The sequence below is a fragment of the Nipponia nippon genome, unplaced genomic scaffold (genome assembly GCF_047370975.1).
Source record: "Nipponia nippon isolate SJK-2023a ecotype South Korea unplaced genomic scaffold, ASM4737097v1 scaffold_6, whole genome shotgun sequence".
NCBI lineage: Eukaryota > Metazoa > Chordata > Aves > Pelecaniformes > Threskiornithidae > Nipponia > Nipponia nippon.
In genome coordinates, this window is record NW_028262380.1 from 28,003,987 (window position 1) to 28,075,718 (window position 71,732).

Consider the following 71,732-nt stretch of genomic DNA (forward strand, 5'->3'; position numbering starts at 1 on the left):
CAATTAAAATTGGGATTAAAGGCCTTGGCCTGATCTACGTCTGGAGGGAATTGAATAGAAATAGCAAGGAACATGGATTTTGTTCCTCCAGATATGGTTCACATGCCCTGCTGAATTACTGTTGTCATCCTCAGGACTGTCCCATATATTGGGACCTCATGTTTAAACAACTATAAAGTGCTAAATCATCTTTTTTGCTTCCAGAAAATAAGAAGTTAAGAAGAGATGGTGAGACATTAGAGTTAAAGGATGCAACAAATGGCAAGAAAAATGATGAAAGGAACGGGGGCTAGGATTATTCTTGCTGGAAAGAAGGCAAAGGGGGACATGACCAAGGGGAATGCACTGGAGGCTTTGTCCAAGCCTGCATGCTCCCAGTAAATAGTACCTCCTGCTACTGCTGCTGAAGGAAAGATACCGGGCTGGGCAAGCCATTCATCTCACTCAATAAGGTGTTTCTTATGTTCTTACTGCCTTCAGCTACTGTGGTAAGTTACCTTAAAGTATACATTTAATCAATGGAAAGATAGGGGTGAGTTAGGCCTGTCGAGTTATGTAAGGTTTTGTTCTATTAGATGTATGTGGAAATTAAAGTGAGGCCATTTTTTGTGGATAATGAAATTAGCTATATTAACCCATATATATGTCCTCTTTGATTTTCTTGACTTTAAGAAATGCCAGTGTTCCCATCAGTCTCCAGCTTCCTGCTACCGCTGCATGCTGTATTTACAAAGTATGCATTAGGCTGCAAGATTTGACAGATGCTTTTTTTGAGAGAAAAAGCTAGCAGCTCCCTGTTCACTAAAGTGTTGAGAGGTTGTGAGGGCGGCCGAGCTGGCGGGAAGGCAATGATGAAACTTAAGATTTGCACTACAGAAACCCATCAGATATGTTCTGCGTGGGCAACTGTATTGCCAAGTGCACAGGCCATGCAATCACAGGCTGGCTAGCTTTCCCTTTTCTAGAAGAATCTAAACTCATTCTTTTAACATTTTGGCAAAGTCATTTTCTAAACCTCTTAGTATTATTGTTCCTGTCCTCTGGAGTTCCTACATTTGGTCAGAAACCTTTTGAAGCTGTGCTGCTCCAAACTGAACACTAGTTTGAGAAAATGTTATTTCTTTGCTAGGCCTGTCATGGGAAAGTAATGAGTCCTTGAGACATCCATATTGAGGGAAGCAGAACAACTGCAGTATTGCATTCCTACAATATTCCCCGTTAACGCAATTGTGACTCTGACTGTTTTTATAACTACCAAATACAAAGGAAAGATTAATCTCGGATAGCAGTTGGGCAGCAGAATGGAATGGATCCAGCCATAGAAAACAAAAGACCTTGGGGTGGGGAGAAATGGGGAGGTGACAATATCCCACAGCATGCCACACTACACGTGGCATGCAGAGATTTTGTTCCTACAGCACACAGTCAAGGAATCCGTGAAATGGGGACAGATAGTAGATGTGCATCTTGGAAGGAAGCCTAATGATCGGGCAGCTGCAGCAGACAGTGACTGACTTATTTACAGCAACACCAAAGGACATACCTATTTCCCTGGGGAGCTTAGTAACACAGGATTTGCTCAGACTTCAAATGCAGATCAGGCCAAAGGGCCGATGCCTTAGAGAAACTGAAAAGACACCAAACGCTTGATAGGCTGGAGTACCTCACAAATTGTCTTTTGAAGGTGGAGATGGACCAGGAGCACTTCTCAGGATGGGTGTCGATATTAACTATAAATATACAGGCTCGTGGAAACTGGGGAAGCAAGTTCCCCACCTGCCTTTAAACCTGAACTTGGGAATTGCTGATTTTGACAATGTAGCTGTAGCTTTCTGTAAGAAGCTGGGATTGTCAAAAACCCTGCTGAAGTTGAAAGTGAGCTGCATCCTTTGATTTCCCCTCTGTATTCAACAGGCCAAGCAGCCTGTGAAAAGATAGCTAACTTGATATAATTTTCTCCATGAATTCATCCCATCTGTTTTTGTTTTTTTTTTTTTTTATGGACATTACAAATTAAATAACACTAATGCTTTTCTGGGTATCATAGTGAGTGATTATCAGGTCTTCCTCTGCTTCCATCTAGGTCTGTCCTTCTCTAATGAGACCTGTCTGTCTTCCACGACATCTCAAAGACAAAAAATAATGCAAATGAACTATCATCTCCTCTGTAGACTCTCACCCTTCATAACCTAATTCTTTTAGTGCCATGGAAAAGGTGCCTTAGGAATTGGTAAAATAGACTGATCAATGCATCCCTGAGCAGACCTCTGGCATCCTGAAAATGCATCTCCAGGCCTTGCATATTACAGACAGAGCATACAGCATAATATGGTTTAGCAGCAATGTTTAGTCTCACTAAAGCAGAGGTAATTAAAATCACCACATGTATAGAGGCACTTGCAGTTTTATATCAAAGGCAAGCTTGGGAAAAAACCCCAGGTTTAGTACAAAATAAGACAAAAAATGTGGAATTTATTATCACTTTGATGTTTCAAGTTCTGTACTGTTCAAAACATCTATAACTAGTAGGTACTCATTCTCACGTACTGCTGGTAGCTGAAAAGTATTGCTGCTTCAGTGACTTATCCACTCTTTGCCTGACTGAGGTAACATTTTAAAATAAAACTATTTAATTGATCTTTTCATACATACAGCATTGATTTTTTAAAAATAATTTGCGCTCTCTTTTTTGCTGCTTTCTATTAACAATTGAATCACCTGTTTTCTGGACAACTATTGTGATGATATAGATGTAAAATAACACGGTGGTTTCATACAAAGAACTGAATTTTGTCCTGAAAGTCAGTTCACACTGACTTATGTTGGCTGAATGCCCCTATGAAAAAGCAGAATGAGAGCCACTAATCTGGAAAAAAGCAGGTCAACCTGTAAGTAGTCTACAAAAGCCATATATGTTCTCCACCTTGGTGGAAGATAAGGAAAATATGTGCAGTATGAAAAAGATAAGAGAGCATTTTTTTTATGTTTATGAGGCCCCATCCTTAAAGAGGTTATTATTTTTAAAACATTTTGGCAACATATTTATTAAACAGTTAAAATAAATGGTTGTGATAGACAAAGGCTCATACCTAATTACAGAATGTCTCTTCCAGTATTCCAGTTGAATATTAACTCAGAAAAATAATCACTGAATTACAGAAAGAGAAAACATCAGCTGAAACAGAACAGCTTTGACAAAGGGAAAGAGAGCAAAAATGGTTTCTGTACTAAACAAGCTATAATATTTTGGTCCACACAATATAAATGGAAGAAAATACAAGGTAAGTAATATTCCATTTATTGATTTGTCATTTATCTAGTCAAGGCCTCCTAAAACGTAACAATTCTACAATTATTCATCAGCCTGCTAGGCTTTTTAACTAGTTTTCTTTCACCATATCTACAGGCAATGTAAGTCATGACTTTACAACTACTAATGGCTTTTTAAAAACCAAACACAGTGCAGAGACAAGACACTACTTTTGTGAGACATTTTAAGAGGTTCTTGAAAAGTACTTTGCTGTCCTTCATCTCTTTACACTAACAGAAGCTGGAACTACAAAATTAATCAGACTATAACTTCTTCACTATGACCCAATTACTAGTGGCCGGCATGGTGAATCTGGGCTCTCAAATTCTGTCAGTGCCACTTACTTTTCCCTGGAGGAGACAGAAGATGGCTTTTTGGGAAATGAACAGTCTTTTTATACCTTTTTTGAAACGATGGGGAAGGGAAAACATGCAGGGTGGCATCTAAAACCAGGATTCCTTGGAGAACCGCTAAGGCTGGGCTACTTTGATATGGCAATTTCACAGACTTGATTAGCTTTTGAAAGAATATTACTCTAAATATTTTAAAACAAAGTAACTTGTAAGTAACTATGACTTTAATATCCGTTAACAATAACAGAAAAAAAAAAAGGCCTAGGATACAGAGCTCTGACTGCAATCCAGAACACCAACAAACATCTTGCCAGCTGCCCAAAGAGCCACAGGGCAGTCAATGAAGACAGAGCCCATGCTGGTTAAACAAACCATTAGTCTTAGAAGGGAAGAGAAAGTCTAAGAAAAAAAATAATCCAGAAATGAATAAAAATGCAAGTTGATAATAATTACAGTAAATACGGACATAAGAAGTATAGATACTTCTTAAGAGAGTTGTTTAGCAGAGTTAAAGACGATGAATGCTGACTCTAATGTTTTGGGGGAATGAAATCCATTCCTCAGGAGAAAAAAACTCCAATCCTATTGATCCATTAGGTTATTACATGAAAAATAATATATATTATACAGAACAGTTAATTTCTGTCAAAATACAAACCAGAAATATTTATACATGTATGTCACATGATATTCTTTACATTCTAATAGCAATACCAGAAAATGTTGTGGACTTAAATTTTAAAATCACTGTCTCCAGATAATTTGCATACAAAACTTTCAAAAGTGCTGCCTGACAAGCTCTGCGTACCATTAACATTGCTTTCCAGTAACTCTTGAAACACTCTGTCAGTTCCAGAACATTTGTAGAGAGCAAATGTGTTTCAGCTTTTAAAGAAGGCAATTATAGACCTGTCAGCTTGATGTCAATCATATGCAAAATAATGGAATGGATGCTACAGGACTATAATTAAGAATTAAAGGAGGATAACATAATTAATGCCAATCAACTTGGATCTGTGAAAAATATATCCCATCAAAGTAACTTGATTTCTTATTTAAAATGTGGTTACAAGTTAGGTTGACAGAGGTGGTAGATAACACTCTCAATATAAAATATGTAGATTTCTATATGTTACGTGACTTTGGTAACATGCAATATTTGATTAAGAAATTGCAACAAAACAATGTTTACACTGCACATCAAATGGATTAGTCTACTTGTTAGATCTCAAACATATGGTGAGAGGAAATGATCATCAAGTACTTGTGTTTCTAGCAGAAGTCTACCAGAGTTTTTCCTTGGCTGTATACTTTTTAACATTTCTGTCTAGTACCATGGGGAAACAAAGTCATTTCTAATAGACTTAAAAACACGGTAAATATTGGGGATTGTTTAGATAATGAGAAGGACAAGTCACTGATGCAAAGCAATCTGAATTGTATTTTGTAAGGTGGGCATAATAAAACCAGGTATTTATGATGTAGCCAAAGGTAAAGTTACACATTTAGGGACAAAGAAAGTGGTGTCTGCTTACATGGTGGCAGCATCAGCTTCAGAAACTTTGTGGGAAAACAATTATCCTTGAACACATGACTAGGTCAATAATGAGAAAGGGAAGGCTATGCTACTAGCCTTTTCTCATTAAAAAATCGTTTGTAGAGAATGATGAAAATATGATAGGAAAATCAATTAATTGGGAAGTAAAAAAAGAAAAACAACAAAAGAAATGTAATTCCTTCCATCAAAAAGTCAGCGAACTTAGCCTGGCTTACAAAGAAGAGATTAAGGGAGGCCTACTGATCAGGTAAGAACTTACATGGGAGAGAACCTTCATGATGGTCTTTTCAGTCTTGGCAACAGGCAGCTGATAACAGAGTAATTCAGAATAAGAATAAATCCACTTTTTTAAAGATTTAAAACTAGGCAGCTGTTAGAGTAATAGTCCCATGTGGAAAAAGATTCTGCATCACTGACAGCCTTCTAAATCTAGACACCTTGCTTTTTATTAATAACCTTTTTCTAGTGCAAAGAAGAATTACATCCAGGAAGTCTTAGAAACTTTATTATGTACAGGCGAATCATAGAGGACATCTTCCCTTTTTTGGTCTTTTTATCCAGATACATATGACACTATTTTAGTATTTTGAAATGTCTAGACTGAACTTTAGTTCAGGATCATGTCTCCTGTAAGACAATTCACTTTATTAAATATATGCTTTATCTATTCAGCATGCTATAATATATCACTTACAAAGTATCCTCTAAGATTTAAACATTCCTGTAAAACTAACTGGATAACACAAGGCTGAAAACACACTTTAAAATGCCACATTTGTATGCAGAAAATATTTCATTAGAAATAAAACTCCTCTCATCAGTAATCTTTACTGTTCAAGCACTTTTCTCAATATGCAGTTTGTTAAAATGATGCAACCTATTAAACATGTTTGAACTATTTTGTAAACACAAATCAAGCTAACAAGAATCCACCTAATATTCATTAAGGCTTCTTAAGAAAATCTTAAAATAGGTAATTTTCTATTAGACTGGTAAACTCTTGCAAAGCTGCTCATCAGTCTATATACTGAGAACTTAATATGGGGGAGAGGAAGGGGAAGAAATATTCTTGTTCACTGCTCATTAAAATACGTTGGAATTATGAACCCAGGAAAGTAAACAGAATATAATTCTGAAATAGTCTTTCTAGCAAGTAGAATATAGAAGATGAATGTCTTAAATCTTTGCCCTATTTTTATGTCTATTAGAAATGACTTTGTTTCCCAGTGGTACTAGATAGAAATGTTAAAAAGTATATAGCCAAGGAAAAACTCTGGTAGCCTTCCACTAGAAACACAAGTACTTGACGATCATTTCCTCTCACCATAGCAATTATTCTGTTGTTATGTATTTCACTGTATACCCTTTTTCCTCTGTAGGCTATGGCTTAGAAGCATGTAATTTGGCATCACTTACAGAAAAAAGGAAACATTCAGGTTTTTATTTTTATTAGACAGACTATAATAATCTCAGGTGTTTTCTTTCACAGACTAAATCACTGCTGTTTCACGTGGTTTCTGCTGTGACTTTTGAAGATTAGACAGGAAGACTCTAACGACCTTTTCTGCTTTATTTTTAAGGCAAGAAATACATATGTGTCTTCTACTTTTGTCAGCTGGGCTACAACAGAAACGTTTGGCCATTATCACCACAAAGTGCCAAGAAATAATAGTTTAAGCTGCCTTTTCAAGCACCGTTGGAGAAGAACTTGACATATTGCAGTAATGTGACAAGTCAATGTCAAGGAAAGGCTCCAAAACAGAAATTCACCATCAGCCTGAAGCAAAATACTAACTCCAGCCACTGCTGTCCCTTTGTACTATTCTCCCTTCGTCATAACTTTGGTTAAGAAAGGTCTATAGCAGACACAATGACAAGTACAATGGGGACATTGCACTTGGTATTTTTTGATTGCAAAAGGAAAAATGGGAAAAATGGGAAAAAAGGGAAAAAGGAAGAAAGGAAGAAAGGAAAAGCATTTGCTAGTTTCTATCCTCCCACGAACAATAAGAGCCTGTCAAACTCAAATAGATAACCCGATGAAAATTGGGTGAATCATCTTCTGGTTAAGAAACTGGCAGATCAGGTAAGTTAATTCCGGTGTCTGTTCAGACACCTCACTCTGCCATGTAGACATATATTTAGAAGATGAGCGTTAATGACCTGTCCTATAACATATTTAGTTTAGGAGTTCCAAGGCTGAAATTCATTAACCTTGGTTTTGTTTGCTTGTTTGTCTAGTGGGTTTTTTTCAGGGTAAATTTTGTCCTTTTAGTTCAGTTCATTACCGTGCAATGTAAAGCCTGTGAATTTGGCTTAGGAGAGCACATTTTACAGAAAGGGGAAATTTCTGCTAATGTTATCTTTAAGGAAGTCGTTCCTTTTTAGCATCTGCTGGCAGCAGTGCTTCCCAGTGACAGGAAAGGTTTCTGTCATGGCTGTTCCATTTGCACAGTAACTGCATGTGGAGAATAGAAATCTGTGATATCGTTTACCCAGCTTCCGTTACAGAAATCCTCAAAAATGAAATAAAGAAATACTCCCTCCCCCTGCCCCTTTTTTTTTCACTATCACCATGGAATCTTGTTGTGTTTTTATTTCTACATTTCCAGAGTCTCACAGTGCTACCAAAGATTGCTTCCAAACGAGGTGCGCTGCTGAGTGAATGGCAAGCGGAACGCTCGCTGCTGTGTTTCATAGATACCATTGATTACCGATCGGCTTGGCCTTGTGCATACATATATCTATATTACGCTAAGAAATCTTAGCTGCATTTTATCAGCTCATATTTTACTATTGGGGAAATAGTTCTTTACCTTTTACATTATTCACTGCATTATGGTATGCTATTCCATTCTCTGCGACTGTCACACTTATGGAAGTGTAGCAGATGACTCAGATCACTGTGTAAATGCTTACTTCTGCAATTTTGTCAGTTTATGGGAAAACACGCAACTCCTGTTAAAACTCAGGCTATGACACCACGTCAGTTAGGGAACATATTTGTTTCCATTGAACACAACTGTCAGGAAATAACACATAACACTTACTGATATGAAATTATGACAGAATTACATTAAGCCTTCAACTGAAATAATTATTGATAGGACATTCAATGCTGCATTCTTGTGTAGCTATGATAAGATACTTGGGAATCAGACAAGAAATTCATGCTTCTATTTTGTTTTCAGGTTTTCAGTCATGTATCGGTAAATATTTGAATTTACTGTTTTATGTGGTTGGCCTCAGTGTTACTCAATATAACTAACGATAGGTACACTTAATTTATCCTCACTATAACTAATGGCTTTTGAAGTACAGGAAATGTTAATTGTGTACATACATCCATCACATTTTGACACGTAAATGGATCACTTGAACATTCATGTTTATGCTGATTTGCTGTCCTGTAAATAATTTAATGTTTATTATTCTGCTGAACTGGACATCTTTCCATAATTGTTCTAGTAAGTGTGTTCCATTGCACATGGAGCTCAAAGCAAATTGATGAAAACTCTGAATATTTGCTTCATATATTTATCAAAGCTGAAAAGTGAAGGTAAAGACAAATGAGACTGTCTATCATTTTTAACGTGCTCTATCCTGGCTTACTGATGGACCACTGATCTGAACTTATAGTTAATATATTGTGTTCACATGACTAGGAGTCCTACTTGAAAAGCAGTTCCATTCCTGCTTTTCTTCATCTATTTCAGAATTCTAAAATACATGGACCTGCCGACAGCTTAACCTTAGGGACTGCTGTCTCCCTGCATGGACCAGCACTTGCTCCGTAGGTGTTCACTCCATGCCAACAGGACAAGAACAAGTTCAGCACGAAGACGCAGTGCGTAAGCTCATTCAGTAACTCCTCCAGCACACCTCCTTGACTCCCGGCTGTATCCAGCCAGCTTGGTGTGCAGGTGGTGCAAACACAAGTCTTGGTTCTCTAAGGAGTAGATATGGAGCGCAAGTGCAACCTTCAGTCACGCTATTTGGTTTGTAATAACTTTTGCTTTTGCAGGTATTTTTGTGACTACATGATTTTGTGCATGTCACATAATGAACAACGTGTTGCTAGGGCAAATGTGCGATTTAGCTACCTCTGCAGTTGCTTTTTTGGAATTGCTCAAATGTGCCACCTATATAACATTGCTCTGCGGTGGTGATATTTGAAGATATTCTGTAAAGGGTATTAGTTTAATTCCTGCTAATAGACCACCTTAGATTTGTTGGTATTCTTGTCTCTTGGGACAGTGAAGACAATATCCCTTTAGCAATTACAGGATTGCTATGTATTGTATTTATTTATGTTCTCTGTTATTCCACACGGGTAAGCTAATATCTAGAGTGCATCAAACTTAATCTGTGTATGGCAGGAACAATGTTCTCCTCCAAAAACGGCTGTTATATGTACGCTCTGGATCACGTCTTTGAATTCATGGCTCCTGTCATGCTCATTCTCCATTGAAGGACACGCTTCTCTTTCCCTATGTATTTTCATGAATTTGCTGAAGGACTCTCTTTGCCCATTACTACCCAAATTCAATGTGATCAGCACAGTAAACTATGCTAGCAAATTCACTACCGCACACTCCCAGGCAGAACTCTTGTGCCCTCTGCGCTACCTATCAGACACTTCTATGCAGCCTTTTGAGACCAAATCATTGTAAGTTAAAACGGAGTATGAATTTTATATTGATACCCTGAAATTAAACCTCCTTTAAATAGTTTTACCCTCAAAAAATACTCCGTCTGGCTTTATTTGGCACATCTCTAGATTGTGAGTTTGACAAAAATATTTGCAATTTTCTTAGTGACGTGGTCTGCTGGCATTTCTGAGATATTCTATATATCTACAGTTGAAATCCTGATCAGATTTGAGCAAATCAGAAAGATAAAGCCAATGCATGTAAACTGAGCAGCGACTCTAGGCCTGCATGTTTTCCCAGGTCTGTGAAACCTTACTGCAAAATCTTCAAGTAAGAAAAATACAGAGGAATATGCAGGCAGTAATAAAAGCTAAACCAGGAAAAATACAAGCTACAAAAATATCTGGAAAAGACAATGTTAACCCATGAAGCCTTTGATAAGAGTAACACATGGAAAACGTATCTGAAAATACGACAACCTTCTTCTGCTTCTAGAATTTTATAAAGCACAACTGTGAAGGCCAGAACAGCCATATGCTGGCAAAGCAGCAGACATACAAGGTAGCAGATTCCTATTTCAAGACAACAGCGTTCTATGCTTTGCAGCAGCACTGAGATGTTGCAATCACAAACCAAGCTGTTCTTGTGAGTGATTTCATACAAAAAAAACCCCCAAAGTTCCAAAAACTTGTAAAAATACAGCTCGTGCTCTCTGTAAATAATTAATGGCACCTAGAAAAAAAAATACAGACAAGATGTCCCAGCAGCTATTGTTGCTAGGACACCAGATAACAGCAACTGGACCAAACTGCTGCTTTTTCGTTGCTTTTTTTTTTTTTTTTTTTTGGGGGGGGGGTTGTTTGTTTGTTTGTGTTTTTTTAATAGACAGCCAAGGGGAAGGCCCTGTGGAGGCCTGACATTTCTGCGCTTCTGAAGCAGTACTACGGGGCCGCTGCAGGTGACTCTGCAGGTACAGCTCCGTCCCAGGCAGGAACCCCGCCCGGCTGGGTCCTCAGCCAGGCCCGCCCCGGCGGGGAGCCGACACCGAAGGTGCGGGCAGCAGCCACACACCTACAAGCGAAGGCGCGGCCCAGCAGGCCGCAGACCCCGAACAGCTACAGCGGGCGGCCCAAGCACCCGCAACCTATTGAGGCGAGACTGATATCAGCTCCCTGGGCACTCCGGCAGCGGCACCCTTCTGAGCCGCCGGTCAGTGGCGAGGCGGGCCGGGGCGGGACTGGACGGCGGGGCGGGACGGGACACCACGACCGCCCCCGCGGGACGGAGGAGGCGGAGCTCTGACCACTTCCGCCGCTGCCGGGGAGCGCTTCCGGCGCGTGGGGCGCTACGTTCCGCGGGGGCACGGGTCGCGTTCGCCCGGTGCTGTGGCATCGCCCCTCTGCTGCGATGGGGGCCGAGGCTGCCCAGCGCCCCTCCGCGCTGTGAGGGCGTGAGCCCAGCCCCGAGCGCGATGGCTCTGGCCGGCAGGACGGCGATGTGGTGGGCCCGGCTGCGGAGCCGCTGCCCCGCTGCCGCCCCGCTCTGCCTTCCGCCCTGGCTGCCCGCGGGGCCCGTGGCCTGCGAGCGGCCGTACAGCTCCCGCGGCGAGGTGAGTCGGCGGGGCTGCCCGGGCGGGGCGGGGTGCGGGCGGCGAGTCGCCTGCCCGAAGTTGGCCTGCAGCGAGTCCCCGGAGGCGGCGGTCCTGCCGGTAGGAGGCGGCCTTTCCGTGTCGTCCTGGAGCAGCCGCTTCCCGCGGCAGGGGCCTTTGCGTCCCCTCGGCAGCAGGGGGACTTGCCGCGCCAAGCCGAGGCATGCCGCAGGGGACGCGGCAGAGAGCGCTGCTGAATGCTGTGTGCTGATGTTGGCAAACAACTCCGGGCTTGCTTTCTTCTCTGCCTGGCCCGGAGCTGCCATGCATAGCCTGCGCAAGAGATGAGCTTTGTGTATCTCTAAAATCGGCGACCAGGGTTTTTCAGTGAAGTGTTACTGATTGCTGTTAGGGGTCTCCTGGTTCCTCATGCCGAAAGCTTTGAAAAGCAAAGAAGCCACCTTTCTTCAAAATATCGTATTACTTGGAATGAGCAGGAATAACACAAAGAACAGTTTTTTAGTGTTGGACCTTTGTGTGTGTGAACCAAGGAAGTCAGGCTGGTTTTCTGCATTTTTTTTTTTAATTTAGCCAAGATAAGTGTTACCTGTAGCTTCCTCTTCCACAAAGTCTGCTTGCTCCTCATGATAAGGTCACTGCTACCTGACCTGTTAGGTAACATTGCTGTATTCTTACTGTGCTTGTGAAGAATGATGTCCTTCATGGTCCCCTGAATGCAGTTTTCTTAATCCTTAAGTTTAGTAGTTTAACAAACTTGAAACTGTTTTAAGTTTTCCAACTACCTATATTCATAGGAACATAGTACCTTTCACAACACTTTCCAGGATACTTACTGATTATTCAGAGTAATAAATAAATGTATATGTACGTATGACTAAAATGAAATGCTAGGAATTTAAACACTGATGACAATTTAAGTTTTTGTATCTCTATCCAACCTATGCCTCTTCTAGAGAAAAGAGTTAATTGTTTGTTAAAGGCCAGGTCATATTGCATGTGGAGACTGTAACCATGGTTTATGGAAATAAATTTCTATTTTTCAGGAAAAATTAGATATGTCGACGTATCCTGTTGAAAGCATTAGAAACTTCAGTATTATAGCTCACGTAGATCATGGCAAAAGTACGCTAGCAGACAGATTGTTGGAAATTACTGGTAAGTGTTCTCATTTTATACTACCTTTTCTTGACATGTAAGATGACATGTAAGTTTCTGTATCTTTGGTTATTACTAAAATTTCTAATATCTTTGCTCTTCTAGTGTCAAGTTACTTGTGCTTTTAGGCTACTAGTTGTGTAGTGTTACAGATGTGAATATGATGGACTTTCTGGTTGAGATCTGCTTACAAGTAGGGATAAGGAAGTGTGCAATTCACTCAAGGAAGTATGTCTTTTAGAAGAGACTGAAAAGGAGTGTACTTTCTTGAACAAGATGCTACTCCTGTCATTCCTGACCAATTGTCCATTAGACCAGTACACAGCAAGCTTATGATGTTTACTGCCAGTGTCTGGGGTGGACAGAAGGGGACTGTCGTGACCTAGGAATTTTGGACAGAGTAGTGTTATTGATGTGTTATTGAAACAGAGAGGAACTTCAGCTGCTTGTACTTAGATGAAAGTAATGATATGTCCTCTTGTGAGCAAACTATAAACAACTGCCTTTCATGGTGGTGAAGCTCACTAGCGAAGCCGATATTATTCACTGGTGAAGCCGATATGATTCTGCGTAGTAAGTTTTAGAAATGTACAGCCCTGTGTTGACTTAGATTTAGTGTGTAGAATAACTGCTAGTAATTAAGTGTAAATTCCATAGATTCTCAGCTGCTATATAGACTTGCTTTTTCCTTCACTCTAAGTATTGATGTTGTTGTGGTACTTTCATCTTCAGAGGTTTTTATTTTGTCCTCATCAGAGTGCTTCTTGGACTTAAGTGTTTTTATTTTTGTGTTGTTGAGGGTAAGGAAAACTACCCCCCTTTAAAGTGGAAGTGAGAAACAGAAGCGCTAAGGGATCTTCATAACTATAAGTGACTCTGAAACTAGGCTTTCCTTGGAAGAGAGAGACAGAGGTTGTCTTAGCGGGTTCTCTAAGATAAGCTGTAAAGCAATTGCTATATCTCCCAAGAGGAGACTAACTTCAGAGCAGAGCTTAAATTAGCTACTCAGAAATACCCTTTGGAAGAGTCTTTCTTTTCTCATTTAAGGGGTGAGCAAAACAAAACATGGGAGAGAAGCTTTTGGTCAAAGTCACTCTTTATTATTACCTCCTATGAGTCACTATGGGCAATTTTACCTGATGCCTGTGATAGAATGGAGTTTTGAATTCAGGGCTGTCAAGCTTTATGATAATGCTCTTTTTGCAATTGAGATTGGCACTGGTCGGAGCCATGGGCCATGGAACTGCTCTCCAGTGATAGGAGGTGAAGTTTCTTTAAACGTAAAAATAATTTAGCACTGAGTGGAATTTTTGCTACGTCTTAATCTCTAATTTAGATTTACGTGATGCTTTGTATCCTGCTTATTCAGGGAAGTATTTTGTATAACTTCATACGTAAAAATTTATTTAACAAATGTTAAGAGTTGAAGCATACATTTATTTCCAAATGAAAATCTAAGTTTAGCTTAATCAGATGGAAAAGCTTCATTTGCAGCTGCAAGTCCCATGTTCTCCTGGTTAATGGCATTTTCAATAATTATTTATTTTGACAGCTAATGTATTAAATGAGGTAATAAAACTTTTTTTAATCTTAGGAACAATTGCTAAAACTGGCCGTAACAAACAAGTGCTGGATAAACTGCAAGTGGAACGCGAGAGAGGAATTACAGTTAAAGCACAATCTGCATCTCTCTTTTACAGTCATGGAGGAGTAAACTACCTGTTAAATCTTATTGACACGCCAGTAAGTTAAGTATAAATAGTGTTTAAATCACACAAAGCTAAATGTGTTTATATTTAAAAGTAGGAGATTTCTAGCTTCTTGTGTTTATTCACTTTCTTTTTTTTGTAAGAATTGTGTTTTGGATGAACATATATACAAATGAAAACATCATAATATAGAAATCTTTGCAAAGGACTGTAGAAATACCTGAAATTGTAAACATTTATTTTCTCCACAGGGCCACGTAGATTTCAGCTATGAAGTGTCTCGGTCACTGTCTGCCTGTCAAGGTGTCATACTTGTAGTGGATGCAAATGAGGTGGAGTTCTTAATTCTTGTTTTCTGCTTAGAATTTCAGCAATTTCTTTAAGCTAGAGAGAAGATTAGGGCTTTTTTAATTTTTCCATCAATGTGTTTGCCCCTGGTCTGTCTCCGTAAAAGTATTACATTGCAGAAGACGACTAGTACAAGTTTTTAAAAAAAAAATCTGGAGACAAATACTTGTGTGTTGCTAGATACTGCAGTTCCATGACATAGAAATAAAAGCACAGGATTAGTGAAGAATCAGATCCTACTTTGTACAGAGTATGAACTTTGCAAATGGCAGTCTGGAGAACTTTTAGGTGTTGTACTAATACTCATTTGAATACCTTCAGTTTATTGTTGGAAAGCTTAATCATTCGTTCAACCAACCACGCTGTTAGTTGCAACTAATTGCTGTCGTGTTTTTGATTGTCAATAATACAAACCAATACTGGCAACATGAAAGCTAAAGGACACTATAGGCTGCATGTGAATAAACTTATTCTGAAAACTTGAGAAGTTTTATATCCACTAGATTAATATGTTCTTGACTGATCTTTCAGGAGAAGCAGGAGAGTGAGTAAAGTGTTTGTAAGGTGATATGCTCATAAATTTACAGACAAAGTCAATGCTAGGAGGGAAGTGAAATTAGGGATCTTAGTTGTACTTTTATTTGTACAATGCTAGGAACACTTTGAAGAATTAGTTAACAGGCTAGAATATGAGGATTATGGGAATGTGATTTTAGATATGGACACATTCTCATGAAGAATTTTGATGATAATTTTCTCTGTGGTGTATTTATGATTGGATTGTACAGGGGTCAAATGAATGCTACCGTTTTTGCTTTCAATGATTATGAACACTTGTTCCTTCCTAGATTGGTGGCCAAGTGGACTTCTTAAGCTTCAGTGATAAATATGTTTTCTAAATGTGCTGATGCTTTTATATTGAATGTGTATATATTTCTTTTACATCATATTTAAATATTATGTGATTATTTGGTATTTTGTATTTGCCTTTTAGTCAGAATACTCACAAACTCAAATTTTTCATTATAATTGCTAATGTTTCTCCTGCCAGCCTGAGTTCTGGAGGTAATTTTCAAGATTTAGGTCTTGCATACTCTTTTTTTTCCCTTTTTTTTAATAACTTTTTTTTGCCGCTTCTTTATGGTGCCTAAGAAGTTAGGCCCATGTATCCATAGTGAATATCCCCATATAAGTAATTTTCCACTGGAACTGTTGTAAACAAAGGGGAAGACAGGAAGTAGCTTCTGTTTTTCCCTCTTGTCCTGCCACCCCCTTCTCCCCTCTCTGGTCCAGTTGTCACATTAGGCTTTATAATCTCATTCACTACCATCTCTCCCTCTGTCTCCCCCCGCCCCCCCCCCCCGCCCCTAGTCTGGTACTTGGATCTGGAAGGTAATCTTCCTTTTTCTTCTAATCAGAGCTGGTTTTTTGCCATCCTTTTGAAAGAAATGTGAGGTACAAACCTTATAATTTGTTTTCTTTATTGAAAATAACTGTAAGGTAAGTTGAAGCTATGTTCCTGCCCTCTGGAGTAACTACAGTCTTATTACCATGATAAACATCCCTTTTTCTTTGTCTTAGTCCATTTGTGAATAGTTTGTTGTGGACAAAGAATCTGTTTTTTGAGGTACCTGTTATGATCTTGGTTATTTAGAAATAAATAACATATAGTAAAATAGGTATTTGGTGCATAATGTATGCATAATACTGTGTTATCTGTAAGTAATTGCATGTATGTGGTCACATATACAGCATTATTAGTTTGTCTACTTATATTCAGATTAGGAGAAATGATACTTAGGAATGTTGTTTTCTTTCTCAGCAATGTGTATAATCAATAACTTATTTTCAATCCCCCAAACAAAGGAGTGAACAGAATAGCAAAGTAATCTTATATTGTATAGTAGGCCTTACAAAAACAAACAAGCAAAAAAAAAACCACCAACAAAAAAACCCAACAAAAACCCAGAGAGATTGCATGTTAAACTCTTTTAATGTTTATTTTCTAGGGTATTCAGGCTCAGACAGTGGCAAACTTCTATCTTGCTTTTGAAGCACAGCTTGCAATAATTCCTGTCATAAATAAGGTAATAAAGGTTTTAAGAGTTTCATATTAAATGATTGGGTTGTTTAAATATGTAGAAGATTTATAAGAAATGTATCCTCAAATAGAAATATATAATGAAAAAATAGCTAGAGTATAATAAGAACTCTGTGTTTTACTCATAAATACATAAAGGTTCCTTGGCTGGTATATTTGGAAACTACGGTGCTGGATCATATGGAAGACGTGATTGACTGTATATTTAGCAGTTTGTTGTTTTTCAGATTGACTTGAAGAATGCAGACCCTGAAAGAGTTGAAAAACAAATTGAGAAGCTCTTTGATATCCCTATAGATGAATGTGTAAGGGTAAGATCTCTTGAAGTTTTAGAACATGGCTGATTGTATATCTGTATCTACTTTGTAGCTAATGAAAGGTGTGTAGGCATAGTAAATCAACAGGGTGTCATCTGTCTGCCTGTCTTTGTCTAACATACATGGATTTCTTTAAAGATTGTCTCCTGGAAAATAAGAGTGGAGAACATACTTCTCGGTTAAAAATTCTAGTATGTCTTGATGAATGGCGTCAAATAGATTTTAAATTATTTCTCATTGTGGGTCTGTAGATTGGTTTCACTTTTACTGTAACAACAAGTGCCATTCAGGAGAGAAAAAAAATGTTACAGAATAATTTATAATCAAATAAGCATTTTGTAGGAATAGCGTTCTAAAGTGTGCTTCAGAGTGCTTTTACGGGTAGTATTATCTGTGGCCACCAAAACTGTCTAAGTAAATGTGACACTGTTTCATAGATACTGAATAGTGTAAGACACATGTCTTATAAAATTGTTGTTGGACTTGTTTTAGATTTCTGCTAAACAAGGAACAAATGTTGAAAAAGTTCTTCAAAAGGTCATTGAGAAGATTCCACCGTAAGTTCTGTATTTAGTTATGAAACCTTGTAAGGTTAATTAGGAAACCATGAGTTGAATTTATATGGTATAAAGGCACTTGTTTTGCACTTAATATTCACCTGATTTAAAGTCAATACTTGATGAAGAGATGTGGGAGAAAGCTAATGTCTGAGCTGGTTAAGTCAGTTTCAAATTGCAAATCAGAAAAAATGACACTTCAGATTTAAGAGGCCTAAAAGGCCTTTAAAAAAAAAAAAAAGAAAAGAATGTATGAATGTCAGCAGAGAAGACTTCTTTATTCTATATATTATTCTATATAAGAATTCTATATAAGAAGTGGGAAAGGAAAATGAATTGAATATGAAATGAAAGATGAGAAGTGAGCCACTAAAGGTGATACTTCTATGAATCTTTATATAGCTTCCATGAAACTTACGTGTTTGAGAATCTGTGTGCTGTTACTCCTTTTGAACATTGCATTGTTAAAATGATAAAGGTAATTGAAATCTGCTGCGTTTAGAGTTTCATAATCTGAACCCCGACTTCAAAAGTCTTTTATCTAGGAACTTCATGACACAGCTGCTGAATTACAGTTCAGTTTCAATCAGCATATTGCTTTTCAATCTTTTCAATCTTTTTTTCCTACTATTCGCTAATAATTGTAGTCCTCATATTAGTTAATAATTATAGTTAAAAGAAACCACAATGAAAATCCAAGATTAGGTTTCCATGAAAGATGGCAAACCAAAATATCGGTGGACTTTCTTTTTTAAAACTCAGCAGTTGGAATGTAACCGTTGCCTTTTTGTTTTCCCTGTAATACAATATTCTAAGCATCAGTTTCACCTATTATGAAATGGGTATGATGAATATGCATTTGGTTTTGTTCTATTTGTGGTGCTATTGCAGATGGGAGGAAAAAAAATGTAAAGACTTGCTGCATAATAGTGAAACACTGAAATGATGTCTGGTGTGTGTTTACTGAAAATTACTCATAGTTTTATCTGTTTTAATATGGAAGTTTTTGGGGTGGGGGTGCTTGCTCATTGGATGTTGAATGAAAAACACAATGCTTAATATATTGTTTTAAATTTTTTGTGACAGACCCCACTGTAATACTGCTGATCCATTGAAAGCCTTAGTATTTGACTCCACCTTTGACCACTACCGAGGCGTCATAGCTAACATTGCACTCTTTGGTGGGGAGATTCAGAAAGGGTATAAAATTGTGTCCGCACACACAAAGAAAAGATATGAAGTTAATGAAGTTGGAATTCTGACTCCAAATGAGCAGCCAACGCATAAACTGTAAGTAAAAATTTCTTTCAATGCAACAAATAGTAAATTGGTATAACATAAGAAATCCTGCATTTCTGTTTCATTTTTGCTTTGAGTGGTAAAGGCTGGGAGATGTCTGGGGTTTTTGTTCTTGTTCTTTGGTGGTGGGGTTTTTTAATGATTATTATCTGTAATGCTTAATGTCAGTGTTTTTCATTTTGGGCATGCTGAGGCAAAAACTTTTGGGGACTGCCTTTTGGGCGCTGCTAGGGGGAGGAAGCCATTCTATCATCTATAGTACATGGAACATCTGGACAGCTAGGTTTTTTTTAAGACTAGTGTTTGATATTCTTATTCAGCTGTCCAATTTATTTCTAGGAACTACCTTGTTTGAGAGTGGAAGGGAATGGGGCTTCATCTTAGTTATTGCTGCAGCATATTTTGAGGGTGGAAAACTTAAAATCCATGAATGCAACAGCTTCCAGAAACTGGCTCCTCATGGCAGCAGTGGGAAGAAAATCAGGTACTTAGTATTAGTGGAGAAGCTTTATCAGTTTGCATCCAAGTATGTGTTAATGACTTTCTTGGGAGATTCTCAGTGAGACTATGTTACTGTGTGTGGTGTGTTGAAGCCAGCCAGCAACTAAGCACCCATCCCCAGCAGGGTGGGAGAGAGAACTGGAAGAGCAAAAGTGAGGAGAGACTCATGGGTTGAGATAAAGACAAACAAAGAAGTGAAGAAAGAGAAAAGGTGTGTGTGGGGGGGGGAGTGATGCAAAGACAATCCGTTACTCACCACCTCCCCCAAGCAGGCTGACCACTAGCAGACAAGCCAGTGTACAAGCAACAGCCACCTTGGAAAGACTACACTGCTTGTTTTTTATTGCTGAGCATGATGTTCTATGGCATGGAATATCCCTTTGGTCAGTTTGGGTCTGCTGTCCTGGCTGTGTCACCTCCCAACCTCTCACCCTCTATTTGCCGGGGGGGGGACAAAGTGAGAAAGAGAGAAAGCCTTCATGCTGTGCAAGTGCTGTTCGGCAATAGCTAAAACACTGGTGTGTTGTCAACACCATTTTATTCACAAATCCAAAGCACAGCACCATGTGGGGCTGCTATGAAGAAAGTTAACTCCATCTCAGCCAAAACCGGTACACTGTATTTTACTCTTCATCTACCATGGGTTCTTCTCTTAAACAGCATTATGTGCTGATGGAAGGCATTTGTCTTTTGTTGTTTCTGCCACTTAGTATATGAAAGTTGCTGTGGTGGCAGCTGGGAGTGGTTGTGGTTCTGGTTCTGTTGCTTAGATCCTTGAGAAGTTCCTTCTAGCTCCAGCTTTCAAGCTGGGAGTAGCACAGAATTCAAAATCCAGAACTATAAATGTACTGTAACAGAAACAGAGCTACTTGAGTCAACAGATAGTTTGTCCCTTGAGTTAAAGTTCACAGCTCAGAGGAGAAAACCTACACAGTTCAAAAGCCAGATTTGTGGGCTTTTAGCGGGGAGATTTATTTGAATTTCTGACTGGGCTAAGTCAAGTGGGGAAAATACTGATAATGCCAAGAAGCATGTCCATATAATGCCAATTTTATTTAGATATGCTGGACAGGTGGGCTACCTGATTGCTGGAATGAAAGAAGTAACAGAAGCCCAAATAGGAGACACACTGTTTTTGTATAAACAGCCAGTGGAGCCTTTGCCTGGCTTTAAGTCAGCGAAGCCAATGGTTTTTGCAGGTGAGGAGTAAATGGATATAAAGTGGAATTACTTTTTTTCCAGTAACAAGAGTAAGAGAGCTATTAGAGCTTCTAAAATAATGTATGCGTATATTAAGAGTTGTGATGATTAGAATTTTAGCAAAGTTAAGCTACAGAGGCATATCATTTATGTAGCTTTGTGTAATTTTCCCTGTGACTCAATAGACAAGATTCATAATAGTTGCAGACTGGTTTTAGATGAATAAAATACTAATATGTATTTTTAGCCACAATAATTGCTTCTAATACCAGTAAATTCTTGATAGCTGGAAAAGGGTTGAGACTTAAAAAACCAAAGTCCATTATTGTAATTCTTCATCTTGATAACCAGATTTCCATAATTATTGTGAAATATTTTTTCTTTTAAAAACTAGCAACTGTTTAATTTTTGTTAAATATGGTAAACTACCAAAGCTAATATTCAGAATGATCCTATAAAATATTTGACTTTTTAAGCTTGAATAGGTCTGTTGAGCTGTTGCCACTTGCTTCAGTAACTACTACAAATGCTATGGAAGATGGCTTTAGAAAGAAATAAATTCTGTAAATCACTTTCTAGACTTGTTGTGATGGAATGTGTAAAACTCACTTGAACTGTCTCATGGAGATTATGCTGTCTGTCAGGGAATGTAGAGAAGTGTATTCCTGTAACTTTTTTTTTATATGCATTTGTGTTGCTTCTTGGCATAGAGCAATCTACATTTTCTGAAAATATAGTGATGTGAAAAGTGGTACAGTAGAACCTATTTCAGGCAGTAATTATACAGACAGCTGCTTTTTATCACTTCCAAAAAAATAGAGAAACATTCACAACTTCCTTTGATACAGCAAATTTTTTTTTGCCGTTCACCCTTACCTTTGAAGGAACATCTCAGTGAAGTTTGTCTGCTTATCCGTTCATGCTTAAATTATGTTTACACTGCAGCCCTGCAAAACAATGGTTTATACTCAATTGTGCATCTTCCACAACTGTGAAGGATTACATAAGTACAGTATCCCTGCCATTATGGTTTGAATGTTAATTCCTGGGGTTTTTTGAGGTAATCTAAAACTTTATTGCATTTTAACTATTTTTTGGGGGAAAAAAAATTCCTTGTATTGTTTTTCACATTTCAAAAATGTGGAACAGAAAGTAAACTATTTCTGGTATCGTTACTGTGTTCACTGTAAAAGGCGTATTTGAAAGCTGAGTATACACTAGATAAAGCTCTATCACATCACTTCTATCTAATATGTTTTGACAGGAATGTATCCTGTAGATCAAACAGAATATAATAATCTCAAAAGTGCTTTGGAAAGGCTGACATTGAATGACTCCAGTGTAACTGTTCATCGTGACAGTAGCCTTGCCTTAGGAGCTGGATGGAGGTGAGGCTTTTATACTGCTTTCATTTTTGGAACTGTTCGTAAATTGGGAATGCAGGTTTAAGTCAAATGAAGGTTGAATTAAAATGGATTCAAGATTAGGAATTTTAATTCAAATTAACGGTAGGTAAAGATCAAAAGCATTTGATTTTCTTACATTCTGTATTTGCACAGAGTATGCAATTTGTTGTGATTGATAGCTTTTGTTCTCAAAGACTTGTACTATTCAACTGTAGGATCATTTGTTTTTTTGGAGATTGTTTGCTGTGCCTGCTTTTGCCAGACTAGCAGTGTGAACATGCTGGAGGGGAAGAAAAAGTCCGCTGTGAAATTCCAGGGGATATACAGACATTTTATCAACAGCGTATTTTTTTTCCAGGTTGGGTTTCCTTGGTCTTTTACATATGGAAGTTTTTAATCAACGTTTGGAGCAAGAGTACAACATGTCTGTTATTTTAACTGTACCTACGGTTCCTTATAAAGCTATTCTTTCCTCAGCAAAGTTGATAAAGGTATGTTAAATTTGTTACAGCTGTATGTAAATAGCAGCTTAAAAGCCTCCTATCATAACCATCTACACTTTTTTTTTTTTAATGTAGACTAGTACTTTATTTTATGGTAAACTTTAGAAACACCAGTATTTAACTTAAAACTTTTTTAATGCATTTTTTAAAGAATGTTAGCTTTCCTTCCCACTTCTACTTCAAGCACTCTCTTTTTATGTCTTACACCTGTCCTTGAAAATGAGAATAAAGGATGCATTTCTTGTTGTATTCTTTTAAGTGCATACTGACTGAACTGAGTTTCAAGCAGCTGAAATAATCTCCCAGGCTTTAGCAGTCAGAAAACATAAACATTTTTAGGAAGAGCTTGTAATGCTACTGTAGACTGGCAGGGACTGGTGAAGACAAGTGAGTTTTTGATCGTGGTGAAACAGGCATGTGCAAACTTTGTTGAACTGGGTGCAAAGAAAATTACTGTGAGTTTAGAGAGTTGGAGTTACAAGCACCTGCTGACAGAGGAGGCTGCAAATAGCTTGGCTCCTTACTATCCAATATGTACCTGTAAACACTACAGAAAATCTGTAAATTCCAAACAGCTGTACTTGCAAACTGTAAGGCATAGACCCTTTTTCTCTCCAGTTATTTTGGTTTCTTGCTTAGGCAGTGTAGCAGCTGTGAATGAAGTAGTCGAAACAGTGCTGGAAGTTGGGTCATTGTTCAAGAACACTGCCTTGTCAGTAGAAAGTGATATAATCACTTGCTTTGGTGTGTGGGGTGTTTGTGTGTACATGATAAGAAACATGACCTTCCTTTTGTTCTTACTTCAGAAGGATAAGTCCAGCCCCTATCAGGATGTTGGACTAGAAAAAAATAGGTCATGAAGCACTTGCACAGGAATCAAAAACTTAATTTCTAAGCACACTTCAGCCTGTAAGGGAGCCTGAATCCAAAGTTCTATTTAGAGAAGAATGTCCCCATCACCAAACTCCAGAATACTTGGAGCAGGTCTTTTGTTGAAGCTGTGCCTTGTACCTTATAGGATCAGCATGGAGTAAGAAGAAAGATCCTTGCTCTACAGACAAGAGAGAGAAATGGAAAGATGGACAGAAAGGCTTTTATATTTCTGTGGATAACTCTGGGTTGTAGTCCTAGTTCTAAGCACTTCTTCTGTTTAAAATTCACAGGATAGAATTGTTAAAAACGTTTTCCTAGTGAAAAGTAACTTCTGTAATCTATCTATATAATAATATTTAAAGATATGCTGATCAGGGACTTCTGTATGTGATGTAGAAATCTCTTTTAAAATTGTGCTTGGTATAAATTTGGGTTGCATAATTCACAAGTGTTTCCAAGCAATTGAAACATTTTTTAGCATTTTTTTTCAATGCTATATTTGTCTCCTTTGCTATTCAGTCTACTTATTTGTAAAATTACAGTATCTGTTTTGTTTGTTTGTTTTCAGGAGTATGGTAAAGCAGAGATTACTATTATCAACCCTGCTCAGTTTCCTGATAAACTTTCAGTATCTGAATATTTGGAGCCAACTGTTCTTGGTACTATTGTAACACCTCATGAATATATTGGGAAAATAATTGCTTTGTGTCAGGTTGGTATATAGTTTTAGTTCTGTCATTTGCATTTTTAAGCTCCTCATATCATACTTAAAGTGAAGATACTAGATCGTAAGATACTAGATACTATTGAAGAGTATCTTTGACAGTAATTATTAAATATTTTTGCAAGAAAGTACTTTAAACTTTTTATGTGTAAAATTACTTCTGAACTACAAAATCCTTATGCTGAAAGTTAGTGATGAAGCTCAGTGACAATAAGTACCTGGTCAAGCATCCTACACTAGACAAATTCATAGCTAGTTCTATTTTCATGAAAGAATGGAATCTCCAGCAGGCCAATAAGATCTACTGGGTTTTTAGACACATACACATGGAAATACAACTTCTGTTAACCTGTAATGAGGCTTCATATGTTTTCAGTACTTCGCTGGAGTACATTTGTGATAGTGATGGCCAAACATGTTTCCCTACGCATATTTGAAGTAGTTTTAACTAAAAATGTTTTAACTGCCATGCATATTGTCTATATAATTTCTTCACAATATTTTTCTTAGCCTTTAACATTTCAAAATACATAATACAAGAGAGTACAGTACTTGTATGTCAGTACAGTGAAGTGTAAGATCTATTAAAAAGATTTCCTAAAATAACTTTAAGAACACCCTTCTGGCAGAAAAGAAGATGAGCCTATGAGTCCTACTGTGTAATGCTCCAATGCATGTGAAAATAAAATTTCAGTGAGATTTTTATGATCAAATAATTATACATTTAAAAGGCAGCAGTAAGCAGAAGCAGTTAAGGATTTCAGAAATTCAGCTTTTAGAGAGGCTAGACTTGAACCATTTGTCCAGCTAAGTTACAACCACTTCATTTATTATGGTGCTTCAATTTGTTCTGGGACTTTAGCAAACTACCAATAAGAAAGATACTTTGGGGCTTGAAGTATGGGAGTCTGGATAGCTGTTTATTTTAATTTGCTTTGTATTTATTTGTAGAAAACTTTTGTCAAGAGGAACTGAAACAATTTTTATTTGTCTAGGATCGTAGGGCGGTACAGAAGGATATGTTGTACATTGATGAACGCAGGGTTATGCTAAAATACCTCTTTCCACTGAATGAGATTGTGGTGGATTTTTATGATGCTCTTAAGTCTCTGTCTTCTGGTTATGCAAGGTAACTACCTCCTCTGTTCCCCCTCACCCCACCCTTGACCCTGAGAGGTGAACGAAAAAAGATCCAAGAAGAAGACATGGAAGGGCACAAGTGAAGAATATTCTTTTATAGTGGTGCTGCAAATCGAGTCTGACTTCACTTTTAATGAATTAGATTCACTGTGAAAATGGATGGAAATAAATCTGAAAGACACTGAAAGTGCATCACAACCTAATAATCATTTCTTTGGTGATGCATATGTTTTTCAAATGTGACTTATAGAGTGGCACTCGCTTATCTAGATGAGTAAGATCTGGATGGTTCTTACTTGTCTGAAGTGACAATAGGCATTTTCTATCAAAGGAATCACTGAAAATGTACTTCCTACTGTATTGTCTCTTGGTGGAAAAGGGAAAATAACCAAATATTGATTCTTTAAAGCTAGTAAAAACAATCAACAAACTATATTTAAAACAAGCAACACTTACTTTACTTAAATTCTTTAGTATGGAAAAAGTAAATCATCTGTATTTCGAGACAAAAGGTTCTGCTGTGGGTGGATTCTATAAATTCAGAGGCTAGAAAATGCTCAGCTGTCTGTGAAGAGCCTTTGTGAGTTTAATGGAAGGGAAAATGTTTCATGGCAGATGGGCTTATGCCACAGGAGACTCAATAGTTCTTAGAAACCTGGTATGTAGACATGTTGTTAGTAAGATACATTACAATTTAACAGGAACTGGTATACCTAATTACATTATTTATTTTACAAGTATAAAAATGAATTTTATTGAAGGACTGAATTTGGTTTGAGTTTGTGGTTTTTTAAATATACCTTATAAAGGTAAGGTAAAAATATGTTTTGCTCGGGTTTGTGTGTATTTGAAGCGGAAGCATAAGCAAAAGTGGCGGTGGGAGGACAGGTAGAAGAAACAGTGGGATGGAGATTTTGAATTTTCTCTCAGGATCTAGCTCTCCAACTAGATAAAAAACAGTCTGTTTTTCAAGAAACTATCTCATTAGCAGAATTGTGATGGGTTTCCTTTGATTCAGGTGTGATTACAAACAATGTTGCATTGTCGTATTTCTTGATTTTTATTTCCTAATTGACTCCCTAATGTTGCTTGTGTATTTAATGCTCTCAATAATCATACTTCTGTTATATAACTCTATTCACACAACTATGGTTTATCTAAGCCAATTAAAATAGAAGTACTTTCAAATACTCTCAAAGGATTTTTTTTTTTTTTGCCCTCTGTTCTGATATTTCAGATCTGACCAGATTAGTAGTATTGGCATTCACCAGAGAGAGAGCGATTACATACACATATCTCTGCAAAAATTCTTAAAATGGAGGAGATGCAATCTGACACACAGACAGCAAGGCCCATACCTAGCAAAGGAGAAACATGGTTTGGAAATGAAGAGGAAAACTTTGTTGTCAGAGTGAATGATAATAGGGGTCATGTAAAAAGTCTGTCAAATGAGAGGATAAAAGAAAACAATCCAGTGTTAGTGTTTGATTTGTGTGACATCAAGGATGTTTACTGTTCAAAAGCTGTGTTGAAGGGTTCTGTTGCCTGGAGCTGTAAGGAACTTCCAGCTGATAGAGAAGAAGTGTTTGAATAAACTCTTTAAGAGATTGCAGTAAGAATGTAGATTTTTGATTGATTTACCTTGCTCAGTAGCTGGAAGGCAGGCTGGTGTCTTCTGCTGCCTTGGAGATGAGATTTATCTGTGGTAAATTTCTAGTCCAGCCTTGCATAAGGGAGACATACTGAGAGACGATTAAAAACTGTGCTCCTATTTTATTAAAAAGTTTGAGTGTTTTATTAAGAAATGTGTCTGAAACTTAAAACTTATGGAACAAAGAATGCAGAGCATACTTTTTACAAAATCATCGCTAACTTTTAAACTGTTTTCGTTTAGTTTTGATTATGAAGATGCAGGATACCAGACAGCAGACCTTATCAAAATGGATATTCTTCTAAATGGAAATCCAGTTGAAGAACTGGCAACTATCACACACAAGTAGGTTGACTGGATTCTCTAAACCCAAGAAATAAGACTTCCTATTAATATACAATGAAAACATATTTGTCATATATTAGTAATACATACATATGTATGAAAACAGCATTGAGGATTTTACCACATCATCACTTTTGGAGGTGATCTGAAAAAGAGGCATTTAAGTGCTAGATATAATATTTTTGTAGGGCAGGGAGGAGAAGGAAATGCAAAATGCCAGCCTTTTAAGGGGCTGGAAAAATTTAAATACAGACCAGTCTAGGAGATGCCAGGTAAATTCTTTATGGCACTTATTATTTACTACTGAATAGAAGTTTGTTGTTACGTTGTTTCCAGCCAGAGTACTGGATGTGATTACCTCAGAAAGTTTTTGCTAAAATGATTCAGTTTCTATAAGTTTCTCGGGAATTACTGGTTTGCTGGTGAGAATAATGCCTTCCTGTTTCCCGTCTCTCCCTGCTTTCTTTTCAAAAGTCTTTAATAAGGCTTCCTTCTGTAACTTCAGCATCCCTTTCCAGTAATTGAGATTGACTGGTTTGTGGGGTTTTTTGTCCTTCTTAAAATGCTGACTTGTAGTTGTTAAATATTTGTATATTTTCATATTTTTACATAACTGCAATCCTGAAATCCTTGGAATTCCTTAACTTCAGAAGGTTGATGTAGGAAAATGAAACCCTTACTTTGCTCAGAAAGATGATGGGACTAGAGTGGAATAACTCTCTTGTATGCATTTTTTACTTAATGTGTTTTTCATAAATAAGCAGTGTTTAGCAATCTACCTGCATCTCTTTACTTTGAAAAAATGCAAAATGGAGTGGGCAACCTTGCAAAAGCTAGTTATTGCTTTAACATGTGTTTCTTGATCAGTTTCGCTTGCACCCCTGAATTTTTTCGCTCTCTAAAACTAATGATAGGCATTCTTTTAGCTTTAGCTTTTAGCTTTAGATTACAAATAAATTTTTTTAATTCATAGACAGCATTCATTCCACTCCTGCTTCAGTTATTCTCAGAGTCCTCTCACTGTAAATAGACTATATCTGTCCATATAAAAAGAATTATGCTGAATTACATTTATAGAGAAAGAATTACTGAGATTACTGTAAGCTTAGTATTAAGTCAGCCATTGTTATTTGTCCTAATTATACAAATAAATATCTGTATCTTCTAAAACTGTAATGCTTAATGAACATCACTTAAGTACTTCATGCTTAAACTGTTGCTTTAGACAGGTAGCACGGAGTCACATTATTCGTAGAATCATAGAATCGTTAAGGTTGGAAAAGACCCTTAAGATCGAGTCCAACCATTAATCTAGCACTGCCAAGTCCACGACTATACCATGTCCTCGAGCACCACGTCTATCCGTCCTTTAAATACCTCCAGGGATGGAGACTCAACCACTTCCCTGGGCAGCCTGTTCCAGTGCCTGACCACCCTTTCGGTGAAGAAGTTTTTCCTAATATCCAACCTAAACCTCCCCTGGCGCAGCTTGAGGCCATTTCCTCTCATCCTATCACTTGTTACTAGGGAGAAGAGACTGACCCCCACCTCACTACAACCTCCTTTCAAGTAGTTGTACAGAGCAATAGGGTCTCCCCTCAGCCTCCTCTTCTCTAGGCTAAACAACCCCAGTTCCCTCAGCCTCTCCTCATAAGACTTGTGCTCTAGACCCTTCACCAGCTTCGTTGCCCTTCTTTGGACACGCTCCAGCACCTCGATGTCCTTCTTGTAGTGAGGGGCCCAAAACTGAACTCAGTACTCGAGGTGCGGCCTCACCAGTGCCGAGTACAGGGGCACTATCACCTCCCTGGTCCTGCTGGCCACACTATTCTTGATACAGGCTGGGATGCCATTGGCCCTCTTGGCCACCTGGGTACACTGCTGGCTCATGTTCAGGCAGCTGTCAACCAACACCCCCAGGTCCTTTTCTGCCAGGCAGCTCTCCAGCCACTCCTCCCCCAGCCTATAGCGTTGCATGGGGTTGTTGTGACCCAAGTGCAGGACTCAGCACTTGGTCTTGTTGAATTTCATACAGTTGGCCCCAGCCCAATGATCCAGCCTGTCCAGGTCCCTCTGCAGGGCCTTCCTGCCCTCCAGCAGATCGACACTTCCACCCAACTTGGTGTCATCTGCAAACTTACTGAGGGTGCACTCAATCTCCTCATCCAGATCATCAATGAAGGTGTTGAACAGGACTGGCCCCAACAGGGTGAGCCCTGAGTATTGCTACATGAAAACATGTAAAACTATTTTCAGCTGTATGTTGCTAAAAAACGTTCACTAAATATGGATGTTTTCAGAGATGAGAGACCCTTTTTATTTTCAATGGCTTATGAACATACCTGTTCAGTAGTTTCTTTAGACCTTTTGTCATTTTCTCTTTCCAAAGTACGAAGCATATTCAGCATCTGCATGTAGTTAGATAATTTTTATTAGCAGATGACAAGGGTACGTTAAAATGTTTTTGGTTCGTTGTGGTTTTTTTTCTTGTTACGGGAAAACAGATGTTTTAAAAATATTTCTGTAATAGGTAGATCTTTTGACCTGTCGGGCCTACAATCAATGAAAATCCTCCTTGACCTTGTAGTTTAAAATTGCATTTGAAGCTGTGACAGTATTCAAAATGGCTTTAGTGTGATAGATAATCAGGGTGTTTATAATAAATATTTTAAATTTATTTAAAGACCTGTTAATACAATCTTATCACCTGTTTATATGAAACAGGTGACATAAAGAGACCACTCATTAGATGTAAAATTATGATCTGATCAGCTTATCTTTTGAGTTAAAGAGAGGAAAACCTTTACTAATATCCTTTTATCAAACAGTTTGGTCTATGGATATATTTTTGGTGTTGTATTACTCTTTCTGAAAACACTGGTGACTTTCTTTTTCAGTGATAAGGCATATGCTACTGGTAAATTTCTGTGTGAACGTTTAAAAGATGCTATACCTAGGCAGTTGTTTGATATAGCCATCCAGGCTGCTATTGGCAAGAAAATCATTGTAAGAGAAACGTAAGTGAAGCCTTTCTATTCCCCCCCGCCTCCTTATTTTAAGTTACTTAAAATACAGACTTTTAATTTCTTACCTAAATAGTTTTGTACATTACAGTAGTTGGATTTTACTGTAAGGTCATATTTTTCTTGTATATGCTACCAGACCTCTTGTGGGGGCTGGGGGTGGGGGGAGGACGACCAAAAACATTTGAGCTGTGACTATGAATACGGACTTTGTATAAATTTGATTGAAAAAAATGTATTTTTATTTTAAATTGCTTGTGGTCAGCATTGCACTTTGTGTGTAGAGTATAACTGGCAACACCCATGTGTCCACTTCCTTTTTGGCAGTGGAAAGTTTCTAACTAATGAAAAAAATGAGCTGGTTGTAGAATAGTTTAACCTCTGGGAGAATCAGCAAAAAAAAAACCCTGAACTGTGCTATTCCAAAGGAAATACATTGCAAGCTGAACACACAACTATTTCTTAGCAGCACTCGCTTCTTTTAGAGCAAACTGTTCCCTTGATGTTGTGTTTCTTGTCACATTTTTGCTGTTGCTGTTTAAATAGGATTTAAATTGTGGTAAAAGAATTAAAGGCAGGGATGCAAGCAGAGGTGCTGTAAGAATTTGTGTGTATGTAACACTTACTGTGAATCATAGCAAAAATCCTAGATAAAAAGGCAAGATTGTCATTTTTATGTACATATTAAACACACTAAGGGATATTTCTAGAATTGAGAAATGTGAATTAAGTCTTCTGTTTAGAACTTTGTCTTCTGTATACAAAATGTGAAAATGTCATGATTCCAATGCATCTTACAAAACTAGTAGGAAAACAATGCTTAGTATTTTCACAAGTCAGTATTTAGCTTCACATATAGGAGATGTTCTAATGTGTTGAAATATATATATTATTTTATTTTACAGGCTGAAAGCTTACAGAAAAAATGTTGTGGCAAAATGTGTAGGTATTTCTTTCATTCTTTGATGTTTCTGATGTGCGTAAACCTAAGAGTCTTGCTAATGTGATAGGCCTATGTTTTCCTAGAAACCCAGCAAAGACACATTCTGTTTATGCTCCTAAGTGTCAATGGAGTATTAACAGATACTTTTAAGCTTTTATTTTAAAATTCAACTCATGTAACCTCTAGTTGCCGCTTGCAGTAAGAGTGGATCAGAAAGAGTAATGGCTTTTTCAAAATTACACACTTAGAGTGAACTCAACAGAGTGTATCTGTTCAGTCTCCTCACTGTTTTTCACTATATGTTGTAGACATATAGTAAATGTATGTGTGTGTGTGTAGACACACGTGTAACTTCACATATTTCTTAAACTGTTTTTTTTCCAGGTGATTTAAGAAACTATAGAAGTGCTTCTTTAGAGACCGATTGTGATTAGACTTTTACTTGGGTTTTCAGTAATACATCATGACAAGGCCTTAAATATGCAATAGTTGACTATCAACAAGATGGACAAAGCTATAGGAAAAATGTGATGCCTCTTACTTGCCTTTAGCTCTCTGAAGTGAACATGTTGGAAAAAAAAATTAAACAAGTGTCCCTTTCTCACAACTATTACAGAATTCTTCTGCTAGGTACATATGGGGGATGGTGTTTGTTCAACATTGTATAAGGGTTTGGGTGACTAATCTGGACGTAAGCATCTCGTGCTAGTAAAGATGCCCCAGTGTATCTGAGCTGGCATCATCCTGCTGTTCCAAGGGGATTTGGATATCCTATAGGTTGTGGCTAATGTCAGCCATGCTTATGTGAGTGTATATATTTAGGTAACTGAATTCAACCCTCAATGAACATGCATACTTGCTCCCTTGTTCTTTTTAACTAGTGGCCTTTTGGGATAATTGGAGTATAAAATAATCTTTTGCCATAATATAACTAGCCTTTCTGACTATTTTTAAGCCCTTGAGTTTAGTGGTTCTGAAATATACTGTAGTTGCATTTAAGCTTACTAAAATACTTTTCCTTTTCCTAGTATGGTGGAGACATTACAAGAAGAATGAAGCTTTTAAAGAGGCAGGCAGAAGGGAAGAAGTTGATGAGAAAAATCGGCAATGTGGAAGTGCCAAGAGATGCCTTTATACGTGTTTTAAAGAGACAACCTGACAAATAGAGATCAGTGACATGCAGCTGATTATTCTGTCAAGTTTTTGTAGACAGTAGCTTGATGAGCTAACGTATAATTTATCACTGTGAGAGGGAACATATTTTACTTTAAATGGTGTAAATGAAATATATGTGGGAACATAAATTGAAAGGACTATGTACTTAAAATGTACAGATACTTGTAGATTATTATGAAATTAGAGTTATTTCATTTGACTTAACTGAATCTAAAAGTTGCCATTGTATTGTTTTTCATTGCATTCATACTTGTAACACTTAAAATTTAACACAATTGTGTTTTATTTTTGCATTGCAAGTCTTTGCATGAGAGAACAGGAACAATGTGGCAAAAAGTTTATAAAAAATAATTGAAAGGTGTGTATAGACAAACAATGCTGGGGTTTTTTTTGTTTTTTGGTTTTTTTTTTAAAAGTTTGAACTGTTGCCACACAAATACCAAGCTACTTCCTGTTTTACTGTCTAAAGTTGCTGTTGTCAGGAAATCATGATATTGGGAAATCACCTCAGGAAAAACTAAACATGACTTTTCTCATGTAGCACACTATTTATTTTATGACTACAGTGTAGGTATGCTTATCTCCAAAGAAATCATAAGTTTTAATACAAGATATGTAACTACTCCACCAATAAGATCAGTTCAGGCCTTAAAGAATTCCTTTGGCATGAAGGTTTGGTTAGAACATGTCTTAGTGTACTTGTTGAAGTTTTACTTACATTATTCACATACTAAAGTTTGTCAGTGAGTTCTTACTTGAAAGCTGTAGTTAAGTGTGCTTAATATAAGTGTAAACAAAGTAATCGTTAGCACAAGTTAATGATGATGCTATATACTGTGTTCACAACTGCATGCCTACCTCCAAAAGCTTTTAAGCTGCTTTTATTTTTTAGATCTTGGGGGACTAATTTGGGTCTTCACAGACGTTCACTTCTTGTTACTAGATATATTTTAGAGAACACATTGCTAGTAATACCTACTAAAGTACTCAAGCACCAGGGCAGACTGCTCTTAAATTTAGGGTTGAAACTACAATTTGAGATTGATTAATCATAAGCTAGTTCTTTTATTTCAACCTGAGTACAAGGATGAATTGGGAAAATCCTTGGAGGGATGGAGTTGAACTGGACACCTTCAGAGGTCCCTTTCAACATATATTACTCTTGGAGTCTACAGAAAAAGGAGGGAGGGAATTTTGATACCGTAGTGGTTTGGGGTTTTTGTTGTTGGTTTTGGTTGGGGTTTTTTTAGTTGTGTTTTTGTTTTGTTTTGTGTTTTTTTTTGTTTCTGTTTGTGTTTTGTTTTTTTTTTTAAATGTGAAGCTGTTCCAGGTGTATTGAAAAACCAAAGATCTGGGTGTGAACAAGGTATCCTCTATCTCTGATAAAGGTACATAAGCTGCTGCTACTGATCCTGAAGATAGGAAAGATGCTGTGGACAAAGGCTCTCTATGATTAACATAATTATTATTCCTCCCCTAAAAAAGCTAGCAGGGATGCTATCTTAAAAAACAGCATTTAAGGAAGTACAGACATATCTTTGGAAAGTACAGAGATATCTTTAAGAAAGTACAGATATAGTAATATGTGCTAAGAGCAAAGGAACTAAAACAATTCCGCCCCCCCCCCCTTTAAATAGACCTAAAAGACAGAAAGTACTGGCTTTGTACTCAGGAATAAGGCAGAAGCTAAAGGTAAGCTAAAGATTATCTGAGTAGTAAATCTTTCATAAAGTTGCTGAGTATGACACATCACATGTATGTTAATTAAATGAAAGTTACATGCATGGATAAAGCTGCCTTGGGAATGAGATTAGAAAAACTCAGTAGTAGTCTAATTCTGAGAAGACCTGTACATGGTGTCAGTTTTGAGACCAAGGGCTTTAAATGAACTCAGTAGTAGTTATTGATAAATGGTAAATGAAGTATTAGTTTTTGACACAAAATGACATGATTCTATCTAGTCACATACTCTTTCTCTTTTTTTTTTTTTTTTCCCCTCCCCTCCACCCTGAAACATACTTTAAAATCTTACTGAGAAAAAGGAGAATAAAATGCTAAAGTAGATGTGCCATTTACTCATTTACCCAAGAACCCATAACTTAAGACTTACTGGACTTGAAAATGCTTGCTTTGCCATTTAGATTTTAACAATGGACTGCAGGGTAACAGGTAAAGCTTAATATAACTTACAGGGTTGACTTATTTTTAGTAGTTGATGAGTTTGGAAGGTACTGTCATTGAATAACTGGTATTTCATAAGAAAGTAATTGGAAGTATCTTGACTGAAATCATAGAAACAGTGTAGTAGGATTAAAAAAAAAAAAGTAATGAATTTACAGGGCCTAGAGCAGAATTCTACAGCCAGTAGAATTCATAACTTAGAAAAAAGCTTAACAACAGAAGCTAATTGGAGAACAACTGAAGACTATTCATGAAAAGAGGCAGAAACAGTCTCAGCCCTACTCAGACAAGTATGGGTACTACTGTACCACTATTCAAAGTGGCCTGTGTTTCACAGAAGTTGTAATGGTTATGAATGGTCTCACGTGTCCTGAGAGCACACAAAAAAGGGCTTTAGTTGGTGAGGTTGGGAAGAGAGGTAGAAGACTGAAAGGTGCTCTGGAATAAAGAACAAAAATAAGGGGTTGCAAGGAAGAAAAGCTTTTAGAAGTAGAGGGATAGAAAAGCTATGGATTTCCACTCATGTTTAAACCTAAATTTTATTGTTTCTTCAACAGAATTCCCAATTTTGCCACAAGATGGGTCATGATCATTAACATAAAAACATGCTTGAATTCCTTTAACAGTAACCTAAATTCAAGATTATTTTTAGTCTGACACTTTTTGTAATACAAGTGTTAGCTAAATAAAGACTTCATTTTATAAAGCAGTAAAGACTAAGAATGGCAAGCCTAACAATGCATTTTGTGGGTCATATGCTACATCTAAGAGCCATCTCCCAAAGCAGAGTCTTTTAAACTTTTTTCCCCCAATGTTGCATTACACTTCAAAAAGGCAAGTGCAAAAGTTGAGTCTTAAACCTGAAAGCCTGTTTCAAATCTGTGCTTGTTCAATCTACTGTTAGGAACTGAAACACTAGGCCTGGCTTCCTAACACTGCTTGAGACACTTTTCCATCCTTTTATAATTTCGTAGAATTATAGAACAGTCTGGTCCACCCTTTATGGGAAAGGGAACCTAGATGAGATTATCTACCACCCTGTCCAATTGCATCTTGAAAACCTGCAGCAGTGGGGATTCCACCACATCCCTGGGGAGGTTGCTCTGGTGAATGATTGCAACACAAGAAAATTTTTTCATAGCAAGAACAATGAAACACAATGAGCCTCTGTCCCCTTTAAATACTGGAACTCTGTACAGAGGTTCCCCTGAGCCTTCTCCAGGGAGAAAAGACCTAACTCCTCACACAGCAGGTTCTCCAGCTCTTTGACCATCTTTGCAGCCCTCCTTTGGAGCCTCTCCAGTCTGTCCATATCTTTCTTGAATTGTGGGGACCAGAACTGGACACAGTACTCCAGGTGCAGCCTGACAAGTACCAAGTAGAGTGGGATGATCACATCTCTCTTTCTGCTAACAGTGCCCCTGTGGATGCAGCCCAGGATCTGATTTGCCTTTGTTGCCGCAGCAGCACACTGCTGACTCACATTCAGCTTGCTGTTCCCCAAGTCTCTTTCAGCAAGGTTGCATCCCAGGTGTACAGCCTGGGTTCTTTGGTTATTCCATCCCAGGGATTTAGGCCAAATTCCTGTTCATGCAGCCAGTGGCCCTAGTGGGCCAGTATTTTCAACTGTAAAACAAGATTAATGTGGTTTGTAATAAAGGGTACCTGCCTATTATCTATCTAGGTGAAAAGTTAAATTGTTGAAGTTATGCTTTGTTGCACTTCCTCCCAATGTACTTTCCCTGCCCCCAAAAGTCTAAATCAATAAACTCTTAACTCCCTCCTTAGGTAAAAGGTAGCACAAAATTCCTAACCTCTCCCTGAAACCCTGAAGTATTTATCCATGTCAGAATTTATATTAGAAACAAAACAATTTTGAAATTATAGATTTATATTTAAGTTTTACTTATATTCAAAGTAGGAAATAACATTCCTTGTAACAGCTCAATGTTTATAATGATACAATGAGAGGTAACTATTGCAAAGTGATTAACAGTTGACTTTAAATGATCATGTATTAAACTTGCAGACATATTCCTGTAAATTAACCTCTTTTCAGGCATTTAATAGTAACATCAATGATACAGTTAAACAGGTACCTCCAGAAAGGAACATTATGATTTTTCTTTGTGTATAAAGCTCAATTACCAAAAATATAAAAACCCTAAAGTAATTTGAAATACATGAGAGAAAGAAGTGCTATGGCAGAAGTTTAATATTTTTATCTGTGGAGTGAGTTACAATTTTCAAGAATTTGGTGCATTTTTAGGCACTGTATCTGTATTTTTATTTGCCTGAACTGTACAGCAGGACTTGAGATGCCCAAAAACTGTTTAAGATAAATTTAAGGCAACCAAGTGCAAAAGCTCAGTGTACATTAGATATATGTAAACAGAACATTTCATAGTAGAAATTGTACAACTATTACAAGTCCATAGTATTGACAAAGGCCAAAACCATTCTGCCGAGAGACACAAATGCAAAACGTAGTTATACTATCAAGCCAAAAGTTACAAATTCCTGGAAATAAAATACCTTTTTCTCTAACACAAGGCAGATGCATTACATTGCTGTGCTAGAATAAGTGCTCTGCTTTTCCCCCCCCTACATAACATGCAGTCTCCCACAGGTTTGTTCCATTCCATTTAGTTATGTACCAGCCAATAACAGAGCTCCAACTGTTAAAGCAAAATGCACAACACAGCAAACAGATGGAATGTGAATGTACAGATATTGGACCTTTTAAAAAATACAGTACCTAGGATTCCCCATTATAAACAGTTTTCAGCATATTGCATAGCAGTGAACTCATCTGCTACGTAAAACTGTTGCTGTTGACCCACATGGAGTTCCTCTTCAATTCTTCTTTCAGTTTTCTTTCATACTGTACAGTGGGTCCACAAGCTTATTGTGCACATGCATTAAACCTTGGGGGGAAAGCAACAATGCCAGCTTTACATTAGTTATACTTTTTCAACACATCTTTCTAGCCACATTTTTATTTGGAGTTTGCCTCAAAGTATACATTAAATAGTGCACTGAAGATAATAACAATGGCCATTTAAAGTAGTTTAAAATCAGAAGTTAAAGACAGCATATATATTCTTGTATCACTTGAATACTATTTACATCTTCAGTATAAAGTGAGCATGGATAAGACAGCTCTCCGATAAAAGACCCATCAAAAAGTAGATCTGGAATACTTCCAAATGAATGGAATACATGAGATCCACCCATCTTTCCTTTGTATTAAAAACTGCATAACAGCAACATAAAACTCCCTCATACCACAATTTGTCATAAATATCAGATGTACATGCACAGATACTTTTACTTACAGCTTGAATTGCAATGTTCTAGCATTGTGGTATTACTGTCTTTGTAACTCATAGTGTACTTGTGGTCCTAAACAGGCAAAACCAAACTAAAAGTATCCAGACTGTTAATTCTAGATTCAGAACTTCAGTAGTTTTAACTGTTTTCTATTCTAGCTGGGCTTTTTTTGGTCATATACAAGTCACCCATAGCTATGATTAGGGGAGGGGTTCCCCCCCCCCCAGCCCCCCCTTCAGATATTTTAAGTTTGGAAAGTGCTGAAAAGAGCAATAAAAAAAAAGGTGCTGCTTTCTGTATTTTGTTACAACTTAGTAAAAATGTTACCTACATCTAGGTATGTATGACATTCAGTCACTGGTATCTTTTTAACCTTGTTTCACCTTAAGGACTAATAACAGTAACTGATCAGTGTTCACAATCTGAAAAGTAAAACTCCATTTTAGCACCAAGCTAAAGATTAACTTCTAAAATCACAAATTTAAGTAATAAGCAATATTAAAAGTAGAGAATTTTTCCTAAAAACCATTAAAGAAGTCTGACAGTAGTGCACATTTTAGTGATTATCTATGGCAAAGAATATTCAAATACCTTTGCTACATGATGCATCTGGTAGCAAACAGTGTCACTGCAGCAACATGAAATTTCAATAACTATACAATCTGAGGTCATTACTGTAGGTGACCACAACAAAAAGCATTTTATGTAGCATCTCTTTCTACCCAGTGTCTGATTCTTTAATATAAAATACAGATATTACTATTTCCTTCTCCAATTAGTGACACATTCAGCCATACTAAACAGCCAACACACCTATAACTGACTCATGAATCCAGCTCATTTTGTCTCTAGAGGTAATGACCTAGCTTCAGATATTTGTGCAAAAAAACCCCCAAAACAACCCACCTTAGAAGGCAACATACCTAAACAAAACAGTTTCTAAGATTTCATGAAGGATAACTATTGGGGTGATGTACATGTACAAGATCAAGTCAGCAATATTTTTCAGGAGTTTAACAGTAAGCGAGAAAATATTAACTATATATTTGATACAAAAGCCATTTGTACTGAAAGAGTAACAGCTGCACACACTACTCAAACTAGAATCATGTTTTGAACTTTAAAGCCTTCCACTTCCTACCAGTGTTTTTCTCTTCTAAAAAAGGGAAATGAAAAGGAGATAATTACCCACTTCCTAGAGGCATGAAAAATGCTTACAAAGTATTGCCTCTGCCACATTTCATGAAGGATATTTAAATCCTGTGTAATTGTTTCAGGAAAAACAGTTGGAAACAAAAGCTTTTTTTAAAAATATGCAGAGTCCTTACTTGATAGATGCCAAAACAATTATTTCAAAGGAAGTCTCGCTGTATATTCAAGTATGTTTTGAATAAACAGATTTCTGCATGCAGTTTTAAGAAGAGCATGCACAAGTATGGAAAAGCTATCCTGAATTAGCTTATCTGCAGACTAATTAGTAAATTCAAAATTAATTTTCTGCTTCATTCTGCAAGAAAGTTACCTTTCTCATTTCCAATAAGAACATTTAAGTACACTTGATAATTTAAGCCTCTAATTGGTTTTCAAAAAGTTAGAAAAAAAAGTGGAGTAAGAGTTATTCTAGTTACCAGCCAGTGTGGTACTTGATTATCAAAAAGATTTGAAGTTTCATATAGTACCTTGAGATTTTTTTAAATGGTGAAAAATCACAGTAAATAGCTGCCATAATTAGCAGTCATTAAGAACTACCTAGCTTCTTAAGAAGACTAATCTGAAGATCAAGATTCAGAAATAATTCCAAGTTTGACCACATTGATTTCTCCTCCATCTTAAAAGGGGAAAATCTCGCTGATTTGAGAATAGGTAAAATTAAGCGAGTTTAAAGTAAACAATCTTTTTAAGAATTCTATTGCTTTGTATTACAGGGTAATTAAATACAGCGTGATACAATAGCACACATTCATATACTGTAGCCCTTGATTTTTTTAAAGCAATGTTCAGTGTCATTCATACCTAGTAATTCTACATTAGGTTTATATCTTTCCCAAGCAAAGCTTTTTCTTATATGAAATACAGGATAATACTTAAAATTTATCCAAGCAGTTAAAGAAGTTTGTCTTTGAAAACAACAATAAGTACTATCTAGCAGTGTGATACAGGTAAAGACTAACACACACACAATACATAGCAATGAACAGCATACTGGAAAAAATCCAAAATTAACAAGTTTGCCACAAATTATATCAGGATAAAAATCACATGAATGCCAGAATTGCAATCTAATACATATATGGACACTGGTGATATAATGCTCTAAAAAATAATTTCGTAAATTACAATCTTGCTCTCAGATGCCTCAACTACTACAAGTATCCATGCTAGTGAGAAAAATGAGTGACTTACACGATTGCACTTGCTATGCTAATATAGTCAGGAGAAAACTACTTTTCTCAGCTTCTACAGTCTCAGAAAAAACAGAATTCATCTAGAAACTTTCAATGACTATCAAAAATGCCAATTTTAAGCTTGCTTCAATATACCTAATATGAAAAGCAAAGTAAAAGGCTGCAATGTATTAGAAGTCAGTACAGATTGTTATGCAAATTACACTGTATGAAAAGTGTCCTCAGGTGGCTTCGAAGTCTGTATCACACATTTCAAGTTTACTAGACAGCACATTACAGCACACAGCAAAAGCAGCATGAAAATATATCAGGATTAATAAAGGTAGCAAGTTTTCTTTAAGTGAAACTTTCCAGTATATTTAAGACCAGTATTCTGGAACACCAGACTGCTGCTGTTTTATGTACAGTTGAAGATTACTAAACTATAATTTCAAATTGGAAGCAAAGGAAATATTTTTCCAAAGTAGATTTGTCAGGAATCTAAGGAACACAAGTTATGCCTCCTATCACTTTTCCATTCACAAGAAATAAGTCAACATTTAGTATTTTGAATATATAACATTATACATTAGCTACTGTAAAGCATTGGAAGGCTCAGACTTAAATCAATATAATTTAATTTTTTTTAAGATACATGTAACCTCTGATTCAGTGCTCACCTTTAAAGTACTTCACAGTTTTAACTCTTAATTCTAAAGTAGCATCTTCATCACACACAAAGATAGTACGAGGGTGTTGCTGGAAAGCAGAAACTGTCCACATGTGATTGACTCCTTCTTCAATTGCTTTGTACAATGCAAAAGCCTTATGTGCACCTGTTATAAGAATCATGACCTGCAAAACAAAGGTGTCTTTACTTTCAATCCCAGCATCAACACCAACTAGTCTTGAAAACAGACACATGCAACTAGAACTAAATGAGTTCTTACTTCTCTAGCATCCATCACTGTACCCACACCAACTGTTAGCGCCATAGTTGGTACTTTAGATAAGTCTCCATCAAAGTATTTAGCATTTGCCAAAATGGTGTCCATTGCTAAAGTCTTTAATCTTGTTCTTGAAGACAAACTCGATCCGGGTTCATTGAATGCAATGTGGCCATCTGGACCAATGCCTTTTCAAAGTTAAAAAAAGTAAATCATTCCAGACCTGCGAGTCAACAAATATCCTCAAACATTGTAAATGAATACAGTTTTAGGACTCATTCTTTCCTTTTGGTTCCCCGTTTTCAATAAAAAGCATTCAAAACATACTTGAAATTAAGCTATTAGAAACTTGGACACCAGGCATTCCATTTTGGTGTTCATATTGATTCTTTGTTAGTCACAGAACTTACACCATAATTGAAAAAAATGGGTTTAGCTAAGTTATGCAGATAGTGATTAAAGAGTCAGTGTAGTTGTTGGAATCATAGCTAACCATAGAGCATTTCCTCATACCTCCAACAAACAGATCAATCCCCCCTGCTTCTTCAATTTTCTTTTCAAATGCATCACATTCCGCCTGTAAGTCTGGAGCATTCCCATCAAGGATATGAGCATTATTTGGATCTATGTCAATATGTTTAAAGAAGTTATTCCACATATAGGAATGATAGCTCTCTGGATGATTTCTGGGAAGCCCTGAAATCATTTAGAGTGAAATTAACATATTACAAGATTTAACCAAACAGCCTTAATTCTAATCTATGTGTAACCAATGTAGGGCATGCAAGACAAACCTAAGTAAGAGGTCAAATAAAGCAGTATTTGAAATTATACTGAGAAGAAAGACTTCTTGTTGGCATGCACAAGGTAAATGGTTTACATCTCCCTCACATACCTCCTATGCAAGTGTAAAGTATTTAAATGCAGTCACAATACTACATGACAAGATATTTTCTACAGAAGTATTGTAAAGTAATTTACAAGCACTGAATTTAGCCCAGGATCCACCTGGACTAGTTTATTATTTGCATTTTTGTGGATAAAGGTATAGAGAAAAATGCTTAAGATGATCCCATGTACGTAAGTCTAACTTAAAAGTACAAACATACTAGACTGATCTTGTGCTTTGTCAAGTATTTAACAGTTTTAATAAAGGAAAAAAATTATCAGCATAGTGCGTTCTCAAACAGTGAGCACATCTTACCTACATATTCATCCATGTTGAAAGTCTTTACATATTTGAAAGAGAGATCTCCATTCCTGTGATATTCTATCAGCTTTTTGTAGCATCCCAAAGGTGTACTTCCTGTTAAATAAAATTTTTCTACTGTTCTATGTATCTGCACAACATTTTCAGCGTATTTAAATCTCTTTATAGTCAGATTTTGCTACAATGCTTTTCAACATAAATCTGTTATTTCTCATTTAGTATTTCTCAGCTTCTCAAATTTTATCACAACTTCTTACACAAATCAAATGCATATTTAAATAGAAATATGTTAGAGTATTACCAAAGATATTTGTGTTCTTTCCAATACTGTATCTGTTAGCAATGATACAAATATAGTTCTAGGTTTAGTCATTTAGGTATGCTTTGAATAAAACTTGCCTGTTGGTAGACCAAGCGTGAAATATCTTCCTTGACTTGGCTTGAATTGGATAATACGATTACAGATGTATTTTGCTGCCCATTCACTAGCCTGATCATAATCTTCAAGAATTACTAGCCTCATTATGGCCGCGAGGAACTTGTATGATAAAATAAACTTAAACCTGGAGAAAATGTCAAAGTTTTAAAAATAAGTGCCACGCAAATAGTTTTATAACTCTTAGATTACAGAAGAGATTAAAAAATGACCTTTTATATTGATGATGTATAGTGCTAAACAAAGTGTATTTTACTTGCATAAGCCTATTGCACTCTTGCAGTCCTAGTTCAAGCTGGACTGTTGGACAATCAAAAGAAACACTACAGAATCCAAGTGATAGGTTACAATCAAAATATTTATTAAAATTCACAGACTAATTTCAAGCAACTTGTAGGAAAAAGCTAAAACAAAATGAGAACAAGCCATTTTGAACCTCAATCTTTTAATTAGTTGTTACTGTTAGAAGAGAAGAAATACTCTGCTTGAAATAAAAGCAGACAAATAAGTAAACACTGAGATTAACTCCTGTTTCTTATGACCAGCTGAATGCCTAAAATTTCAGAAACAAGGCCCAGAATAACCCCATGCTTCTATCTTCAAAATGGATATTAGAAGTAAACAATTAAAACAATTAAAACAACTAAGCTTACTAATCTGCAAAAAAATGTGAAAGCATTAGAGACATTTGAAATCTTTACAATTCACAGGAAAAAATACCTATGAAGTCTTCATTTTTTCTTTTCAACATAACTTTAAACAGAAGTCAGTCAGTCATTCTTTATAGGCTCTGATTTTGAATACAACTATATCAACCATTAAGATGAATATCTAGAAAACAAGCTTGGCTGTTAGAAGTACATAAGCAAATCTTGCATTTAAGTAAAACTGATTTTTCCACGAGTTTCTGCTTAACGGAGTCAGGTAATTATCAGAAAGACTAAGGCTCTTTAGCCAGTTTGCAATGTATTAGTCTTCCCAGGTCTGAGTGTGCTTGGCATTAGCCAGAAAACAACACAGCTGTCAGAAACCTAAGGCCAACAAAGTGCCAAACCACCACTAGCACATACTGCTCTTAGTTGACCCAAAATGAGAGACCAGTTTTAGAAGAAATATGAATTGAACTACAATAGCGCTTAGCAGGGTAACATCTATTCTTCACACTAAACGAGGGAGGAAGTGAACACCACCTTTTGCTGACTATGCTGCTTCCACTCCCCAGACACAACTCAAACTCACCTTTGCAGAGGAAACGCTACTCCACAGGTACCGAAAAGGTTAACACTCACATTGCCTCGAGAAGGACAGAAAAACAGACCACCAGAAGGAGATCCCGCGGCTTTAGGGCGGCCTCATAAAGCCCTAACGAATCTCCCCAGAGACCACGGTGATGCTCTCCAAGAGCAAGAGGAGCGACTCGCGAACGGGCACCAGAACCACCGCGGATTTTCGGCTGGGGGGACTTTTTAGGGAAGGTAGTGCGTTTATACTGCTAGAGACAGAGATCTACTGCCGGACCGCCCCCAGCCCGCCAGCACAGCTCCCACTCCCGGCGGCCCCGGGCTCCGCGGCCTACTCCTACCCACCGCCCCTGGGCCTGCGGGCACCGCTACACCCCGCACGGCCGCCAGCGGGGCACAGCCTCATCCCACCGACATACACAACCCTCCCCGCCCCCACTCACCCCAGGAGAGCCGGCAGCGGTCACAAGCAGAACCAGGGCGGCGCAGAGCGGCACCGGGAGGGAGGACGGGGACCCCCAGCCGCCGGAGGGAGCGCCCCGCAGCACCTGCCCCACCACCGCCGACAGAACCCGCCCGCGCAACCCGGAAGCACCTGGCGAGGACCGGAAATAGCTTCGCGGATGGGCGGTGCCGCGCATGCGCGGGGGCAGCGGCCTCCTTCAGGCGGGTTTTTGGGGCCACCACAGCTGTGCCCCGGGAGGGCGGTGGGGTCCCCTTCTCTCTTGGTGCCCGTTGCGGGGGTAGGGTATGAACGAAGGAGGTGCCTGCCCTCAGTGGAGGGTCTAGGAAGCCCTCTGTGGGTTGGGGTGGGTAGAGGCTGCTGCAAAAGTACTGACCTGCTTTGTAGACTAAATCAGGTTAGGGTCTTTGCGTGAGGCCTCTTCTCGGAGCTGCTGTTTTGGGGGAAGCATGTGGCACACTGAGATCTTAATGAGAAAAGCTCCCCTTTAACTTAAGTGTTCACCTGAAGCAGCTATGAAAAAGGCTGTTTATAGTTATTCTGAAAACAATAGGTAGGGCATCAATCACTTTTGCTTTTTACTTTAAAAATGGTCAAGTAATTTTGTAGATGTAGTTAGGCTATAATCTAAACAGCTGTGGTATGATAGGCCTTGCTGGTTGGGAAAGGGTTAATCTCTTAAGGGATGCTTCTGCAGAATTGAGCAGGGAAACTGGGGGCAGAGAGGGAAGTAAGAGAAGAAGCTGTGTGATTCTGAGTATATATGTATGCACATGGTGTAGGTTTCACTGAGATCCTACCACATTAAAAAAAAACAGGATAAATCTGTTTACTGGGCAGGAGTATAACTGGCTGAGGAAAAGCGTAATGATTGAAAGCTAAAGGGCGGGAAGCTAATAAACGGGGGAGGAGAGGAATAAAAAAAAATAATCAGGAGTTATACTCACATGAACACAGTAATACATTTTCTGGTAATCTGACTTGAACTACTGCAACATAGTTTAGAAAGATTGAGTAATGCTTTGCCAAGGGCATGAAACGTGCATTTGCAAACTCATGAGGAAAAATAAATCTTGCTGGAGTCTCCAGGGCTTAGCAGACAACCAATAAAAATATCATTTGTTTCAAAGTCTGCCTTTTCTTGAATTTAACTTTCAAGTATCAGCAACTTAATTTAGCCCATGCCTGTTCTTCCTATAAAGTCTATCTCAGAAGTTTTGCCAGGCCATGAAGAATATTGTTTTCCCTTGCACTATTTCTTGAGTCATGCTCTGAACCTCTGCTGCTCTCATTGTTTCAGACTATGCTGCAGATTTTCAGATCCCGTGTAACAACCTAAGTTTTGCCCCTTGTTTTCCATTCTGTTTTTTCCTACCTACATGGACCATGTGCAATGCTTCAGTGGTGAACTACTGCATATAGCAGAGTAGTTAACGCACATCTTTGGTATTACTACACACCTAGGTACCTATAGGCCTGAAATCACATCCCCAGAACTGTAGGGGAGATCCTTTTCTTCCCCTGGTGATCACTATTCTCTGAAATGTAAGCTCAATGTAAGAGACTACTTCATTATTTACTCATGGTCAAGTATCCATCTCTGCTGCTTTCTTCATCAGCTCCCTGCTGTCCTAGGATTGTCTGTTCCCTTTCTCTGCACCCTTGGTGTTGCCAGCTTGTGCCCCTGAAGGCAGCAACAACAGGCTTCTCTACTTCCCTAAAACCTTTACTGCTGCCTTAACAAGATACGCGTGAGGCATGCCCGGACGGGTGGTACAGCAAGAACAGCTGTTTGCTTTATTCCCGTTTCCCTTGGCAGAGCAGCGCCATGCAGCTGTCTCTCAGGCATCCCATCTCTGTGATCCCATTCCTAGCTCTACCCTGTAGGTATGACCCCACCATATATTCCTTATTGTACCGTAGCCCGTTGGCTTTGTTCATCACTCTGCATGTGAAGTTGCTATAGGAAACTGAGATCTTTCACACAGGTTCTGTGTGTTACCACAACTTGAAAATTCACTGTGTTCATCACTAATGAAAAACTCTTAAAATTCAGATAATAGGCTCCCCCGTGTTACATATTCTCCAGGAGGTGAGAGAATATGTGATGTGCTGTTCTATGCTCAGTGGAACTTCTTGCACTTTTTCCTGTTGCCTCTAAATTCTGAGCAACCTTCTGTGTCTGTTGCCTTTTAGCAAACTTGGCAACATTATCTGAACTATTTTATTAGACATACTCTCAGACAAATTCCCTGTCTTTTGTGAGCATATTCAACTCTGCCTCTCCTTGTTAGTATGCTAATGCATAGGGTATGATTTTTCCCAAGTCATTCTTCAGGTTTTCTTTTCTAATTAGTTGATGCAAAATGCTCTTTATGCACTGAATGTTGTTGCTAGCAATTAGGCAAAGTCTTAATTCCTTATTCAATTTCATTGAGTAGCATGACTGGAGATTTCTTAAAATCTCACAGTCACAATATTTAAAATCCCAGTGTTTTTCGGTCACTTTTCAAAACAGTATTTCTGTGACACATTCTTGCAATTTTTTCTTAATGGCCCCTTCTGTTAAGTATTGAATCATTTACTAGTCATGGTGATCTGATTTTTATGTATCTGCTACGATCAGGTGATTTTTGTGTTGCTTTTTTTAAACCTGCAAATCTTTAGGTGTCTAATATCTGTTTCTAAGTGACGAGGAATTTAAACTGGATGTACTTCAATAGTAACCAAGCTGCATCGAGTTTTACCTGAGGAGGGCCACCTGAACTTAGAAGGCTGAATCCCATCCTTTAACAAAGTAGTTATCCCTTCAGATTCCCTCCGTTTTAGTTTGAAGAACAAAGGATACTGCTCAAAGTTGGGTCCTACGAAGGAAAAATTACTCAAATGGATGTTGACATTCAGGAAGGACTCCGAGAAGCCCAAAAGGTTGCAGTGAAGATATTTGCCAAGTAAGGCCTTAAATGTAAAATGTAAATGTTGAGAAACAGATAACAGATGAAACCCCGCACACCAAAAAAGCAAGCAAACAAACAAACAAAAAACCCACAAAAGAAAGACTACCTCTTTTCCCTTTCCTGAATTAAACTCTGCTGTGTACTGGAAGTGCAAATCAAGAATAAGGATACAGAATAACAGCAACTGAAACCTTCTAGAGGGTGATGACTGTATGGGGAGAAGGAAGAAAACTACAGTGGGGAGAAGGAAGAAAACTACAGTGGAGAGAAGTTTCTGGTTTTTTAATTTTCAGAGTTCTGAAATAATATGAAGAGAGTGGTAGTTACCCCAGTACTCCGTTTCATGCCACAGGGTCAACAGCCTTCTGTTTTCATGTGACTAAAGCTGCATTTCTGGCGACTTCATTTGTCTTCTGGACATAAGGCTGCGGGGACTGAATGCACTTGGCAGCTTTGCTTACTGCTCTCAAAGACCGAAGATAGTTTCACATGCTCATGCACCCCTCCCTGTACTTGTCACAGCTTTCTTCAGAGCTTCCTTGGTTAGATCTCACCATGTTTCTACAAGCTGGGGAGTACATGGCATGTGATGTCTTTTGGTTTTGTGTAATAATCCCGTTGGAACTATTTTCCAGTAAAACAGGAAACATAAGATTCTGTGATGCCAGGAACAGCATCTAGCTAGTATTTAGCACCATCTTAATTTTCACAGGCAAGGCTTTGAGTCAGTTTATGAAACCATACACAGTAACAGATAAGCACCCTGTGCTTTTGTTTTCCATTTCTGTTCTTACTTGCCATGTGTTGCTGCTTCCTACATGGATTCTGGTAGAATCTGTACCAAAACAGACAGTTGCCCAGTACGAGCTGGTTCTGAACCTAAGAGTCAATCACCACAGAGTAACCATTAAAGGTGATGAGGGGAGAGGCTTGTGACTTAAGTATTGTGTCATCAGCCTATTACCTTATTGCTGGTGAACTCTTCAGTTCCTCAAAGGTTCAGTGCTGGAGTTTGCTACTCAGTACTACTTCCTTTTGTCATGTAGAGAGAGCTGATGCTGATCATTTCCCCGTGCGTGTCTAGAGTGCCAGGATATTTCTCCACAAGCATCTCCTTCAACCATCTCTGCCTGAACCAGCAGGCAGAGCTGCCTGCTGCATTCTCTCCAGATCAGTCTTTCCCTTGTTACTGATGCGAGTGTCAGCTGCCTCATAGTAGGTATGAGCGCGTATATCGATGGCTGGCTGTGCCCCTGCAGTGGGCAACATTCTTCATGTATGCAGGGATGTTGTTGAGAGAAATTTCTGACAGTGCTCTCAGCTGTTGTTCAAGCCTGTTCCTTTCAGAGTGCACAGTTTATATGTCCACCATTTCTGTCCTTTCTTATCTCCCCCCCCGCCCCAATCTGCTCTTCCACTCGGCTGAACGAGTGAGCCTTTCCAGCCCTTCCAGAAATATGACTGGGCTGAAAAGTGTGCAACAAGTAGTCCGCTTGACTTGTCTGGTGTCTTTTGTGAACTGAAGCTGTTTCTAAAGGTAGAAATAAGGTACTGAACACAGTAGAAATAAGGTACCAAGCACAGGGTCCTTTGCAGGCTTAAGACAAAAGTTGTGCCCCTACTTCAAGCTCTGTGTGATGAGGAGCCAGGGTTTTTTTCTCTACAGGGAATCCCTGTTTGGTCTAGTGCTTCATGGAAGTTTTACAAGTGAAGACGACCAATTGTTTTTGAGGTCTTTTTGCAAGGGGTACTGTGATAGCTGTTAAGGAGCAAGCGCGAATGACAAGGGATTTGTGTATGGGTATTTGCTCAGCGTGCTGACTCTTGTCTGCCCAGTTAGGCAGCCTGATGAAAGCGTGGGTGGGCTGATTCACACCATCTGCAGGACCATCGCCAGAATGTGATCTGCTGAGTGATGAGGGGAATAAGACATCTGTCCTGGGTGGCTGAATTCTAGCTAATCTTAAGCATCTCCTTAAGAAAAATGTGAATAGCTTGAATATGGAGGTTTATACAGAGTAAAAGTGGAGTGAGTATATGGATATGGAGTCAGATGAATTGCAGCCCAGGTGGCAGTGTTTGAAAATTTAGCTAGCATTGGTCATTTCAGATTCTTACATGAACAGACTTTCCGTTTTAACTGCACGCATGATGGGAAAATCAATATTCTGATTATCTTTTCTCAGGAAGTCACAACACAGGCACACAGTATGTCTGGAGTCCTATGTCACAATATACTGCCAGGCAAATAGACAGCTGCTTGCACTTCTCTGCCTCCTCTACCATCATGTTTTGAGAGGGTAGGGAGGTCATGGGAAAGTGCAGAGGAATGGGAGGGATAGACTCTGATATTGACTGCTCCATCTGGAATGCCATATTGCCATCTGCTGCACAAAGCCGGTGAGAAAGCAGCAGAGGTAGTAGGTGTTTCTGTAGAGATATTAATGAGAACGGGCACAAAAATATACAGGATATGTTTAATATTCCATCCTCTTCCAGCTACGTACAAGGGAAATAAGTTCCCTCTTTTTGCAGCCAGCAAACTTTTTACTAGCTTATACACAGGCCATCCTGTCACAGTCAGCTCAGTGTTGGGAGTGTTTCTAGGTGTATGTAATTTATATGTATTGAGAAACTCTGTGAGTCCCTAATGCTCATGAAAATGCTCTCCTTTGACAGTGTTTGTGCAAAACTAAACCAAGATTTAAAGTTTCATGCTAGGCTTTCAAAGATGATGGGAGATAACCAGAAAAATCATGCTCAGTGGGGTTTTTTTAGTATTTTTAAGGAGAATAATGTTGCATCCCATTTAATATTGCTCCTTTTTTTTTTAAATCAACTTTGGCTCTTTTTTAGAAAAGCTTGCAAAATCCAGAGTTGTAAAACAGCTTCAAGAAATGTAGTTTGGACTTATTATATCTCTCTGTATTGAATAAACTTTTCAAATATCATCCTTGGTATTTTTTTTCTTTAAGATTTTTTTTGTTCTGAAAATGTCATTATTCAACAGACTGACTGTGACATGAACCGCCCTGCTCACCGGCCCTAAGGCTGGGGGCGCGGGGCGCGGCGCTGCGCGCCGCCACCGCCAGGTGGCAGCAGAGGGCCGCCCACCGGCCGACGCCGGGCCGAGCCGAGCCGAGCGGAGCGGAGCCGAGCCGAGCCGAGCCGAGCCGAGCCGAGCCGAGCCGAGCCGAGCCGAGCCGAGCGGGGCTGGTTTGTCCCGTATTCTCTCTTCAGATCGAGATGATAATAATCAACTTTATGCTCCTTTAAAAAAAAAATAAAAATCGTATTTATAAAAAATATAGACTCCAGTGAAATGGAATTAATATATGATTTTTTCCAGGTAATTTCTTCCAATATATAGAACCTCATTTTTGGAAACTCTGATGGTATCCTTCGCTATGTTGGCCATTCAGTAAGGCTAGGCCGAGGTATGGCTTGAGCAGATCAGCAGTGTATTTGCACTCAGTTTGCAGAATGTGCAGCAAACTACTGATGGATGTTTATCTGGATTGACTTGGTATTTATTGTGCTACCATTTTAACCAGAGGCTTTCTGAATCTGCTTAGCTGTAACAACCCTCTGTCAAGGAGAGCTTAGAAAATGGTTATCCTGCAGTTCAGTTGCTGAAGGTCCTGCCTAGGTCATTATTTCCTGAAAGGGAAGATAATGGTTCTTGCCCCACCTGGGGATGTTACAAATGAACTGAGAGGACAGTGAAGGCTTGAGCAAGTTCTTCTCCTGGAAGAATTCTTTTTTAATCCCTACAAACAGGAGCGGCTGCCTGTCCCCAGAGGGTAGGCTGTTCTCTGCTGACTGTACCGTTTGTGGTTGTGTATGTACCTGCTTCGTGCAGTTCCAGAGACAAAACAGCGGATCTCCGGGTGAGCCCTGAATGTGTAGCTGACTTTTTTTTTTGCAGGATTTTTGTTCTCCTATGAGGACCCAGGGATCTCCTATGGGAATGCAGGTGTGTCCCCATCCTGGGACCAGTCAAAACATCCCACAGACTGTGGCACTGTAAAGTGCTTATCATTCTCATCAGCTTGTTAGTATAATTTTGAACTTTGAGAGATACAAATTGTTACAAACTTAAATATTCTCTTTAGAAATTTATTTATGTGTCATAAAGCTACCTTAGTCTGTCTGGTTTGAGTGGTCATGTGATGAAACATAGGATGAGAGAGGATATTTGGACATGACAAAGCCTCCAGAAAGTATCTTTTATTGTACCAAACAGAAATAGTCCATTATTTTATTTGACTCATCTGATTTCTATTGCCACCTCTCAAGCTAAGGGGGTGGTGATCAGCAGGCAGAGGAGTCGAAAGACCTGAGGCCAGAATTGTCCCTGACTCTCTAATACTGCATCCTTTATTTCTTCAACAAAATCCTTGCAGAGCCAGGCTTTCCAAATACACGCTCTTTTTTTTTTAAGATCTAAAAATACATAGAATGCAACCCATTTACTTCAAAACCTATAAAATCTATTCATATTCTTCAGGTGGGTTAATACTGGCACAAAAGACAGAATATGAAAAAACGTGCATGTCTTAATTCACTTCAAGGTTAATGCAGTTTGGGAAGGGAAATGAATTTGTGGTTGACATTACCTTTGGCTTTAAATGTTTTTAGCTGGCACTCGGGGAAGCTTGAAACTATGCCAGGATCTGGCTTAGGTAGGCAGAGCAGGCAGAAAGGATCTACCACCCCAGCATCTCCTGCATCTTCTAGGAGCACAGGGAGGCACAGCACATAGTCACAAAGTAGGAAAAGCAGGAAAGCATAGGCAAATGCTTAGGATGGCTGCTGTTTGCTGAGCTCTCGGCACCTGGACTTGTACCCACAGACAATTCAACAAAAAGAGTAACTTCTCTCCCTGTGGGCATGGATGTAAGGGTGGCGTAGGCATGGCCAAACGACTCACCCAAGCAGGGAGTTACGGTATGTCACTGGTCTTTGGTTAAAGGAGTTTGCATACAAGACTTTATGTGAGTGTGCTTCTCTATGATCAGTGCGCCATCCTTAAAGATCATACTCATTCCACCTTCCTCTCATAGTCTTCCTTTGCTGAGGCTTTACCATGCTTGACGTCCTCCTCTAGCAGGAAGGATAAGGCCTCTCCTAGTCTTGCTTTGAACTATGTAGACAACTGCCAAAGACAGTTTTCAGCCAGTAATTTGTCTAGCTCCATATGAAACTAGTCCCATGCTTCTGGAGCTGTCACACTGCTTGTTGGCATCAGGTTATTTTCATTCTGTTAGGCAATGTTTATGATAGTGCCTCATTTCAGTTAATTTGTGTGTTATCAGTGATATTGTGCTTTGTGCTGAACTCCTTTCAGAAGTTTCGGGTTGGCTGCTGCCTGTGTTTAGTGGGACAAGAGCTAGTCCGTGGGGAGACGTTTTCTTCAGGCTGCCCTGGCACTCCCCCAGGATGTTTAGATAATGCAGAAAACAGGGTGCACATTACCTCCTGTAGCTTTCTCTGGTGGGGCAAGGGGTACTTTGAGAGAGTACAGGACATACTCTGGGAGCTGGGATGACCTGCAGGTTTGTAAAATGTTTGAAGAATTTGTAGATCCTGGGCCTGACTTGTGCTGCATACAAAGCTGTGGCAAAGCTCACTCTGTTGTGTTGATCCTGTTCTCACCTTAGGATTTTTACCTTGGAAGGACTGGAGACTGTGCTTGTGGCAATAAGCTTGTGAACAGAAAACAAGATGGGGCAGTCTCAGGCCAGATCTTAACATGAGGTAGACCTGCCCGTATGGATTGTTTGGATTAGCGTATTCAGCATTTTCAAAATATTTTCCTCTTTTCATCTGTGCAGAAACAGAGATGTGAATTAAAAAGGGTTCACATTTGTGAGAGAAGACAGCACAAAACTTGCAGAAACATTTGCTGCCATTTGCTTTAAAATTCAATAGATTAAAAAATAATTTGCCAGTATGATTCATCTCTAAATTTTATTAGCCATATTCCTAGAATGACTGTCCTCCTCTAATAGGAATGACCCTGTGTTTCTAATTGCTTGTTGTCATATCTCCATCTCTCTGCTTTATGTACCTCTGGTAAGGTTGTAAAACCTTACCAAGAAATAAAAAAGTATTTTAATACTGTGATATGTATGTGATTCTACAGGGCAAATGAAAGTAGGGAGTGCTCTGAATGTGGATGATGGTTGTAAAGTGTGATTTTTAGCCGTTGGTCTGATTTGTGGCCGGAGCTGTTGGAACTTACATGTGGCATGTCAGGCTGCTTGCACTCTGAAATTCAGTCTCATGCCTGTGTTGCTACAACTGACATCTGTTTCGGTAACCTGCAGCCAATGTTCCCCATGAGTTTCTGTAATTGCTGTTGGCAACTGACACAGCCAGATTATGTCTAGGAGTAGACACTCCTGCTGATTTCAATTTAGCCAAGGCATGAATCCACAAACAAGAATCCACAAACGGTTGGAAGGAGTCAGCTCTTAACTGATTTGCTGGTATATAGTAAGAGTGTACTGAGAACCAATCACACGGACTTTTTTTGCATACAGATGACAACTCTTGCTTAATGAAGGCCTTCTCTGTTCATTCTGTGGATATGTCAAATGCTCTTTGACTAAGAATAAGGAACAGTCGCCTCCATCCTTACAGCTGCTTCCAATTCAAAAACAAATGACACCCACAATGCTAAATTCCTTTTCCCATCGTAAAACCTCCTGCTGGGCTAAATGCACCTTTCGTTTGACCCAGTACAGCTGTTCTTGTATTCTTATAAAAAAGAAGTTAAAATTTGCCAGCTTGCAAACTTACCTACAGATGGGGAACATTCCTGATGCAGCAGAAGCCAGCTGAGAAGAACATGCTGTTGGTCAATGCTGTCGAAAAACGGCATAAGCTAGAAATATAAAGAAAACGTGGGAGACTCTAAGAGAAAAGTGAAGATGGGCTTGTGGGAGATAACCACTGGAGAGAGGAGGTGATACGGAGAAGAAGACTGGTTGTACTGCCTCCAGAATGGAGAACCCATCATGTATGGGTTGGGTGTCATCTCTGTGCACAATGGTCCAAAAAGAAGTTTGTGTCAGTGTTTAAGTTAGGTGGCAGCCTCTTACAGATTTTCAGTCATGCACATGCATTTAATTTGCAAAACCTTTTACCTGTACAAGTTTCATTGTGCTTCTTGTATTAACCCACCTCATCTAGTGAACTTCCCCAAGAGAGATTGCCTGACCTCCTGTTTTTCCAGTTCATCCTTCTGTTTCCTCACCAAAGCCCAAACGTAGTGGTTTCCTTTTCTTCCCTAATTCCCAGTTCAAGTGTCTCCTAGCTCCACCTCTCCTCCGATTCATAGAGCAGCTGGTCTGCATGACCATATTGGTTTGTGGGGCAATGGATGTACGCAACAAGCTACGTATGTCCCTCACTTCAGTGAGAGGGACTCTTGCCCAACTCATTACCTCTGAATCTGGTACTCCTCACCTGAATCCCAGCTGCTGACACCCTGGTAAAGCAGTGTATTTAGGGCAAGCAGCAACTAAACAGTTACATATTTCACCACGTAGTCCCTGAGGTTGTTCTGAAAGGCATGGCACTTGCTTGAAGTGTACATCTTTCCTGCATGTCTCTCAAGTTGGGAAACCCCAAACTTTTGGCTTGGAAATTCCTCTGATGATCCTCCTGTGCAGAGGGTCACAAATAAATGTTATGCCATGCTTTTTAAGTCTGAAAGTTTAATTTGGACAGTAATTATAAAGTAAAATTCTGATTCAAAGGAAGGCTTGTCAAATTGTTTGTAATCCACATTTCCTAGCCTACATTTTGAATTTATCCATGTTATTCATATGGAGATAAGCAGAAAAACTGAGAAATTTTTGTTGCTGGTTTTTTGCTTTGTTTTTTTTTTGGTTTTTTTGTTTTTTTTTTTCCCATGGGCCTAATTATTATTATCTGGAAAAAATGTGCATTTTTCTTTGTAGTGAATAATTTATAGAAATTGCCTGTGCATCTCATTTTTCTGATTTCCTAATTCTGGCAGTTGGTGACCTGAAAGATGTTCCAGGAAAGGCCATTTTGTCTCCTTTGGCCTCTTACAGTGGTTGGCTGCTGTTTCCTGGCAGTTGCATGGAAGGAACTTTTTGACAATTTCTCCTCAAAATCTGTCATTTTCTTTCACTTCTGCTTACACCCTTTCCCTCTTCCTTTCTGTCTAGCTCTTCAGCTAGTAAGGTGCTATATCGTGCAATATATATCATACCAAAAATGTTTTATTAACCATCTGAGGGTGCATGTATTTTTTACAACAACTGAGCCACCTCCGTCATAGCTTTAGGAGTTTGAAGGCTTCACAGAGCACATGGCTTTGTGTACATGAGGAAAATGTTCTCTGGCATCAGATGTGCAACATACTACTCTGTCGAGAACTAGGATTAAAGGGTGTGCCCTGCCATCTGTCAGGCTGTCATTTTCAATGAATGCTGTGTCACGGAGATGTTGTTATGGCACAGACATTGGCTGAAAGAGGGATGCACCCATCATCCAAGGAGGGTATTTCTGAAATGAAAAGAAAAAAAAAAAAAGTGGTATTATAAAAAATAGAGAGGTTTGTTTTGGTTTGTTTTGTTTTTTCACAGCTGTGGGAGACAAAAATGGCCAGAACCTGAGAACTTCAGTGGAAACCACATACTGGACAATAAGCAACTAAAACTCTCTTCTTGACCCAATTGCATATCATACACATGATACGTGACAGTCATTCGAGACTATCAGCATATTGACACAAGCTTTGGCCTTTTGTCTGTGTTCACATGTGCTCCTAGCTGCGAAGGCCACAGTCCAGTGAAAACAGTCACATAATTGCGCACCACCGTTCCTGCTGCTTTGCAGGTAGAAGGACAAAAGCGTTCCAGACACTCTTTTGCTGGAGGGTTGTTTCTATTGGGAACTTATTCAGACTCCTTGAAGCTACAGGCCAGTTTATACTGGTGTTTCTTGGCCATGTGTTGGAGGTGCAGCAGAAATTCCAAGAGAAGCTCTGACCTTTACTTGATAAAAATGATATCCCTGGAAAATGGCAAAATCCCTGCAAAGGAAATTACAGAAGCTGCTGTTGGCAGTTGCTCTCAAACTCATGTGGACATAAGTGGTCTGTGCAAGGCAGCTCAGGGTTTTCACCAAGATTTGACCTGCTGTGCCCAAATCCCTCCGTCTCCCAGTAATGCACATGTTCTGGGATGATCTGTCATTAATCTCCTAGGCGCCTTTCTACAGTGGGGTGAAATTATACCACCTTTATCACAGATAATCCCTTTGTGGTGAGTCTCAAAAATGGTCAGTTGGGCTTCTTCTGTGTGTGTTAATGCAAACTGGACACTTAGGAGATTTAGCTTCTGAAGGCTGACTTTCTGGTTTGCAAACAACTCCAGCGAGAAAATGAACATGAAGACATTAGAAGGCTGTGCTCTGTGGTTCTCAAGAACCAAAGCAAGAATGGCAGAGTTTTTATGGGTTGTTCTTGTGAACGTAGGTGTCTGTGTTCTCCCTAAATGCTTTTTCCACCTACAAATTTTACATGAACTTTTTGTGCAAACTCAGTGCTGGGTTACGTAACTTGCAGTATGACAAGGATCCCTTCAGACAACAGCAACCCAACTGTGAAATCAAGATCTTTTGATCGTATGTCAAGGAAGTACTTGTTTTTCTTCTTTTGCCATTGTATTATGCTGTCCTTTCTCTTCTGGTGTCATTGAAGCTATGCAGTCAATAAGTACAATTGCACAATATATGAGATAAAACACTCGCATAGTTATTAATAAAATGGCTAAATTCTTGACCATTCTGCTGCTGTCTCTGTCACTTACCTCATGTTCCATACCAGGAACAAATTTGGACCACTTGGGGCTAAACAAGACATTCTGGAAAATGTGGTGGTATGTCTTTGTGCCAAAAAATGCAGTGGACTGTGTAGCACACTGCAGGTGCTGTAGGTGAGCAACAAGAGGAAAGGTACTTGCCGGTACCTCCAGGTACAAAACACAGATCAAGGTTTCCCACTTGTGTTTTTGATCAGGAGGAAAAATTACAGTACGTATTGTTTTTTCATAGAATACAGATTAAATAATTCTGGGTGTTTAGTTTTACTTCCAGGAAATAATCCAGGGCATGAATAGGCCATAAGTCTATGTGGAACCACAAAGTCCACATAGTACTGGACCACAAAGTCCAAAGTACTGGACTGAGAGGGACATTAAGAGACCATTTAATCCATTACTCAGCTTCAGGTGTAGCCATATCTTTCCAGACTGTTTCTTGTCTAGCCTGTTTTTTAAAACTTTCTCTGATGGATATTTCACAGTCTCCTCCAGTGCTCAATTATCCTTGCTATTGTAACGTCTGTTCTCATGTCTAACCTAAATTTCCACTTCATGTAATTTGATACAATTACATTTGTTCCTTATGCAAAGGTCGTGGCATCAAGAATTCCTTTTGTCACTGCAGAAGCCTTTCTTCTGTTTGAAGACCACTGTGATGTTTCCTCTCAGTTCTTTCATCCGCAGACAAAACAGCCCTCAGTCTTTCAGTCTTGGTGATAAGATTTTTTCTCCTTGCTTCTGTGTAGGAGAAGAAAAAACAGCTTGCTTTTCCCATTTCTCTGGCTAGCTGCATGTTGAGAATATTAAGCACATTTCACCTTTTCTGTTCAATAACCATTTGGCATAACTTTCTGAATGGGCCCGAGACTCATTTAACAAAGATGGGATAGAAGCAGAAACTGCTCCAAAATCATAGTAAAAGAAAGTAGGACATACAAGCTTTGAATGTAGAGTTTAGTTTAATGCCTAAGAAGGAGTTGTGTGTGAAGTGAAAAGAAGTGCATGGGATATCTCAGAGGGAGGTAGCTTCTGCCTCAGCACTGAAATTATTCTCTTTGCCATCCCTCTCCCATCTTCTGTGGTTTTTTTTGAGAACCATTCTGGTTCTTGCAATATTTCTGCAAGAGGATTATGATTGAAGTACAGAAAGTTACAGACACAAAAAGTTACTTGCAAATCTGTTATAAAGAATAAGAGAAAAATACTGTTCTTGACCTTGTGATGAAAAACCACAATGGTTTTTCTTCCTCTCAAACTGCTGAAGAGTTAATAAAGATATGTCAGAAAGACAACAAAGCCAGAGCAGGAGGGAAGGAAGGGAAAGAAACCTTAGTGTCGCTTCCTGCCAGAAAGAATTTTTCATGAGTGCCAAATAGATAGCACAGTTGTTTTTCTAACCTTTGTAACTCTAAGCATCAGTGCAAGTGTCTTTAAGTTTGATCCTTCAAAGCATTTCAATTTCTCTAATTTTGGTGAAAGCACAGAATAGAAGGAAATGATTTGGGATAGCTACAAAGCTAAGGAAAGTAATGGGTGATGCTCAGATAAGATGAAATCACTCATCTGCACCATCAGAAAGGAAGCAGAACCCATTTCCAGGTCTTTCCACTTCACCAGCAGTGAAGATGAAGGTGATCAAGACTGAGTACTGAAAAGATGGGACGAATATTTTATTTCTACAAGGATATATGAGAGAGTGCCTTTTCATCAACTGTGCTGCTCTGAAGGGGAAACAGCTGAGGTTTCTGAGGGAAGCCTTTGCTATATAGTTAAAATCCTTTGCTAACAGAAACTGCGTTGAAATGGGTTTGAGATCTATTTAGAAATAAGCAAATTATGTTTATTTCTAGTATATCAGTGGAAATAAATCATCAGCAAAAACTGAAAATGTGGATTACACAGAGGTACTAGAGAACTGGTCAGGGAATTGTTCTAGAATGCAAAATCAGTAGACCACTGATAATTGCCAAAAAATATGTAATATATGCCAATTTATCCCACAAGAAATCTACCAATCCTTTACGCTCAGTTTGCCTATCTAAATAAAGAAGTTGAAGAATAAACTCTTCTGTGCCCTAGAGATGATGGATGCACGCAAGCTGAACTGGATGAAACTTGTTTTCCTTCTGCTGTATGTACTTCATCTGTTACATCTAGTGGAGTCCTTTCTGTTTAAAAATAATAAAAAAATCCAGCATTAAAAGTAAGAATAGTGTACTGACTGAACAGTTGGCAGTAAATCACAGAGGGGGCCTATACATTAGGCAATGAAGGGAGTGACCTGTGTTCAATTTACTGAGAACTGTTTTGATCCTAGGTCTTTAGGTCCTCCTTACGCATTTTCCAGCAGTGAAGCGTATACCAGCAGCTGGCCCTGGGTGCACACCATGTGTTTTCACCTAACAGGCAATGCAAAGCGGTCATCTGTGTGCCTCACTCAGAGGCAGCTAGCCTCTGACTCATGTCTCTGAAGCCAAGGCTTTCTTTTCTTTTGGTCTGTTCTGCAGTCTGTTCAGTCTCTTGAGAATTAGGAAGACTCACCTTTGCTGTCTTCCCCTCTTTGATATTACTAAGTAGACCTTTAATTGCCACGGTGTGCTCAGGACAGTGCTGTCGTTACAGACATCAATGGTCTGATTGATCCGAATCCTCGAGACTCAGTATTCTGTTTTGAGAAGATGGCAGGGGTTTTCAGTCAAAAGTTGTGAGTATTATTCCTTATGCAAACTTATGTCTTGGAGGAAGGGTTCCACGTGGTTTGAATATATGGCCATACAGCTTACTTTATCTCATGTGAACAGCAAAATCTGGGCCAGACCTATCAGTCTGTGCAGTGCTTTGGGCAGGAGCTGGGGAGCACCAGCTCCAGAATTCAGAATGAGAGAGCAATACATGTTGTCATGATGATAGTCTGCATCATGGCAGAACCTGCATATCCACTTCCATGGTGGATAATGAAGGGAGGGATAATTGAGGGAGGTGATTCTGCCCCTCTACCCTGCTCTGGTGAGACCTCACCTGGAGTACTGTGTCCAGCTCTGGGGTCCTCAGTACAAGAAGGACATGGACCTGTTGGAGAGGGTCCAGAGGAGGGCCACAAAAATGATCAAAGGGATGGAACACCTCCCTTATAAGGAAAGGCTGAAAGAGCTGGGGTTGTTCAGCCTGGAGAAGAGAAGGCTGTGGGGAGACCTTATTGCAGCCTTTCAGTACTTAAAGGGGGCTTATAAGAAAGATGGGGACAGACGTTTTAGCAGGGCCAATAGCGATAGGACAAGGGGTAATAGTTTTAAATTAAAAGAGGGTAGATTCAGACTAGATATAAGGAAGAAATTTTTTACAATGAGGGTAGTGAAACACTGGAAGGGGTTGCCCAGAGAGGTGGTAGATGCCCCATCCTTGGAAACATTCAAGGACAGGCTGGATGGGGCTCTGAGCAACCTGCTGTAGTTGTAGATGTCCCTGCCCATTGCAGGGGGATGGACTAGATGACCTGTAAAGGTCCCTTCCATCCCAAAGCATTCTGTGATTCTATGATTCTATGAAGCTATACCTGGACAGTGACGGGCTGTTAACAACAATTTGGTAGTGTCTTTTTCTCATGATGCTGCAAGGCGGAGCATGCACTTGTCAGGCTATTAGCAAGGTGGAGCTACCTAAAGATCATTGAGGTGCTGACACTGAAAGTGCATTTTGGAGCCTCTTGTGTCCTGTACAAAGAAACTGGTGAAAGATTTTAATTAGGCTGAGGAACAGCCATCTTCTGCAGGGGCTGTACATGCAGCCAGCTGCTACACCTTGGTCACGGTTCCCATTGGGGTCTAGCAGTATGTGACATGACGTGTAGGTTTCTGAGAAGCGGAAAGAAAAACTTCACTCTTGTGCCACCTTTCCACTGCTACAGGGTTGTTCCAAAGCTAAAACCAGATTCACTAACATGTCGAGGACTTCTTTAAATTAATCACATCCCTGTTTTGGTTTAAAAGGTCAATGAGCTACTACCTAACCAAGACCTAGCATCACCATCATCTTATACTCTCTTGAGACATTTTGTCAGTCACTTTGCCATAAATCAAAGCCACTGAATAAGTAACTGAACAACATTAAAGCCTAATTCTGTGATCTGAATTAGCAACCAGAAATCTTTATTTGGCCACTATTTTCATTACTTTGCTACCAGGCAAAAAAACTGTGCCCTGAAAGAAACAAACAAAACAAAGTAAATGCAAAGCTCCTGAAGTCAGGGGAAGAGTCATCACCTCTAGATATGGGGTTGCACTGATGTGTTGAACAGAGATTTCTTCAGGCATGGCTTTAGGAGTGATCTGCCACTCTGTGGTAGTGATTCAGTGCCAGCCTTAGTTCTGGCTGGAGGGAATCCAATCTGAGTGCACCATTGCTGCACAAAAACACACACCAGTTGACTGCTGGTGTCAACAAAGTTGTGTGTGGAAAGAAACCCAGTGCATAGTATGTCACTAATGCTGACACCAAGGTAATCCAGGGTAAACCAGTATAGCTGAGGGACTTGTCCTACCTTGAGTCCTGCTAGGTGAATACCTCTGGTGCCTAGGGGCTTAGTAATTTACTCTTCTCAGCATTTTAAATGCTAATTTTTGTTTTCAAAAGCTTGAATAAGAACCAAACAATGACAGTGTATGCCAGCAGCTTTACTCTTAGTCTCTAATGAAATCCAGTTGTGACTTTACAATAGGAACTGAGAGCACTGCACTAAGTCCACTTCTAGTTCAATATGCATCTATTGTACCATTATGCTAATGAAGTCGCTGGAATGGTGCAAGAATGAAAAATATACTACGAATTGCTGCATGTACCGAAGTATTAATTATTTAGAAACATGCAGGATGAAGATATCCCATAAGGGAGAGAGCAAAACTGAAGAATGGAATAATACATAATGTGGAAGGTGGTTTGAAAAAATCAGGGAAGAGAACAAAGAAACAAGTGGGACTAGGGATATAGGAAACAGTTTTGAAAGTTTGGCCCCAGTGCAGCACCTACATAACAGCAGCATTTTAGAAGGATTGAAAGGGTAGCAAGATAAGACCTTGGAAAATTTGAGAAAGAGAATGAAGTGATCAAGTCAGGAGATAAATCTGATGATTTTTTGTACTTATGAGGACTGCACACAAGTGAGATGCTAAGAAAAAAGTTGTATAGCTGCTGTTATGCCTTCCCATCCTGCTCTTCAACTATGCCTATTGCTAAATTATAGTTCAGTTAGCATTGAGAAGCACACTGTACACACTCACACCCCTCTCCCCACAATCATTCAATTTAAATCTTGACTTCAGGCCTTAATAACTAACTCACCTGCTGGAGAGAGCATACTCTAGGACCCCTTGCATATTACTTAGTTTGAGGCTTCAGTACAAAATGATTCATACAATTGGTGAGATTCTTCCTCTGTAGACTTCATGGGCTTTCTGACACTTGAACGAAGTATATTTCTAAGCCAGACACCTGAGTTCAACTCGCAGTTAGGCATTTCTATGTTGTTTCATCACATTCTGATGAAGAGTACTGCGTACAAATATTTTGCATTATGAAAGACCTTTTGAGAGCAGCTTGCTATGTAATGAGGTCTTTTAGGGTTATTGCTCTGTGAAGCTCATGCTTTTGCAATACAGGGTGACTGGTGCGGCTCACCTGAAAATAATGTCCTGTAAACACTAATGTCAGGGATGAAGATGGCTGGGAACTGTTAATCACAGGTTAGACACAATGTGCATGTTCTGTGGGTGAAGGAGAGAATTGTGATATATGATTGGAAAGAATCTACACTGCTAGGTGCAGGTGCTAACAGGGTAGCAGTAATGTGAGGGGATGAACATTCAAGCCACTTCTAGCTGCCTATGTTAAGGCAGCTGTATCCTTGCCACTTGGGGTATGCAAAGGGGCAATTCTGCACCAATATATATTGCTAACACTGACCTTTAGCATGAAAAAAGTGCATTTCAGTGTTTTTTATGGGATTGTTCAGGTTAATCCCATGGTACACACAGTGCAATAAATAGAAGATATTCACAGACTTGAAAAAAGCCATCATTCTCCTACTCATATATGTACATTTAAATCTCAAAATAGCAGGTATTTAGTGTTTGATTAGTGTCATGGTTTTAGTTGTTGCTTGTTAAATTTGGTTTTTTTTTCATTTTGTGCAGCGCTCAGCCACAGCAATCTACCACATTATCTTTGTATGTAGAGGAGGGTAATATTACAGTTAAAAAGTAATGATTTCTTTAGTGATATATTTCTTGCTTGCTTTACCTAGTGCCATCTGTAAGCTGTGCTACTAGCTCCCCTTAGAGATCTTATTTGCATGCCGAACTGCTTTTTGAAATGTAATTTACAGGGATCAGTGAGTGACTGACACACATCTACAGAGACATAATAAAAACCTATGAATATAAATTACAGTTTTATCCATTATTTTTATCTGAGGCAGTTTCTTTCTATATTACAAAAGTGTGAAAGAAACTGTAGATCCATGTTACGACTCTTTTGGTGTCCAACTTAGTTTAAGAAGTTCCAAACCCTTCCCCATCATCACTTCTGAGTTGTTATCAGTCCAGTCAGTTGGGCTGATTCAACAGTTTTTCTGTACCCAGACTGTTAATGTCAATTTAAAAAGGAAAAAAAAAAAGTCTACTGCTGAGAAAATAGTAATATTGAGCTTGAGTTTTGGGCTGGAAATTGTCCTTAGAAGGCAAGACTTTAGACATATGTTTGTTAGGTCTTTGCTTCAGAAAACAATTCTGGTGCGTTGCAGAGATGGGTCTTACATCAGTAAGACAGCAGACTTCCAATACTTGAAAATAGGTAGTCCCAAGAGGGTCACTGGAAATATAACTTCTTGTCAAGGAAAGACAGGTTGATCACACTACACTTGAAGTCTTTAGAAGTGAGATGAATACGGATTTGTGTGCAGGCAGTGGGAGATCTTTTTCACGAAAAACATCAGTTATAATTTGGATAAACTTAGTAAGTAGGTACCATTGCACTAAAACACAGTGTAGTTGCACTATGGTTATAACTTCTTAAATATCTTAAGCATTGAGATAAATCAGGTCTAGAGAGAAACAGTCAGTGCAGAAAGCTCCTGCCGCTTTTCCTATTATCTCTGGATATGAGAAAGGAGCCTTTCCTTATCAGCACTTTTACACTAATCCAGCCAAGAAATAGTGGGAACATCCACTTCCTAAAGAAACTACATCCAGCAAATTCACCTTGGATTTTCATACTGTCAAGAGCCTTGAGCTTGTTGCAGTCCTCCGCACTTTGAAGACAGACAGAATTTCATCACATTGTTTTTCTGTGACCTGTTGTCCCCGCTTCTCTGCTCCATGTTCCCTGGCTTAATTGCATCCCCCACTTCCCAAGTTTATTCAGGAGATCTACACTCACCTTCCCCACTTCCCAGCATTTTCTCTCCTGTTGGTACACCTGGAAGCCCCACTAATGGAATAAGGTCTGTAAAGCGGTGCACATCAGGGTCCCTTCATCTGGTGTCCTTCTCTCCCTTGTTATTGTAAACTGGCTGTAGGGAGGTGTCAGTGACCCATATCCCAGCTCTCTCTGGAAATAAGGTCCAATGACAGTTGATCGTGGTATCACTTGGTCACCAGGATGGGTGAAGACTGTAAAACAGACACAGGCACAGATGGTTATTTTAAGGCAGTTTGTAGAAAGATCAACTGAGTGTCATTAAGCTAACTGAAATGATTTTTACAGAAGTATCTTTGAAAAACAATAGAGAAGGACTTTGGCATATAAGGAGGGGGAAATCTGGTCTTTCTTAGACTCTGAATTATTAAAAGAAAAGGAAAAAAAAGCAGGTGTTAGTGTAGCCATTACCCTCTATTGAAATACTGGGTTGTGATCAGCCTTATCCTCCTTTTTCAAGGATCCTGAATTACTAAGCTCTGGTTTGACCTACAGTTGCATTTTTCAAGATAAACAGTCATCCTGACTCTCAATATCTATGGTTTAAAGAAAAGCCTGTATTTCAAGTCTTAAGGCATGCCAGGTACTTAATAGCAAACCAATCTATGGTAAACTTGCCATTGCTCTTACACTTTAACAAGTGATTTGAGTTAGTTTAGCTGTCTTCCATTGCAAGCCAAATTAATTCAAAGCACCTGTCCCTTGACATTTCCTAAGTGTGGGGAGCAGCTGGCTGTGTGTAGTAGCCTGTGTGTATGGATATTCAGTTCCTCAGAAGATTGAGAAAGATTGAAGGAGGAAGATACACGGTATGTGCTGGAAGTAAGAAAAAAAAAAGCTATATCTTTTGAAATAGTAATGTTCTTGTGGGCATTCATTTCTGAGTACAGTCAAAGGGTATGAGACAGCAAATGCTCAAGATTACACTGCCTGAAATAAATGTCTTAATTTTGTATTAATTTTTGGTATTGAATATTGAATTTTCATTTTCCCTGCCTAGACTAGATTTTTAAGTAATTCTTAAAGTTAATGACACTGAAGATGCAAGACTACAGTTTTAAGAGTGCAGTAGCTTAATGTATGTATTATAGCCGAATACAAAAACCTGCACCATTAAAAAGTCATCTCTTCACTTATGCAGCAAGGGTGATTTAAAAGCATTCTTTGCTTACCACAGTTAAAGATGTAACTAAATAGAAAGTAACCTTGTCACAGGAGAGAGGCTTTTTTAAGGGTTTCTTGACTCAGTATAGAAGTATGCTAGATTTTCCTCCCCAATAATGGTACTTGCAAACTGATAGGAAGGTACTAAGAGTCAGTACTGGAGGGGAAAAAAAAAAAAGAAGCATAGACAGACCACAGAACCCAAACAAAATGTATTTTGATTTTATAGAAGAGGGAGATAAAGAGGCTAAAGACACTGTAATAATAGATTATTCTATCACCACAGCTATTGGGGATGAAAAGAGCATCTGCCTTAAGGAAATACCAATGGAAAGTTTTAAATCTTTGCAAATTAACTAGGTTGATGGGAAGGAGCTCCAAGGAAAGGCTGGTGAGAAGTAGCTCGATTTGCTTGTAGTATTCTGTGCTGTTTTGAAACTCAAGCCCTGAATAACATTGTCTGAGGCTAGGTTAAAACAGGCATGACTAGAACAGTTTGAAAGGAGTCTGGAGAAATAGTGTGTCCCAACAAATTGTGTCAAAGAGATACACAGCTACCCAAAGCCAGAAACAGTACTCTGACCTGACAAGTGTCATAGAGCTTGCTTTATAATCCCCCCGCAGGCCACCTCTCAGAGGAGGCAGGACTGCTTTCCCACGGTGGGAAGACAGGTTCTGCTTTTACCCTGGTGCATAAGGAAGGTTTAAAAGCAGCTATATGCCTGCTGCTAGTGCAAACCTGATGGACCTATATACTGATAGGTACTGTATAACATACTGAATATGAAATTCTCTTCCTATGCATGTCTTGGTGCAATGTAATTTGCCTCACTGAACAAACTGGAAGAAAGGTGTCTTTTTTCCCCTAAAAAAATATATATCCCTCTTTCTTTCTTTTTTCAGTCTCCCATTTCCCGTGGGAACTGCAGCATGCTCTCCTGTTTTGCTCAGTCTAATGATCAATTTCCCTTTTACCACTTTCAGAATGGCAAGTTACTCAGTCTTGCGTCTCCCACTGCTCCCATGAGCACAACACCCTAACTCCTTGCAGTAGTAATTTTAGGAAGTAATTTGACATTGTCAGTTTCTTATGCTTTGTGGTGAGGCCTTAGAAAAGAACCACAAATTTGGAAGAAAATCACAGATACCATGAATAAGGTTTCTCACATGCTTCTGAGCAAAGAGTGCACACTATTTCTCTGAGCAAGGAACAGCCTTCTGTAAAAGCTGCTGCCACAGCTGGGGAAGTAGTGGAGAAATGTATATAGGCCCTTATCTCCTCGTGTGTGTGGCTGGCACAGTAGGTGTTTTGACATCCTGATGTGGGGGTTGATATATGAACACAGATGTGAGTCCAGGCCCGACGGGGAGCCAGGAACGGTTGCAGTGGGGTGATCCTGACTGTCCTCTCTACTGCTGAGCTCTGAGAAAAGCAGGGCTGATGTGGAGTCTCCCTGCCTGGTCTCTTGGGGCCAGGCTTGGTTTGGGCAGTAGCTGTTTGCCCACCTTCCTTCCACCTCATGCCTGCCTGTGACAGGAGCAGAAGAAGGGACTTGGCAGCGCTTGTAGTTGAGGGGTAGCAGCTGCTTGCAAGGAGGGTGGATACACAACCCAAAGGGTGATTCAGAGCTCAGGTCCAGTCTCCTCAGCTGCCAGGCTCAGATTATCTTAAAATGTGTAGACACACACCCCCCAGTCACCCGAAGAGAAGCTGCTATTACAGAGCTTATAAAACCAGAAGAGGCTGTGAAGAAGGCAGTAAGAAGATAAATGAGAGGCATAAAACAGAGAAAACAACCGATGTATGGAGTAGAAGGGTGCTCTTAACAAATTCATTGTCAGGGACAAATCAGTTTAGTTGTTTTCGGAGTATCTGCCTAGAAGTCCTGTTAGAGGTGACTGATCAGGGTATAATGACTATGTAAAACAAAGTGGCAAAACAGTGTGCTTCACACAGTTAAATAAATGTGTAAAGAAAAACATCTGCCTTAGAAAAGACCAGCAAACTTGTTATTCCCTGGTACTTTACACAGTGATGTGACCTCATTTTATAAACTCAAAACTGCAAAAGCATTTTGGCACCTAGGAGAGATTTTTTTTTTTCAAAGTTCAAAATTGCTGTCAAACGATCCACAGGAACTGGCTAATTCTAAATTTGCTAGGCCTCTTCATTATAGGTCTAAAATGCATTAGGCTGTGGCTGTCCTGAGTAGCTAAGCTCCTGATTAAACCCTCATGGGATTCACACACAGAGCTAGGTGGTACAAATGCCCACAAACATGTCATTTAGGGATTGTGATCAGAAAATGACTAATAAAACTGGCACACACTGCTTTATTTTTAACAACAGCCAGAGAGCCAGTGGTTGTAGAGATGGCATTATTCCTGCCTGCTATAGTGCCTTCTCCAGTACCCGCTTGCTCATTTTGGGAGCAGAAAACCTCAATTCACCACCCCCATGATAAATGAGGCCCAAATCACACTCCCAAAGTTACTTTTTAGGGTTTTGCTCCCCTACTATAGCTGCTGCGTACATTCAGAATAAATAGGAAGTTAAAATATCCCATATACTACTTGAGTGAAATCCTAATAATGGTACTGTCCCATACTAGTATTTTGACAATCAGGGATGTTTGGCCCTGGTTTCTCTGTCACAAGTATTATGTGACACCTGAGGCTTTTTTTATTCATGGTATTGAAGGTTGGTTGGTTTGATTTTTTTTTTTTTTTAAGTTTTCAGTTTTCTAGGCTCCTAGAAATAGTGATGCAGCTCAAGAATTCCTTCACTAGAGGAAGTAAGAGGGGACTGATTTCTTCCCATGCAAGCTTAAATTTGTTTACATAATTTTCTTCTGATAGCATCAGCGTTAAAAAATGTGAGGTATGACAAAAATCAAACAAAAATCTGTGGTCATTTTAAATGCTTTGTTAGAAAATAGAAAGCTGGTGACTCCTGACCAATGCACAGTAGGAAAATGTATAGTTTTTCTGTCAGCTGAAACAGGAGATTCCAATTTATGCTGTACCCATTATGGGCTTGAGCGAGCCCATAATGGGCAGCAGCTGTTTGCCCATCTTCCTTCTCTAGCCTTGGTAAGCATGTGAATGCTCAGTTTATTATTGATCACCACAAAGAAATGCTTTAGCAAATGGATACCCTTTAATGAGTTCTCATTTTTAATGCAAAGCTGGTTTCTTTTTTTTCTTAAGTTCATACATGATCTACACCCCTGAACAGGTCAGTTGTATATGAACAACCCAGAATATCAGTTCACTTGTTTAGACGTGAAGTTCAGACTCTGTCTAGAAGAAGGCAGTATGTCTTTCCTCAGTCTTTCAGTGCCAATATTTTTATTGTCATTCAAAGTCCAGCAATGTGTGCTTTTAATTTAGCTGATAAATCTGCTAAAGCCTGTGAAAAAAGAAATGACTGGGCCCATTAGAGGCTTTGAAAAATGAAGCATTTCATTTGGGGGCCATTAGGTTTCAATGCCACTGATTCACTTACTGGATTTTCAATGTAACAGATTTGATTTATCAGGACAGAACTATGAAATATCATTTTTTATGTTGATGGCCTGAATAAGTGATGTGGCGTGGCATGGCATGATTCACCTAATAATGGCAACAACTAAGCAAAGCTGATGCTGTCTCATATGTGGTGCTTGGAATAAATGCACATGGTGCCTGTTTCTGACTGTTGGTTAGACAAAAGGAGACAGTAGTCGGGTGGCAGCATTTAGAAATTGACAGATAATGGATTGTAAGGACTTGGTCTCTGTAGAGCAAGAGGGCTTGGAGGTTATCCCTGCTATCAAATTACTGCAGACTTTAAAAAAGCTTGCTACAGCAAATAATTTAGCCTTTCCACACAACAAAAAAGAGATGGGTAAAGGAGTGGAAGGAGATTTATTTGCACTAAATCTGATCCTATTAAGATGTATTCAGATTACAGAGATCTTGAGAATTAAGCAAAGGACAAACCATTGCAAAAGGTCTCACGCTCTTCCTGTGTTTGAAAGCATTAAATTTGACATGAGGTAGGCTCTACTGCTTTTTCCTAAATCACAGATGAATGTAATGGACAGCATGGTGCCCAGTGTTCTTTGCTATATTCCACTTGGGTACATAAATTGAGATTTGCTTGAATGACCTTGTTAATTTTATTTAAAAAAAACCCAACTAACCAACCAAAAAACCCTAGGCCCCAAAGCTCACATTTTGACATGAATAATGACATGGTTTGGGTTAAATCAAAAGTTACAGCTTTCTGTGACCTTTCTCTGGGACAGTAAAGCGGCAGTTTGCCCAAGACCATTAGTGTTAGATGACCCATATAGGAATTACCATGGGATGACACACATATACTAGTATTTATCTGTCTTTGTTTCAGCTGTTGCTGGGCTTGTGTGTGAGCCTGGCGGTCCTGGGCTCCTTAGCTAGTCTGCCAATGTAGGAGAACCAACAATCTGGAAAAAGGCGGGGATAAGCAGGGTTTAATACTGGCATTTTAGGAAGGCAGACTGTAGTCCCTGCTGGGATTCCAGCCCTGACCAGCACCCTCAAGGTGAAGTGTGAACATTTCCCTTCCCAGTTTCATTAAAATATTATATACACTGAAAAACCAACTGAAAATGTCCTTTGTCATTAAGGCTGTTTTTGTGATGCATGAATATTTTTAAACTAGTATCGCAGTTGAGCTTGTGAGTCTGCGTACCTCAGCCTTGCAGGATGGCTGCTGGAGAACTGGAAACATGTCAGCTCAGGGTCATCCTAACCTGATTTTACTGCACGTAGGTGTGCCCTTAATGGTGCTGTCAAGGGCAGAGCGTTCACAAGTCCCTCTCACAGCCACATCCAACAAGGAAAACTGTTATGACCTCTCCTGAGTATGTGCCTGAATGGGGGTAATGTGGATGATAGGCAGCTGTGCCCTTGAAAAGACAGACTGCAGGCTGCTCTCAGACGATGATTTGGACATACAGAACCTTGCTGCTGACTAGCTGGGACCACCTTTCTGCATCGTAATTGTCTTCTAGCAAACAGGTTAAAAAAATAAAAGGAACAATGGCACATAGTGATGGCACTGCAAACGCATGTCTACAGAAAAGGTTAGAGAAAAACTAAGCAATCCCTGCTTAACCAGCTCTGAGGGTACGACAGAAGTCTGTAGGCAAAGGCACAGCTGAGATTATGAAATAGACAGGTCAGTGTCTGGAAGACAGAACAGCCTTGTTCATTTAAGAATTTATAGCATACCTCAACTCCTTGAGAACTTTTCTGCAGCCAAGGACAGCTCACAATGCTGACGCATCTCTTTTAGAACTGAAGAATTAACTGCACAATCATACTTGTTGTCAGAGATGGAAAATGCTTTGGAGGAGCCAAATGGACACTTTATATGTGGGTTTTCCTGGAAAGGAATGCCAACTCCAGTCTGAAGAGCACCTTTGGTCTTGGTGTTGCCAATGCTAACCAAAAGAAACAAAAATTCTGAAAATGCTGATGCTTCTGAGAAGATCAGCTAGACAGACATTCTGATCCTCACTGTATGGCAAGAGATTGCAGCATATGGAAATGCATCAGCAGATGACAAGCTCAAATGCCAAGCTGCTTCTTTCTTCCTGCGG

At 39.0% G+C, this 71,732-nt stretch overlaps 2 protein-coding genes across 9 annotated transcripts; one reads left to right on the forward strand and one right to left on the reverse strand.

Moving 5' to 3' along the window:
- The first annotated feature begins 11,189 nt into the window (after positions 1–11,189).
- GUF1 (GTP binding elongation factor GUF1) lies at positions 11,190–33,214 on the forward strand. Of its 4 annotated transcripts, XM_087735926.1 has the most exons (17): positions 11,190–11,482; positions 12,526–12,637; positions 14,232–14,380; positions 14,598–14,678; positions 16,704–16,781; positions 17,023–17,106; positions 17,605–17,669; positions 18,756–18,959; positions 20,529–20,668; positions 21,934–22,057; positions 22,434–22,566; positions 24,020–24,163; positions 25,171–25,304; positions 27,210–27,311; positions 30,209–30,328; positions 31,240–31,276; positions 32,306–33,214. In XM_087735926.1, the coding sequence occupies exons 1-17, from the start codon at positions 11,345–11,347 to the stop codon at positions 32,441–32,443; spliced, it is 1,983 nt and encodes a 660-aa protein (XP_087592052.1). In that variant the 5' UTR covers positions 11,190–11,344; the 3' UTR covers positions 32,444–33,214. The 4 variants fall into 4 exon arrangements, with proteins under 4 accessions (XP_087592052.1, XP_087592053.1, XP_087592054.1 ...); XM_087735927.1 differs by lacking the exon at positions 14,598–14,678; XM_087735928.1 differs by lacking the exons at positions 27,210–27,311; positions 30,209–30,328; positions 31,240–31,276; positions 32,306–33,214 and adding an exon at positions 26,553–27,194.
- Positions 19,475–44,766, reverse strand: GNPDA2 (glucosamine-6-phosphate deaminase 2). Of its 5 annotated transcripts, none has more exons than XM_087735932.1 (8): positions 44,629–44,766; positions 42,908–43,071; positions 42,503–42,604; positions 41,812–41,994; positions 41,302–41,486; positions 41,032–41,206; positions 21,546–21,616; positions 19,475–20,317 (listed from the first exon to the last, which is right to left on the reverse strand). In XM_087735932.1, exons 2-7 carry the CDS (start codon positions 43,029–43,031, stop codon positions 21,579–21,581), a joined length of 807 nt encoding a protein of 268 aa, XP_087592058.1. In that variant the 5' UTR covers positions 43,032–43,071; positions 44,629–44,766; the 3' UTR covers positions 19,475–20,317; positions 21,546–21,578. The 5 variants fall into 5 exon arrangements, with proteins under 5 accessions (XP_087592058.1, XP_087592056.1, XP_087592057.1 ...); XM_087735930.1 differs by lacking the exons at positions 19,475–20,317; positions 21,546–21,616 and adding exons at positions 35,155–37,561; positions 44,184–44,406 and having other exon boundaries at positions 44,629–44,756; XM_087735931.1 differs by lacking the exons at positions 19,475–20,317; positions 21,546–21,616 and adding an exon at positions 35,155–36,260.
- Positions 44,767–71,732: the final 26,966 nt, after the last annotated feature.

Coding starts and splice junctions, on each gene's coding strand:
- GUF1 (XM_087735926.1), top strand. CDS start 11,345: ATGGCTCTGGCCGGCAGGACGGCGATGTGGTGGGCCCGGCTGCGGAGC. Junction 14,679..16,703: donor TTGTAGTGGATGCAAATGAG/GTGGAGTTCTTA, acceptor TTTATTTTCTAG/GGTATTCAGGCTCAGACAGT. Junction 31,277..32,305: donor AAAATGTTGTGGCAAAATGT/GTAGGTATTTCT, acceptor TCCTTTTCCTAG/TATGGTGGAGACATTACAAG.
- GNPDA2 (XM_009474222.2), bottom strand. CDS start 43,031: ATGAGGCTAGTAATTCTTGAAGATTATGATCAGGCTAGTGAATGGGCA. Junction 41,995..42,502: donor CAACATGGATGAATATGTAG/GTAAGATGTGCT, acceptor AAATGATTTCAG/GGCTTCCCAGAAATCATCCA. Junction 41,207..41,301: donor CAGTGATGGATGCTAGAGAA/GTAAGAACTCAT, acceptor TTTGTTTTGCAG/GTCATGATTCTTATAACAGG.